General features: G+C 44.8%; 1 protein-coding gene and 1 long non-coding RNA gene across 3 annotated transcripts; one reads left to right on the top strand and one right to left on the bottom strand.

Moving 5' to 3' along the window:
- Positions 1–16053: 16053 nt before the first annotated feature.
- On the bottom strand, positions 16054–48170 carry LOC128347876 (uncharacterized). Its single transcript, XR_008317788.1, has 3 exons — positions 48105–48170; positions 19185–19257; positions 16054–16133 (listed from the first exon to the last, which is right to left on the bottom strand). It is a non-coding gene; the product is annotated as an uncharacterized LOC128347876 (long non-coding RNA).
- A 2826-nt stretch (positions 48171–50996) lies between these two features.
- LOC128342468 (uncharacterized) lies at positions 50997–59474 on the top strand. Of its 2 annotated transcripts, XM_053289768.1 has the most exons (3): positions 50997–51261; positions 54555–55030; positions 56125–59474. In XM_053289768.1, the coding sequence occupies exon 3, from the start codon at positions 57001–57003 to the stop codon at positions 57904–57906; it is 906 nt and encodes a 301-aa protein (XP_053145743.1). In that variant the 5' UTR covers positions 50997–51261; positions 54555–55030; positions 56125–57000; the 3' UTR covers positions 57907–59474. The 2 variants fall into 2 exon arrangements, with proteins under 2 accessions (XP_053145743.1, XP_053145742.1); XM_053289767.1 differs by lacking the exon at positions 54555–55030 and having other exon boundaries at positions 56078–59474.
- Positions 59475–72089: the final 12615 nt, after the last annotated feature.

Below are 72089 nucleotides of genomic sequence, written 5' to 3'. Positions count from 1 at the left end.
AGCTAGTAAATAGCTGGTGAATAGGTACCAGGTAAATAGCTGGCAAAATAAACAACAGTACTAGAGTTGCCTGGTCTAGATGGTGAAAAAGTCAATATGCATGACCAAACAAGTAGAAACGGAGAATGCTTTAAACCAAAAAAGTCTCCAAAAGGTCTCCACTTTGCATAAAAGTTGCATATGTTCATTGGTATTATACATGCATATTTTGATAAAAATTGGAAATTTGGAGAATAAATACAGCTCACCAAGTGAGCTGTATGTCTGCTCATTTTTCTGTTTAGGTGCAGAGTTCTCAAGGCCCCGGCTTCTTAACAGTAAATTTATCTCCTGGTTAGGTTTACCACACACACAGCCCTCAGTCCTCCTCCTCCATGGGCCAGCCAGCATGCTCTCACCAACCAGGACAGCGGCTTAACTTCTTGGTTCAAGGCAGGGCATCCAGCTAACTGCCAAACCAACCTCTTTGCATGCTGGTGCAGTGGTACATGAATGGTCTCCCACTCACTTGCTGTTCTCTCTAAAAGAAAATGCAAGGTAACACTAGCAACAGCCAATGAAGGAATGCAGTGTTGGGGTTGGATAGGGCCAGTTGCTCTCCCTGTGAGAAATAGGAGAGATTCACCACTTTAAAAGGTGCCTTTTTTACTCAGCAGGGGTAACTGACCTCTGCTAACCTGGCAAAGAGGCACCTTTTTAATGTGGTGATTCTCTTTATTTAGCAGGGGGAGAGTAACTGGCCCTAGCACAGTACCTCCAGTGACTGTTGCTGGTGTCTTTCCCATGTTTCTTTTTAGATTGTGAGCCCTTTGGGAACAGGGTTCCATCTTATTTATTTGTTTGTTATTTCTTTGTGTAAACCGCCCTGAGCCATTTTAGGAAGAGCAACGAGGACCATGCCAGGTGCTGGAGTCCCTGGACATCTGGTGACAAGTGGGCTACAGGACTTGGGATCTTCAGTTGAGCAACTAGGGCTGGAGACTGCAAGGTTACTGGAAGAAACATCACTTAACCGGAAAAAAATATACGAAAAATGCCAACAAGGAAATAATGGTCTGCTATTACAAGTCTAGTTCAACTAGAAGAGGTTATTTTAAAAGAATGTGCCAAATTTGGAAAGAGAAGCATCCAGATACAGAAATAATAGAACAAAGGCTAGCAGACCAGAGAAGATTCATAATAAGAAAGAAAGTATTCACAGGAGTTGAGCTGGAAGAACTGCAAAGAGCAACACAGGCTCAAGACATGGAAGAAGAATTACCACCAAATGAAGAAGTTGCTCAGGCGCAGGTGGAGGAGGTGTTGGAAATAGAAGATGCCACTGTTGCTGAACTGGTTCAAAATCAAAACCAGGCAACCTGCCCTTTGCCTGCACCTCAAACACCTGAATGCCGTTTAACAGAAAAGCAACAAGAACTAAAGCAAAAAATAACTGAGCAAATGAACCAAACAACCACCAGGGTTCGACTTCCAGCTCTAAAAACAGATGCCAAAAAACAACTTGCTCAGGCATTAAAAGATGTCAGTGCTGCACCTGCAGAAATAACAACCAATAATTTGCAAGAAACAAACCAACTAATGTACAGTGCAGCAACAATAACACAACACAAGAGCTCAGATATAAGATCAGTGGACCTGTAAAAAAAGAAAGCAGTACAGGTGAAACTCGGAAAATTAGCATATCGTGCAAAAGTCCATTAATTTCAGTAATGCAAATTAAAAGGTGAAACTGATATATGAGACAGACGCATTACATGCAAAGCGAGATAAGTCAAGCCTTAATTTGTTATAATTGTGATGATCATGGCGTACAGCTCATGAAAACCCCAAATCCACAATCTCAGAAAATTAGAATATTACATGGAAGCAAGAAGACAAGGATTGAAAAATAGAACAATATCGGACCTCTGAAAAGTATAAGCATGCATATGTATTCAGTACTTGGTTTGGGCCCCTTTTGCAGCAATTACTGCCTCAATGCGGCGTGGCATGGATGCTATCAGCCTGTGGCACTGATGAGGTGTTATGGAAGACCAGGATGCTTCATTAGTGGCCTTCAGCAATTCTGCATTGTTTGGTCTCATGTCTCTCATCCTTCTCTTGGCAATGCCCCATAGATTCTCTATGGGGTCAAGTCAGGCGAGTTTGCTGGCCAATCAAGCACAGTACACTGTATACTTTTCAGAGGTCCGATATTGTTCTATTCTTCAATCCTTGTCTTCTTGCTTCCATGTAATATTCTAATTTTCTGGGATTGTGGATTTGGGGTTTTCATGAGCTGTACGCCATGATCATCACAATTATAACAAATTAAGGCTTGACTTATCTCGCTTTGCATGTAATGCGTCTGTCTCATATATCAGTTTCACCTTTAATTTGCATTACTGAAATTAATGCACTTTTGCACAATATTCTAATTTTCCGAGTTTCACCTGTACATCACCTAAATGGAAGATTAGATTAGAAAATAAAATCGCCAGGCTTAGATCAGATGCTAGTAAACTGAAAGATATGAAAGACAAGAAGCTGAAGAATGAAAACACCAAACAGTATCTGATCCAAAAATATCAAGGAAAATTAGAGAAGTCCTGGAAATAATAAAGCAGCAAATAACAGCAGTGTCAAAGAATATTAGCATATACGAAGCCAGAATTACACAACACAGGCAGAATCTCCAATTCCAGTCAAATCAAAGACGTAAAAGGAGAAACTGCAAGAAACGTAGAAACACCAAATAAAGAGGAAACAGTGCAATTCTGGGGGAAATTATGGGACAATCCAATAGATTATAATAAAAAAGCAGGCTGGGTGAAAGAGGTTGAAAAATGTAACCAACGAATGCAAGATCTAATAATAACACCAGAATTAATAAGTGAAAGAGCAAAGAAAATTAAAAATTGGACTGACCAGGCGACGATGAACTGCATGGTTTTTGGCTTATACGACTATCAAAACAGTTCAATCACATTTTGCAAGGAGGTGATATTGAACAATGGCTAACAACTGGAAAAACTCATCTCATAATGAAAGACCCAGCAAAAGGTGCAGTTCTAAGTAATTATAGACCGATGCCTGCCAACCATGTTCAAATTATTAACTGGAATAATAGCAGATGAAGTAATGCAACACTTATTAACTAACAAACAGCTTCCAGTTGAACAGAAAGGAAATTGCCCGAACACCAGAGGCACAAAAGACCAGCTGCTGATTGACAAAATGATTTTAGGGAATTGCAAGAGAAGAAAAACAAATCTAAGTGTTGCATGGATTGACTACAAGAAAGCCTTTGACTCATTGCCTCACACATGGATACTAAAATGTTTAGAAACAACTGGTGTCAGCAAAAAGAACAAGTCAAGAACCGAGCAGAAAAATGGAAAAATAAGCCACTGCGTGGTCAATATTTGCACAATATAAGTGGAAAATCAGACATCACCAAGACCTGGCAATGGCTTAAGAATGGCAACTTGAAGAAAGAAACAGAGTGTTTAATACTGGCTGCACAAGAACAGTCACTAAGAACAAATGCAATAAGAGCAAAAGTAGAAAAATCAACAAAAAACAGCAAGTGCCGCCTTTGTAAAGAAGCAGATGAAACCGTGGACCACCTAATCAGCTGTTGTAAAAAGATCACACAGACTGACTACAAACAAAGGCATGGCAACGTAGCAGGGATGATACACTGGAATATCTGCAAAAAATACAAGCTACGTGTAGCCAAAAATTGGTGGGACCATAAAATTGAAAAAGTGGTAGAAAATGAAGATGCAAAAATATTATGGGACTTCCAACTACAAACAGACAAACATCTGCCACAGAATACACCACATATAATTGTAGTCGAGAAGAAAGAAAACCAAGTCAAAATAATAATCAACATAGCAATACCAGGTGACAGCAGAATAGAAGAAAAAGAAATAGAAAAAAATCACAAAATACAAAGATCTACAAACTGAAATTGAAAGGCTGTGGCAGAAGAAGACCAAAATAATCCCAGTGGTAATTGGCGCCCTAGGTGCAATTCCAAAACAACTTGAAGAGCACCTCAACACCATAGGCGCCACAGAAATCATCATCAGCCAATTACAAAAAACAACTTTACTGGGAACAGCCTATATTCTGCAACAATATCTATAATAACAGCAACAACACTGATAATAAAATCCAGCCATCCCAGGTCCTTGGGAAGGACTCGATGTCTGGATAAAACAAACCAGTCAATAACACCTATCTGACTGTATAGCAATAATAATAATAACTGAGTAATGTTAGCTAGCTAACTGCCATCATCACGGGCACTGCATTAAGGAAGAAAGCTGCACCTGCCAGGCCCACCTATACATGCTCCTGTATCATGTGGCTCTACAACCTGCCCCTGAAGCAGAACCTTCCCTCTGGCTTTCCCCATTGGATGGATGATCAGTAGGAAGGGGAAGGAGACAGAGGAAAAGAAGCTGCTCATGAGAGCAAAATGTTCTGAGTGAACAAATTATTTCAGTTGATCTTCAGAACTTTGGACACCACAACACATGCAAAAAAATAATAATTGTTTTCTCCCCCAAATAATGTCTTTTTCTCTTTATGCAAAAAAGAAAAAAGCCATTCGGTCCCCAAAAGAGTCAACTGTCCTCTATAAAAATTCCTTGTTGGCAACCCTAAATGGTACAGAAGAAGAGGGGATACTTTATTTTTAGTTTTGAGGGTAACTAAACTGTTTTTGAGATGCTCTGAAAGTCAGTTCTGGTCTTTGAAAGAACAGAATTAGAGTTTCCCCTCACAAAGCATGCTAGTACTAGAAACAAGTTGGACAATAAATGATCTGCCTGCATCTTGAGAACTTCTTACCTTCTCCCCCCAGCATCATTCAATCAGATATTTTTGGGAGGTTTTCATTCATGACACGAAGAGGGAATGTTCTGCCACTTTTGTTTGTCCCCCATCAGCTGGTACTCACAGGAATATTGACCTTGAACTTAGTGACCCCGTCTAGCTGTCAATGGCATCAATAAATCTGTCACCAGATTACTTTGTCTAAATCTTTTAAGATCCTAGCAGCCATTACCACATCTTGGCGTAGTGAATTTTCCACATGTTAATTATGCATTCTGTGAAGAAGTACTTCTTTGTGCCAGTCATCAATCTCTTGCCAATCAGCTTCACTAGGTGACCCCAGAGTTCTAGCTATGAGAAAGAGGGTGGCGATGAGGAATCCTGCCACTATATGCGCTTAAATCTTCATGTCAATACAAGTGCTAAAAAGGCATTCTGAAAACCAACCTCTGCTGAGTTCAGTTTGTACACTCAGGCTCAGTTTATAGCCACTACAAAGATAAGAGAGACATAAGAACAGCTCCCAAGTTGAATAAAATATTACTTGAATTGACAAATGAACTACAATAGAACAGGTGGGTGGGGGGAGCGAGTTGGCCAAAGTTCTTTGAAAATATGCCACTTATAAAATATGCAATTGGACCTCAGCGTTGTGAGCAACATAGGTTTCCCACCACAAACAATACTCAATTCAAGTTATGTGGGATGTAAAAGGAAATTATCCCACTGAATGAATAAGACTTAAATCAAGGTCATGAATAAAATGATCATTTTCACATGCTATGTTAACCTCATGCATATGCCCATCATTCCCTCCCCCCTACTGAAAGACAGGATATATATTTCTTTTGTTTCAGCTTATACTTCTGTAGTGTAGTGTTCTGTAGTGACATTTTGACTTTCTGAGGTCATTTCTCTTAAAGTGATGAATCCCTTGGTCATGAATCCCTTGGCCTATCTAAATACATGTAGGTTTGTTTCCCCCCCACCAGAATGTGCCATTCGGGTGTGATCTCTTGCTTTACAGCAGTGCTGTGAAGAGATAATGGAGAGGGAAATTAGAATATTTTAGGTAATGTAAGAGGATCAAGCCAGAACATTCCTGTGAAATAAGGAGGTTGGGGAACACATTCCGTGTAGTTAATACATAATAGCCTCTATATTCCAGAAAGCGATGGCCAAAGACAGTAATTAGCTGTGAAACTAAAGTATGAGCAGAATAATAATGACTATTAGACTAAAAGAGAATGTAATAACTAAAATCTCAATCCTCCAAGGATCACAGTATTAATATTGAAATGTGAACACTTGTGAACAGTGATGAGAAAAGAACAAATAGTTTGAGTATGTGCCTATGTCAATGAACAAATATGAACACTAAACTTTGTAGTGCGAAAGGGAATTCTTTTTATCTGCCACAGACAAGAACTGTCTGCATAGCAGCTATTATGGAATCATGTATTGATTTAATGGTATTGAATCAAGGAGAAACTGATCCCAATAAAGATATTCAGTACACATGCCAATCCATGCATACACAGGGGCATCTCAGTGGTGGAAAATACTTGTAGAGTGGAATAAGAAAGACCTGGATGAATGGCATGAAAAAGTTCTATTTCATTAAGAGGCATTAGGGTAGCCACACATACATACAGTGAGGTACTGGTTAACATAAATGACATTTCCAAGAAAACTCAGACAGGCTGCAAGGTCAGTTTGAAACTCCAACACTCCAAAGGCAATCATGTAGAGGCCATTACATATATGATTATTGCATTATCACTTTTAGACATCTGCAGATATTGCCCGTTTATCGCCTGCTTTCACCTCTTTGTTAGATAAAGATATTTCCGCTGCTGCAAGCAGCTTCTTGCCATGCAGAAAAGGAACAATAAAATAAAAATCAGCTTAAATTATTGATTGCATGGCTAGAATTCTAAATTCCAAATGTCAGTTCCAAAAAAATCCCAATGACTTCACACAGCAGTTCACAAAAGGCTGAGGCTACCTAAACAATCTCAACAACAGGGCCTTAGGTCTAGGCAAAGGGTTCATAATGTGAAGAACAAAACCATTGATACAGTTGACTATATTGGTTACCCTAACATCTGAAATGGAAATCACTTCCAGGAAATTCATTGTAGACTTGTTAGGTCTGTATTGGGTCCATATAAGTTGAACTTGAGATGATTACATTCATCAACTCTCCCCTTTCCTGAAAGCTCCCAAATCTCTTTTGTCTTGAATGTAACTATGCAAGTCCCTCTAATCATCTTGGATATTTCAGAATGAACCCTTTAATGATGTAGTGTACTGCTAATGAATGTTCTGATTAGTTTCTGATTAGCCTTGCCTCTTTTTTATGGAACCACTTATAAAATCAATGAGATGTGACACACAGGATAACATTAGAGATTTCTCTGTTCAGGCAATCCATGCTGCCATTTTGAGAGAGGATTTCCATATCTGAAGAAAAAAGTCAAAATGATGTCCCTCTCTCTACAGTGACATTCTTTGACACAGACACAGAAATATAGACATAGATATTGGGAAAAGGAAAAGCTCACTCATAAGAACAGCCCTGCTGGATAAGGCCCAAGGCCCATATAGTCCAGCATCCTATTTCATACAGTGGCCCACCAGATGCCACTGGAAGCCTACAGGCAGGAGTTGAGGGCATGCCTGCCCTCCTGCTGTTACTCCCCTAGGAACATAGGAACATAGGAAACTGCCATATACTGAGTCAGACCATTGGTCTATCTAGTTCAGTATTGTCTTCACAGACTGGCAGCGGCTTCTCCAAGGTTGCAGGCAGGAGTCTCTCTGAGCCCTATCTTGGAGAAGCCTGGGAGGGAACTTGAAACCTTCTGCTCTTCCCAGAGCAGCTTCATCCCCTGAGGGGAATATCTTGCAGAGCTCACACATCAAGTCTCCCATTCAGATGCAACCAGGGCAGACCCTGCTTAGCTATGGGGACAAGTCATGCTTGCTACCACAAGACCAGTTCTCCTCTCCTGCAATTGGTACTCAGAGTCATCCTGCCTCTGAAGCTGGAGGTGGCCTATAGCCCTCTGACTAGTAGCTGATGATAGACCTCTCCTCCATGACGTTATCCAAACCCCTCTTAAAGCCATCCAGGTTGTTGGCTGTCACCACATCTTGTGGCAGAGAATTCCACAAGTTGATTATGCATTGTGTGAAAAAGTACTTCCGTTTATTGGTCCTAGAATTCCTGGCAATCAATTTCATGGGATGACCCCTGGTTCTAGTGTTATGCGAGACGGAGAAAAAATTCTATCCACTTTCTCCACACCATGCATGATTTTATAGATGTCTTATCATGTCTCCCCATGGTTGTCTTTTTTCTAAACCAAAAAGCCCCAGGTGTTGTAGCCTAGCCTCATAAGAAAGGTGCTCTAGGCCCTTGATCATCGTGGTTGCCCTCTTCTGCACCTTTTCCAGTTCTACAATGTCCTTTTTTAGATGCGGTGACCAGAATTGTACGCAGTTCTCCAGGTGTCGCTGCACCATAGTTTTGTATAAGGGCATTAAAATATTAGCAGTTTTATTTTCAATCCCCTTCCTAATGATCCCTAGCATGGAATTGGCCTTTTTTACAGCTGCCTCACATTGAGTCGACACTTTCACCGAGCCCAACATCCCACCACGATCCCAAGATCCCTTTCCTGGTCAGTCACTGACAGCTCAGGTCCCATCAGTGTATACTTGAAGTTAGGGTTTTTCGTCCCGATGTGCATCACTTAACACTTGCCAACATTAAACCGCTTTCGCCATTTTGTTGCCCACTCACCCAATTTGGAGAGATCTTTTTGGAGCTCCTCACAATCCATTTTAGATTTCGCTACCTGAAAGAGTTTGGTATCATCTGCACATCTGGCCATCTTGCTGCTTAGCTCTAGTTCTAGATCATTTATGAATAAATGAAAAAACACCGGTCCTGGTACAGATCCCTGGGGACCCCACTTCTTACTTACTTCCATTGTGAAAACTCTTCATTTATACCTACCCACTGTTTCCTGTCTTTAAACCAGTTAGCAATCCACACGTGTACTTGTCTCCTTATCCGATGACTGCTAAATTTTCTCACGAGTCTTTGGTGAGGAACTTTGTTGAAAGCTTTTTGGAAGTCCAGGTATACTATGTCAACTGGATCACCTTGATCCACACACTTGTTGACACTCTCAAAGAACTCCAAAAGGTTTGTGAGGCAAGATTTACCTTTGCAGAAGCCATGCTGGTTCTCTCCCAGCAGGGCCTGTTCTTCTATGTGCTTTACAATTTTATGGTTGAGAATGCTTTCCATCAATTTGCCTGGAACAGATGTTAAGCTAACTGGCCTGTAATTTCCTGGATTGCCCCTAGATCCCTTTTTGAAAATTGGTGTTACATATTCTACTTTCCAGTCCTCTGGTACAGATTCCGATTGCAGGAATAAGTTATATGTTTTAGGAAGGATGTTGGCAATTTCACATTTGAGTTCTTTGAGGACTCTTGGATGGATGTCATCTGGCCCAGGCGGTTTGCTAGTTTTCAGTTTTTCCAGACAGTTTAGAACATCATCTCTTGCCACTTCTATCTGACTCAGTTCTTTAGCCTCCATCCCCAAAAAGCCTGTTTCAAGAAGAGGTATATGCTCAGTATCCTCTACTGTGAAGACGGAAGCAAAGAACTCATTTAGCTTCTCTGCAACCTCCATATCCTCCTCAATAATCCCTTTCACTCCCTCATTGTCTAATGGTCCAACCACCTTCCTGGCAGGTTTTCTGCTTCTGATGTATTTAAAGAAGCTTTTTAAATTCCCCTTGATGCTTCTTTCTAAATGTTCCTCAAACTCTTTTTGCCTCCCTTATTGTTACCTTGCATTTCTTTTGCCAGAGTTTGTGTTCCTTTCTGTTATCTTCATTTGGACAGGCCTTCTAATTGCGGAAGGAAGTCTTCTTCCCTTTTATGGCTTCCTTGACATTACCTGTTAGCCATGCTGGCATCCTCCTGGACTGAGTGGTACCTTTCCTCCTTTTGGCCATACAATCTAACTAGGCTTCTAGTATTGTGATCTTGAGTAAACTCCATGCATTCTGGAGTGAAGTGACTCTCCTGATTTTCCCTTTCAGCTTTCTTTTCACCATACTGCTACTTTGGGAGAAGTTTCCTCTTCTGAAATTCAAAATGTCTGTGCTAGACTTCCTTGGTATTCTCTCCCCACATGTATGCTGAATTTGATCACACAATGGTCACTGTTCCCTAAAGGGTCAATGACACTGACATCACGCACTGGGTCCTGGGTGCCACTCAGGAATAAGTCCAAGGTTGCCCTCTCTCCGGTTGGTTCCAAGACCAAATGTTCTAGGGCACAGTCATTTAGCGTATCTAGAAATCTGACCTCTTTGTCATGACCTGACTGTGAATTTACCCAGTCTATGTGTGGGTAATTGAAGTCACCCATTATTACTGATTTCCACCTCCTGATTTCCACCTCCTGATTTCCACCTCCTGATTTTCTCTCCCAACTCCCAGTCACTGTCAACTTTTTGATCCGGAGGGCGATAGCACATCCCCAGTAGCACATTCCCTTTCAGGCCTTCACAGGGTTTCTGTGGAGGACTCTGCTCCACCTAGGTTTTCTACCCTGTTACATTCTATCCCTTCTTTAACATACTGTGCTACTCCACCTCCAAGGCACCCCTCCCTGTCCTTCCTAAAGAGTTTATATCCAGGGATAACAGTGTCCCACTGGTTCTCACTCTTCCACCAAGTTTCTGTTATGCCCACTATATCTATTTCTGTGTTAATAACCAAGCACTCCAGCTCACCCATCTTGTCTCGGAGGCTTCTGGCATTGGCATATAAGCACCTATATACTGAATCTCTTCCCTAGTATCTGCTCTTTCTTTTGACTCTTTGACCAGCTGGCACAGCCTTCTGTCTGCTCTTTATGTGGTTCTGCTCTGACCCGTTCTCTTTTATCTGAATCCTTTGCACCCTCGCACTTTAAAGGATGGCATTTGCAGAATCGGATACTGTCCATCTCCCGTCAGCTATTCCTCAGGTATCATTTTAAAAGCTGCTCTGCAACCTTTTTGATTTTAAGTGCCAGCAGTCTGGTTCCATCTTGGTTCAAGTGCAGCCCGTCCCTTTTATACAGGCCTTGCTTGCCCCAAAATGTATCCCAGTGCCTAAGAATTCTAACCCCCTCCTCCTGGCACCAACATCTCATCCACACATTGAAACCTCTCAGCTCTGTATGGGGAACTCCTTTGAAAGCATCTGTTTCACAGTTCTTATGACAAGGCAGGTCCTGAGTCCATGAAGCCCAGAGTGCTTCCAGGATCAACTCCTGAGTTCATTCCCAACCATGGTGAGAAAAAACCCCAAAAACATTTCAAGGGTCAATGAGTGAAAGTCTCCCTTCATTTACCTTTGTCTTTACCACATGTTTGGGGTTCAAGTGATGGTAGTACCACCATGCTCCATATTCCTGCTGGGCACCCTTTTGTTCTTTTACCTATAACTAGCTGGGCAAGCTACAGAGTATCTATGCCTCTGGTCAGGTCACCCACCACTGCTGTTCCCCCCACCACCACGCCAGCATGCCCAGCTTTCTGTCTGTCTGTCTGCTCCCCCCACACACACACTTTCTGGCTGGCTGGGCTGCTTCCTCTCCCTGAAACCCCACGCTTTCTGGCTTGCGGGCCGGCTGGAAATTCAGCCCACTACCTCCTCCCACACCCTCCTCCCGGTGGCTGGGAGAGGCCGACCTGCCACCTCCTCCCACCTCCTCCTTTCGGTGGGTGGCCAGGCCAGGCCAGGCCAGGCCAGGCCAGTCCGCCACCACCACCTCCTCTGGCTGACTGGCAGCCAGGCCAGGGCCGGGCCAGGCCAGGCCACCACCACCTCCAGCCAACCAGCAGCCGGGCCAGGGCCAGGCCAGCCTGCCGCCACCTCCCCAGTCACACCAGATTTGGAGTTGCTACTGCCTGCCAGTAAAGAACCTAGACTAATAGGTTATATGGACACCAAGTGGGCTGAGGTCAACATGGGCAGAAAATCAACCAATAGGGGTGTATTCTTTTTTTGGAGGAGGAGTGATTTCATGGACAAGTAAGAAACATTCCTTTTTCTCCCCCTCTTCAACCAAGGCAGAATATGTATATGCAGCAAAGGTTTGTCAAGGCATTGTGTGGTTGCATAGACTCCTACTGGACTTTGAGATAACTGAACCAACACCAGTTACTATGTGTGAGGATAACCAGAGCTGCATTCTCCCCTCATCTAGTGACAACACTGCATAAAGAGGCAAACATACTGACACTAGGTACCATTTTGTGAGAGACTTGCTGGACAAGTCTTGATCCAGCTAAAGTATTGTGCTTGGAGGAGAGGGTGGTGGACATTCTCACAGAGCCTTTGACCAGAGGACAGTTTCAAAATTTGTGAGAGGCACTGGGACTCATGAATTAAAGAATGAGACCATAAGAAGGGGAATGTTGGGATTGTTCTTTGTGGGGGACATGCTTGTCTGTTTGAATGTTTCTATGTACTGGCTTGGGAGTGCAGTCACAATTTATTTATATGCTCCTCATTTCCTGCCTTTAATTCATACTGAGAGGTTTTTTCTCTCTCTGCATCGGACCTCTGAAAAGTATAAGCATGCATATGTATTCAGTACTTGGTTTGGGCCCCTTTTGCAGCAATTACTGCCTCAATGCGGCGTGGCATGGATGCTATCAGCCTGTGGCACTGATGAGGTATTATGGAAGACCAGGATGCTTCATTAGTGGCCTTCAGCAATTCTGCATTGTTTGGTCTCATGTCTCTCATCCTTCTCTTGGCAATGCCCCATAGATTCTCTATGGGGTCAGGTCAGGCGAGTTTGCTGGCCAATCAAGCACAGTACACTGTATACTTTTCAGAGGTCCGATATTGTTCTATTCTTCAATCCTTGTCTTCTTGGTTCCATGTAATATTCTAATTTTCTGAGATTGTGGATTTGGGGTTTTCATGAGCTGTACGCCATGATCATCACAATTATAACAAATTAAGGCTTGACTTATCTCGCTTTGCATGTAATGCGTCTGTCTCATATATCAGTTTCACCTTTTAATTTGCATTACTGAAATTAATGGACTTTTGCACGATATTCTAATTTTCCGAGTTTCACCTGTATTTTCTGTTCTTAGTTTCAACAATCTTGCATGTCATCAGCTGTGTTAATAGAAATAATCTCCTTTATGCCAATGTTATCTAATGATGGCCCCTGAAGGGCCTTCCATGTAAATGCTTGTATATGAGTTTCCTAACCTGGTATGTCAAAACTGTTGTGATCTAGTGACAGAGAACCTCCTGAGTTGGCAGAAACAGCAACCATGCAAAATTCTTCAAGTTGTACTGACACTGTGTTCTCAACCCTGTTGTTTTGAGAATTTCCTTGGCCCAGAAGCCCAATTAATCTGACAAAGCTGTCAACAAAGATGTCATTTGTCACAGTGTCTCAGAGATACAGGCACCTGTCTAAAACAAAAGGAATGAAATCATCTTGCTCATTTGCATAGGCCAACACATATGGTAAAGGGCTATATTTGATACCAGCTTAATTCGGGTTGCTTTGCTCTCCATATATAATTCTCTGTAGTGGGGTTGTTAACTTCTACAGGATTAAGATCTAATTAGGTCCACGCAAAAAGTCTATTTGATACATGCTCAAATCACATTTGTTAACACACCCTTTAACATTATTTGCCAGAACATGGTAAATCCCAGACCATGACCAGTGGATATATTATAATTATCTATTATATTTCTTGTATGTCACTTGTTTGTTTTCCTGTGTCAGACAAATAGTGACCATGTGTGATGGAAATGTAAAATATGTTTGTGTAACACAGCAATACTATTGCTAACAAAGACTGGCCTGTCAACATGCATCCGGTCCAAATGCTATGACTAGTAGACTGAAGTAGTTCTTGTTCTAAAATGTATATTGAAAAATTGTACATTACCCTTTAAATATCGCTTTTCATCTTCCTAATCTTCTAGAGTGACTTCCTAAACTGATTAGTCTTTTCCCACTAAATTCCCTTGAGCTGTTGTTCCTGTGACAACTCCCTACCTGTCTCAGGAATCACCACCCCCATAGTGCTACCACACTAACTGCTAGTTTAACATTAAGGGGACTTGCTAGTAGTGGGACTTGCTCCCAAAACACCATGGTTACCCCGTTCATTCATACCCCTGCTAATTTGACAAAGAGGCACCTTTTAATGTGGTGATTCCCTTTATTTAGCAGGGGGAGAGTAACTGGCCCTATCCACCCCCAGCACATACCTCCAGTGTCTCTTGCTCGTGTCTATCTTGTGATTCTTTTTAGATTGTGAGCCCTTTGGGGACAGGGTTCCATCTTATTTGTTTGTTATTTCTCTGTGTAAACTGCCTTGAGCCATTTTTGGTATAGAAATCGAATTAATAAAATAAAATAATAATAAATAAAACTTATTAGTCTTTTTCCACCAGCATCCAAAGTATGTGCCCATGTGTGCCCACAAGAAACAAGTGTGTCTGCTGTGGAGAGCCAGGAAGGGTGATCTTTGTTGATCTCGCATCCCCCTGTGCCCTAAAATATGTCCTTGAGGGTTGCTCAGGCGATATTTTGGGTGGTGCAGGGCACTTCCGGGGGGGGGGGAGGAGTGAAGATTGTTCTTACTTGCTCTCAGCTGCTGTGGAGCTCAAGAAGCTCTCTGCAGCAGAGATGCTTCCTCCTGGTGCATAGGTACATCCTTCACCAAGATGTCAACCACCTTGTTTCCATCCCCGGGGTGCATATACGTATTGATCACTATATTGCTAAATGAATATCTGTAGCATTGAATGGTGACTTGCACATGCGATTGAGTCATTAGATCAAAGGTCATCAATAGAATATTCATGTCACCAGATGTCTCTTCAAACACAACACTTCTGAGTGAGAAGAGTTCACACATTCAGCTGCAAGTCATCAAAGCCCTCTTCAGATGTTATAAAAATGCCCTGCTGTAGTCATGTACAGTGGGGTGAAGGAGGAAGGAAATCCCAGCTCCTCCACATCAGTCACCCACATGCCCCATCACTCATGCTTATAGTGGGGCTTGTCTAAAGAGGACAGAACCTTACCCGTGATGGCAGACATGCCTGTGATTGCAAGACTGGATGGATCCACCCTCATCCATCATCCACCTACCATCATGGGTGGTGCTCTGCCCTGTTGTAACTATGAACTGCAGAGCATGTGGGTAAGTGACACAACGGGGCGGAACTTTCTCTCCCTTCGCCCCGCTGTCTACAGTGGGGCATTTTTATAACATCTGAAGCTGCCTCAGGTGTTGAATAATCAAGTGATGAACATGCATATATGAACTCAGAGACTTTCTTCAACTGCAAAATATACCATCCCAAGATAAAATCCCTCTATATGTAGATCCTAGTATTGTTAATTCCGTGCAAAGAAACATGTTTTGCAGCCTAATGAAAAACATTTCTACTGTGTCTCATACAGGCTTCTTAGGTCTTTTATTCTATCGTCAGGTTGTATTCCGTCTTGTTTTAGGCATTCTTTAATTCCCTGGGCCATTAGTTACATAACTATAATTATTTTCTGCTGGGCAGATGTGATGGATAACACCACTCCCCCTCACCTATTTAGTAGTGTTAGAACAGGGATGGGAATATTCAGCTCCCTGAAGGCACCATCTGGTGCTACCACGTATGGAGATAACTGCATAAATTGCATACCACATTATCCTTCCTACTTGTTACTGATTCTTCTTTCCCTTTACATTCCAATCTAATCTGTTTTAATTCATACCATAACATATTCTTTCCATATTCCCATAATCTCAATATCTTCTCTCCTTTATGGAACATCCCACAATCTAAAGAACGGAACAACAACTGACAAAGGGAAAGAAAAGTGGCCTATTGGAAGGTTTATAATATGGAGGGAGATAATGTGAAGGCAGAAATGAGTACATGGGATTTGCATTTGAAATACATGTGGTGACTGACAGAAGCAATCCTGATAGCCACCTTGAACAGCATATTTGCATAACTTGGAAATATGCCAGACCGTGGGAAGCACTTGTTTGCCCAGAGTTAATGAGTTAATTTTCAATGTCAAAAATGCATTTTTTTATTTGTAAATAACATGCAAGCTTGGAAAACTTGATATGATGTGCTGCTCATGAGCAGATGGAAACCATTGGTGGGTTGCTCAAGGATTCAAACCTGCACACCTCAAGGCCAAGATTTCCTGTCTGCAAAACAGAAAAATATATGGAAGCCTCAAGTAAAGATGAAGAACTGAAGAACAGGCATCTGTTGTGAGCCTTAGGGTAATGTAGTGTGTGTGTGTGTGTGTGTGTGTGTGTGTTTAATTAATTTATATAGGATTAAGACACCATATACACTCCAAATATTTACTTCACTGTACATATAACAGAAGCCTATGATGTTTAGGCTTTCTCTAAAAGTGCTCACATTGCTGTCAGTCCGGATGAAAGGAGGAGAAAGATTAATTGGAGGACTGATAGGAGGCATTGTGACACCTGACACATTTCTACCTAGAAAGCACAATGCCTTGTAAAAATGCATCAGGCAGAAGTTTATCAGGTGCATCTCTTTCAAAAATATTGGCAAAGCTGCACCTTTTGAATTTCAGTCTGGGTACATCCCTCTCCAGCCTAATGTTGAGCTGAAAGTCCGAGGCAAGGTGTGAGTGTATGGAGCTTAATTTGTGAAGTCAGCAGAATACGCAAGACTGTACAAAGTCACTGCTTACATTATTTAAGACCAACTTAACTTGTAATTTTCATCCTTTTTATTGAGACATAAGCAACTTATCTCGCATTTTAAACTGAAGGGTTTTAAATATATATATTTTAATATACATATACATATGAGGGCTGTGCAGTCATGTCAATCCAACAGGCATATCTGACATGATGTGTGCTCTGTCAGGCATTATTGGCAGGAGTTCTGCCATGACAGGAGGGATCTCCGGATCTCCATCTAAAATCCCCCTTATTGCAGTACAACTATGTTGGAGTTCCAACATTACTGTCGGACCAAGTTAAATGGCCCATGGGGAAATCATATTACATTGACAATTAGGGTTTGCAATGCCCATTCCAAAATTTATCACCCCAGTCACATGCAGTGAATTTGGAGGAACAATTTCAGTGATTTTTCAGAGGGTCAGCAAAATTCATCTGCAGGTTCATGGTCTACTGTGTATTAGCAGGTTTAATGTTACTGGCTATGGCCACAGAATGATGCTCTTTCTGGGTCAATCTTGGCGGGAGGGGAATAGTGGCTGTTGGGCAGAGGCATATTTTGGGAAAATAGCTCCTAGGGCAAGCATTTAAATTGCGCCCCCTGTCCAAACATCTGACACCCATCTTTCAGATAACTTTACCATAATATCAGCTCAAAAATACAAGTCAAGTTCGTGGACATAGCCAGACCAAAAAATGCCGGAAAACTACACATTTCAGTATGCTGGGGCTCATGGAATACCTAAATACTATGTGGAGATGTACAGTACTTGGAAAACTAAACAGAAGTGCCTGTCTAATTCTCTACTATGCATTGTAGCATCACGGTTACATAAGTTTTAAAAATAAATGGAGAATTTGACTTTTCCCAGATACTCTGAAAATAATTAAAGGGTATGCAGAGTAAACTGTGTCACTGCTTGGAATATATTCTAGTCTTTCAGAAAGACAGTTAAAATGAGAGAAAGAGAGCAAGAAACTCCCAGTGGGCCTTAATACTAAGGATTTCACACTGATTCAAAGACAAACTCACCATTAATAGCCAGGCTATTAAGACATCACATATAACTCACTTATCACAAGAAGCAAAGTAAGAGCAAATGAATATAATCCTAGCTCATAAGCTTCAGCTCAGTATTAAGCCCTGATTCTCTGTACATAGTGCCAAACTAACTATGTGTACAGTGACTTATATATTTTTAATTTTTTTAACCTGTAGCCCCTTCGGAGGGCTTCCTAAAGGCCATGGGGGGCAGTCTGCAAAGTTTCCCCTCCCCCTGCTGGCCTCTAGGGCCTCACAGGGACCATTTGAGCATGTGCGGTGGCCATTTTTTAAAATAAATTTTGTTTTTTTTAAATGGCCCCTGAAAACAAAATGGCCACCATGCATGCTCAGATGGCCTCTGTGAGGCCAAAATAGGCCATTTGAGCATGTGCGGTGGCCATTTTGTTTTTGGCAGCCATGTTTAATGTTTTAAATTTTAAAAAATGGCGCCCCCCTTCAAGTGGTACCCGGGGCAGGTGTCCTGCCTGACCTACCCTAGATACACCCCTGCTGTTGGGGGAGCTCCATTGCTACTACCTCTAGTAGTAACAAAAATAAATAAAAGAAATCATTGCCACCAAGAAATAAGCCTTCCATGAAACCTGTTGGCAAACCTTGCTGCCTCAGCACAAGGGGAATTTCACCTGTCCCCAAAATTGGAGCCGAAAGTTCTCTAGTGACCCAGCCGCATTAAAAACCACATAGCTAGTAAAAGTGTGGACTCAAACCTTTCTCCCTGGTATGCTAAATCTTTATTTGCAGGGAGTTATTATTTTTTTTACATGAGGAAGCATCCAAAAATGTGTTCCCCCACCTTCAGTCAGTTGATTCCACTGTGTCACCACAGTTTTCTACCATATGCTTCCTTTTCTACCATCTAATTGCCACCTAATTCTGCTCTCATTCTGCTGCATATAGACCCAGCCTAAGGCTTCTCTTATGAGGGAAGGTTCATGTTCTGAGCTTTCATGTCAGGAATAAATCTTTGCAGTAGTATAGTGCTATTCAAAGTCAGCAACACATTGAAAGTAATGTTGCCATGGAAACTGGTGAAGCTGGGCTGACTCACAAAGGGCCTGGACACACACATAGTCTAATACAGAGACAGGGATAAATTCAGGGTCTCTGATCCAAAGAAAAAGTACTAGGCAGCCAGAGGAAAGGACAGGCAGATAAGCAGAGCTGGGTTGGAACTGGGAGATGGGACACCACTCCATGTTGTGCAATGGACACTTGATTCAATTATGAGACATTGGGCTGGTTAGGGCAAGACATCCACCAGCACATGTATCCAGGACAGGATGGCACTGAGAGTGTGCTCACCATGACATCAGCATATTATTATTATTATTATTATTATTATTATTATTATTATTATTATTATTATTATTATTAATTTATTTATTCAATTTCTATAATGCCCTTCCAAAAATCGCTCAGGGCAGTTTACACAGAGAAATAATAAATCAATAAGATGGATCCCTAACCTGGTAGGGCTGCTTGTGTTCTTCGTAGCCTTTATTGTGTTGGTTTCTTATATAGGTTTGGGCAGGCTTGGCACTGTAGATAGAGGAGCAGAAAATTTATCTTGAAGGGATTGTTTTTACTAAATTCACTGTATTATGTACAAATTGGATCATGCTGGTATTTCAGCATGTTCTCCTCCCTAATTTGCAAGCAGCATTACAATGCAAAGCAGAGGAGTTGAGAAGTCTCGCATCTAACAACTTGAGTTGCTATGTTTAGCAGGTAAGAAATCTGGAAGCATTCGATTAGCACAGAAAGATGGAACAAAGAAAGAGAGAAAGGGTAAAGATAAAGTGTGCCGTTGAGTCAGTTTCAACTCCTAGCGACCACAGAGCCCTGTGGTTGTCTTCGGTAGAATACAGGATCCCTTCACTAAGGCTGTGTTAAGAATGCAAACATTCAGGGAAACCAACAGAACAGGGTGCTGACAGATGGAAAACCTGAGGAGCAGCCCCTCATTTAAATTGTTGAGGAGGGAAAGCCACTTTTGAAAGAGAAGAAAAATATATTTTGGGGACTGAAGGTGTGGGTTATTTTGCAGGGGGAGATCAGTAAAATGAAGGGGGGAACTCTGCAACACTTAAGGATGAGCAGTGAACCCCTCCTAACTGAGCAAAGAGACAGAGACACTTTCTAAAGAGGTGATTCTCTTATATTTAGCAGGGGGAGAGCATCTGGCCCTATCCAACCCCAGCACAGCATCCCTCCAGTGCATTGGCAGCTGGTGGTTGCTGGCACTGGGGGAAGGAGATACTAGGCAGGGCAAGTGATGCTTGGAGCTACAGGTAGTTAGAGGTGGTTTAACAGGACTACAGTCGTGTGTAGATTTGTATCTAACATGGCAGGATCAAACACACCCACACACGAATGGAACTATATCAGCCACAAGTAAAGCACAGACCAGCTACAAAAGGCTGCTTCTGTGGAGTGTTAATGCATTCTGAAGTCACCAGGGCAGCTATGTCTTCCTGATTATTTAAAAAATGAATACTACTATATAACAACAACCAGAAAGAACTCTTAGCCAGAGTGGTATAATGGCTAGTGTGCTGGACTAGACTGGGGAAATCCAAGTTCAAATCCCCATTCAGCCATAAAACTCACTGGGTGACTCTGGGACAGTCACTTATCTCTCAGCATAACTTTCCTCATAAGGCTGTTGGGAGAGTAAATGCAACCATGCACACCACTCTGGGCTTCTTGGGGGAAGCATAGACTATACATGTAAAAGCAAATAAATCTATATAAGCCACAGGTAAAGGAGAGACCAACTACAAATGTCAACAACAAATGCATTCTGAAGTTACAAGAGCAGGTTTGCCTGCCTATTTTAAAAATGCACACATGAATAATAGAAAAATCACAGGTTTTTCTGTGATGCTTACTGCAGCTATGAACCAACTCTTGTAACTTAGAGGACACCATGGGAAGCAAAGATGCATGGGGACACCCTCTTTCTATTCAATGCTTACTAAACAGCTGGGTGCCACTCTCTGCCCACCTAACCTGAGTGTCCATCCTAGGAAGCAACAATTTATTTATTTTTTTAAAAATAGATATCACTTTCTTGATCCTTGCCCAATGAACCATAACTGCCAGTGGACATATTAATGTTACAGCAACTGGACAATCCAGAGAAAAATCTGGCTAGCTCTTTGTATAGCAAATGGATTCTTAAATTTATTTTCCTTCCAACATAATCAATTCCTTCTCTACATACACCACACTCACATGGGAAGCCACTTCAACAATTATCTGAAAAGCAGTTTATACTCAGAAATCCATGCATATGCCTTAAAAGAACTTTCTGGCTTCTTATGCCAGTTTCTAATCTAATTAATCTAGTCTTATGGTTTGCTGTTCCTTCGAACATCTTATGGCATGTCATTTTGGGAATGGGCCACAATACTTTGCATACAGATCAGAGAGCAAGGAAGAGAAAGCAGAGGTTACATTCCTCCCCTCCTAACAAACACAAACAAAGAAGCCAGCAAAAGATCAGACTTACCAACAGCCAGCCAGGCAGCCTGTTTTCTAACAAAAATGATGATTGGATTCTTCAGTAGTGTTTGTAGCTGCTTCCCTCATACACACAAGGAAATCTTATGTAGATTTAACTAAAGGTTTATTCAGGAAAAACTCTATTTTCTCCTTCCCTTTCCCTCTTGACTCCTTCCCCACACTCTCTACAGAATCCTCCTTGGGACAAATGTCCATATAGAGGTAAAATGTGTGACAAATATTTTTAGGTATTTTCAGGTGGGCACCACCCACTCTGCCCTCAGGTTAGGTAAAATTCCTGTGGCTTTTATCTGCCTTGTTGTTTTTTAGATTGTGAGCCATTTGGGGATAGGGAACCATCTTATTAATGTATTATTTATTTTTCTATATAAACTGCTTTGAGAACATTGGTTAAGGAGCTGTACATAGATATTCTTCAGAGTAGGAGTAAGAGTAAGAGTAAGGGCAATCTGCATCTGACAGACCAGGAGATCTCTTCAGACCAGGGGATGACAGTGGCAGAGCCATTGTGACTGGGGATGATGGATGTCCAACAACATCTGGGGACCCATGATTGAGACCTCCTTTAGACCATAAGGTTCCAAAGCTTGTGTTGTTTGGATAGGTCAGACCATCATCTTCACATTCAGAAAGCAATGTCACGTTCACAAATACCTTACTTATGCCATTTCGTTATTTGGAGGCACAGTATATTAGTATTAGACTGCAAGTTTTACATTCCAATCCTGACCATGTTTAGTCCAATTAAGAATCATTGCTTTGAATGGGATTATGTTCAAGTAAGCACACTTAAATTTGCAAGAAAGAGGTGACCCATTTTGGACTTGTTATGTGAGGTTTGTGATTGAACTGAAGTCTCAAGAGATGTGGGATTTGGGCCCAGAGATCTTGTGTGACTTTGCTGAGAGGAAGGATCTTTGCCTATATAAAGCCTATTGTCACATCTGCTGGACATCAGTTGAGGCAGGCAGGCAATGCAACCCATTCACCTGTTCAGAAAGAGGGACTTTCTGGGCTGCAGCTAGTTATTATTTATGGAGACTTTATGGAGGAAGCAGCAGTAAAAACGATTATGTAAAAGCCTGGGTAAAAAGCCAAGTCTTTACAAGCTTTCTAAAAGCCGTGATGGAGTCCGAGGAACGAATTGCCACTGGGAGAGCATTCCAGTGTCTAGGAGCAGCAACAGAGAAAGCCCTGTCCCGAGTGCACAACAGCCGGGCCTCTCTCATTGTCGGCACCCGGAGCAGGGCCCCCTCAGATGTCTTCGTTAAGCGGGCAGCAACCCTTGGGAGCAGGCGGTCCCTCAAATACCCCGGGCCCAAACCGTTAAGGTTGAACAGGGATTTGAACTCAGGTCTCTCCAGTTCTAGTCCAACATTCTAACCACTACACCATGATGGCTCTCTCAGTACAGATGAGGAATGGTTGAACACTTAATCTGGTTAGCAGAGATGAGGAATGGCTGAACACTCTCAAGGCTGGATGGTTCCAGATAGGAGCTGTTGTCCAGGGTTTGAAGGTAAAATGTGCTTCACCTTCACACAGAGCTTTAGATGCTTATTTGGGGAACTTACATTAAACCAGCTTCTCCCCACACAGTGGCCGCATTCGTCCATAATGTGAAACTGGAGGTTGCCAAACCTGCAGTTAATTTTTCTAAACATGAATTGCATAGCAGAAGTTCATCGAACCGCAGCCCACCAACCTCCATTTTCAGGGCAAGGGAGCCTCTCCCTCTTCCTGGTCTGCCAAGTCTGTATCCCAGTAAGCTCCATAGCTCTTGCATCACCAGACTATGGGCAAGGCATCAGGACGTCTACAGGGCAGCGGCCATTGGCCATGATCAGAGATGTGCAAGGACTCTGGAAGCGCTGTCCAATGCCGGGGGTGGGTGGGTGGGTCTTTAAGGGCGGGGGGTTGTACTTACCCCTCCTGCTGCTTCCCCCCTCCAGCGCTCCATTCTCAAGTAAAATCTTCAGGGCGGCAGCAGTCCTCCCTGCTGCCCCTGCCCCCTTGTTGATGGTAAATGCGGAAATAACTTCTGCGCATGCCGCCGCTGACATGCATGCAGCCAATGCGCAAGCACCATGTGACATGTGCAGCATGTACGCGTCAGCAGCAGCCGCATGCACAGAAGTTACTTCCACATTTACCATCAACAAGGGGGCAGAGGCAGCAGGAAGGACTGCTGCTGCCCCAAAGATTTTACTTGAAAATGGAGTGCCAGAGGGAGGAAAGTGGCGGGAGGGGTAAGTACAATGCCTTTGCCCTTAAAGAGCCACCCCCTGGCCTCAGACCACCGGACCAGGCCAGCTGAGAAATGGTTCGCAGGCCTCCAACATGGCCTGTGGACCGGTTCGTGCACATCCCTAGCCATGTTCTCCAAGGGGGCATGCCGAGCATGATCGTGCATTTTCAGAATGGTCCACCCACCCTTGGCATCCCTCCACTGCCAGAAATTGTGCAAGACTGTCTTATTTTATTTATTTGTTATTTATTTATCAAATTTGTACACCGCCCCAAACTTTCATCTCCGGGTGGTTAACAATATCATAAAACAAGTTAAAAACATATACAAAAAACTTAAAACAATTTAACAATTTAAAAATAAATCATAAATTAAAACCTTAAAATTTAGGAACCTGAGAAAGCTTGGGTGAAAAGATGGGTTTACAGGTGTTTTTTTGGAAATTACCAGAGCTGGAGAGGATCGTATCTCAGCAGGGAGCACATTCCACAATTTTGGGGCAGCGACTGAGAAGGCCTGTCTCTATGTAGCCACCAAACAAGTTGGCAGTAACTGGAGACGGACCTGCTCAGATGATCTCAATGGGTAGTGGGGTGGGGCTCATAGTGAAGAAGACACTCTCTTAAATACCCAGGGCCAAAGCTGTTTAGGGCTTTATAAAAGCCCTAATATAGCCGTTTAGGGCTATAACTAGCACTTTGTATTTTGTCTGGTAACCTATTGTCTTGTTGTGGGGCTTAGGGATGTGCACAGAACCACAGCAGGGTGGTGGCGGGTGCACTTACCCCTCCCACCACTTTCCCCCCGCCGGCATCCTTTGTTTGAAAAGCTAATCGGGTCAGCAGCACGGGCACACTGGGGACTTCCAGCCATATCCAACCAACGGGGGCAACGGGTGGCAGGGAGGTACGCTGCTGCCCCGATTAGCTTTCTAAACAAAGGATGCGGGGGGGGGAGCAGCGGAAGGGGTAAGTGCACCCTCCTCAGATTTATTTATTTATTTGAAATAAATAAATTTATTTTTAAAGCAGCGCCCCTGCCACCTTTGAACCAGTGGAACTGCCAATTCCATGCACATCCCTAAACCCCACATCAAGAAGTCTTGCACAGTTTCTGGCAGCAGGGGGATGCCGACAGGCATTATTTTCTGTTACTCCGGAAAGGGAACATGATGAGTTCCTAGGAGAGGATATGTATATGAGGGAGGGCAAAAGATCCTGGAGTCTGGCCTGCTGTGACCAAGAATGCTCCTGTGATTGGGCACCCCAGCAAAGCAGTCCATGGAGACCAAACCACACCCCTGCCCCTATGTCAGCATGGCAACTGGGGATTAGTCCTCTCGTGAGAGGGCCTGTCCATTAGGTAGGACTTTAGGCTTGCTAAACTTCAGGCTTCAGTCAGACTGTGCTCTCATGAGTTGAGCCACCCCCTAAAAAGGGAGGCACTTATGTGAGGCCCCATTCTTCCACATTGGACTACTTCTTCATGGTAGTTGCCAAGACTGGGAGAAGTGTTGTCGGGGTACCTGTCCCCATGGCTTGCTTGTGTGGAGCAATGAGGCTGGGCAGCATCTGCCATCCAGCCTGCACATGTGTCTCCATGGCCTAACACTCTCATGAGGGAGTGGTCTGTGTGAGAAGGGCCTTCATCACATATTATTAGTGATTCTGCCTGGTCCTTCTGTGCCCCCAGTCAGTTCTTATCATGAATCTTGATTGCGTATCCCCATGGCCTTCTATTCTCATGAGAGAGTGGTCCACTCCGGAGCAGCATCCGTCACCATCACACATGTATAATTGCTCCTTTCACCTGAGGCAATGCTGCTCCTGCTGGACGGTTCATCTCGTGAGTAAGTCTAGGGATTGCACAAGTAAACCAAAGGGAGAGGGGCTGAACCCCCCTTCCCAACATCACTGTACAAAAAATAGACCTGAACCATTCAAGAATTCCGGTCTGGGCCTGCCTTTTAAACCTGATCTCTGGTATTGCCGTTCTGCCATATGTTGCCTTCCCAGCAATCTAATGAGGTTACCCTGTTTATGTTTCCACCATGCTTGCATGTGCTTCTGTACATACATGTTTATCACTTCCTTTTCAGAGAGCAAAGCACATAGTGCCCATCTTGCCATCCTGTCCCCTTTCTCTTCTGATTGCCAGGAGGGGGGAACAATGGACAAAGTGGGAAGAGGGCATACCCCCATTTGACTTTCCCATTTGACAGGCTTACAAGCTTGGGATGGGATATGACAACAGCATTATTACAGTGAGGGAAATAAGTATTTGATCCCCTGCTGATTTTGTCCATTTGCCCTCTGACACAGAAATGACCAGGCTATAATTGGAATGGTAGGTTTATTGTAGCTGAGAGAGACAGAACAACAACAAACAAACCCTCAAAAGCCCAGTGCCCAAAAGTCAGCGATGGATTTGCATTGTAGTGAGGGAAATAAATATTCGATCCCCTATCAACCAGCAAGATTTCAGGCTCCCAGGTGTCTTTTCACTATATGCAGGTAACGAGCTGAGATGAGGAACACCCTCTGTAAGGGAGTGCTCCTAATCCCAGCTTGTTACAGTACCTTTATAAAAGACACCTGTCCATAGAAGCAAGCAATCACTCAGCTTCCAAACTCACCACCATGCCCAAGACCAAAGAGCTGTCGAAGGATGTCAGGGACAAGGTTGTAGACCTGCACAAGGCTGGACTGGGCTACAAGACTATCGCCAAGCAGCTTGGTGAGAAGGTGACTACAGTTGGCATGAAAACTCGCAAATGGAAGAAACACAAAACAACTGTCAATCTCCCTCAGTCTGGGGCTCCATGGAAGATCTCACCTCGTGGAGTTGCAATGATCATGAGAACGGTGACAAAGCAGCCCAGAACTACACGGGGGGAACTTGTCAATGATCTCAGGGCAGCTGGAACCATAGTCACCAAGAAAACAATTGGTAACACACTACGCTGTGAAGGACTGAAATCTTGCAGTGCCCGCAAGGTCCCCCTGCTCAAGGCAGCACATGTACAGGCCCGTCTGCAGTTTGCCAATGCACATCTGAATGATCCAGAGGAGAACTGGGCAAAAGTGTTGTGGTCAGATGAGACCAAAATCGAGTTCTTTGGCATCAACTCAACTTGCAGTGTGTGGAGGAGGAGGAATGCTGCCTATGAGCCCAAGAACACCATCCCCACCGTCAAACATGGAGGTGGACACATTATGCTTTGGGGGTGTTTTTCTGCTAAGGGGACAGGACACCTTCACCGCATCGAAGGGACGATGGACGGGACCATGTACCGTCAGATCTTGGGTGAGCACCTCCTTCCCTCAGCCAGGGCATTGAGAATGGGTCGTGGATGGGTATTCCAGCATGACAATGACCCAAAACACACAGCCAAGGCAACAAAGGAGTGGCTCAAGAAGAAGCACATGAAGGTCCTGGAGTGGCCCAGCCAGTCTCCAGACCTTATTCCCATAGAAAATCTGTGGAGGGAGCTGAAGGTTCGGGTTGCCAAACATCAGCCTCGAAACCTTTCTGACTTGGAGAGGATCTGCAAAGAGGAGTGGGACAACATCCCTCCTGGGTTGTGTGCAAACCTGGTGGCCAACTACAAGAAACGTCTGACCTCTGTGATTGCCAACAAGGGTTTTGCCACCAAGTACTAAGACATCTTTTGTGAAGGGATCAAATACTTATTTCCCTCACTACAATGCAAATCCATCGCTGACTTTTGGGCACTGGGCTTTTGAGGGTTTGTTTGTTGTTATTCTGTCTCTCACAGCTACAATAAACCTACCATTCCAATTATAGCCTGGTCATTTCTGTGTCAGAAGGCAAACGGACAAAATCAGCAGGGGATCAAATACTTATTTCCCTCACTGTAGATCGGAGACAGGAGGTGGGGTAAGTGCTTGGAGAGGTGGCCAGTGAGAAGTGCTGCAGGCATGGAGTGGGCATGATCCTGAATGGGTCTGATCTTAAAGCTTGGATGGTTTTAAAAGGGTCTTAGACCCATTCATGGGGAACAGGTCTATGGATGGCTACTGATCTGGTGGTTATAGGCCACCTCCAGCCATGGAGGCAAGATGCCTCTCAATCCAAGTCACAGGGGAGTGTCAGCAAAAGAGATTTCTATGACTGCAGTTCCAGAAACAGCACAAAACCACAGTTATGGTGGCATCTATGTTCGGATGTAATGCTGCCACTACCAAAACCTTGGGTTGGAGCAGGAAAACTCACTACAAACCAAAGGTTCAATTAGAGTTTGGTGAGGGAAACTACAGGTTGTGGTTTCACACATTCAGAAGTACACAAATTCCAACCTCTGCCCTGTTTAACTGCAATTTTGCATTATGTGCAAATGTGGCCAGGGACTTAGTTATTGGTTTTTGTGTATTGCTCGATTGAGCATCAGGGTGCTAGGAGAATGGTGGGGTTGACAAAGCTTGCCAGCACCTATGTGAAGGGATTTAAATTTACCCCCTCCACACTTATCTTCTGTTGTAATTTGCATACATCCCATGTTCCTTTAATAAAGTTTTGGCTTATTCCCATTCCAGTTATTGTTGTCCACCTCATTATCATATCCACAATGTATTTCCTGTGCATAAGAAATTGGCATTATAAAATTGACTATATAAATACTATGTTCTTGAGCTCTTTCCCCCCCAGTCATGCTTCCTAACATCAGTGTCAATGTTTTCCTCTTCACCTTCTTCTGTCTCCTAAGTTTTCAAAGCTGCTTAGTTTTCCCCAAACCCTATTCTGTGATCTGGGCTGTCCTTTCCTTTGTACCCATGCATGTCCCATATCTGCCAGTGCCTGAGACCTTTTTATTGCCTTGACTCTTGCTCATGCCATTTCTGCAGCTCCTTTTTGGCCTGGACTGCCACCTCCCACCCTCACCCTTTACACACACGTTTTTATTTTTTTATAAGTTAGACTTCTTTTCTGCCCACCTCTCAAAAGGGTGCATTTTGTGCCAGATAAACTGACAGAGTTGCCATGTTCTCATTTACAAATGTCACTGCTTCACTTGTGAAACATCTTCTTTCAGGGCTGTGAATGCTGCAGTGGCACAGAACAAAAAAGCCCATTCAAATAGTTTATATACTGCTGTGTTTTCTCCTCCCCCCTCCCTTTCCTGTCATTTTGAGGTTAATGATAGTAATTACACTGTTAAGATGGGACACATTATGCATTTAAGTTCCTGGTAAAAAGAATGGTGGAAATATTGGTAGGACCACCAGCAGATTTTCCATCGGAATCAAAGAACAAGAAATGTGATGTTCCGTATAATGCCAATCTATTAGCTACCCATTCTAAAATCCACAACTCTTTCAATGGAGCTGCTTACAAGTCACATTATTCATGAGTATGTATATTATCCAACTCAGAAGTGGATATTAATATCCACATTGTCACAATATTGCAACTTTTATGTGGCAAAGTACCTGCACACTTGTACTATTGTCACTGTTCAGCACTAAATCATTTTTTAGTCTGTTAAGTGAAACACACAGAGACAGTATAGACAATACTATGCCAGCATACACAATTAGAGAAGGAGTTGTATTGAGAGCACACTCATTATGATGTTTAAACAGCTATTTGGAGCATGTGTGTGGTGGTGGTGGTGGGGGACTTTTCTTATGAATTGCCTATCTACACACACTCCCAATACTTGTTTAAACATCATGATAGGTGTGACCTCTAGAGATGGGAACAAAACCGGCCAGGACAGTTTGGTTTTGGAACCAGTCAAACAAGACCCTGTTGAACCAGTTTGAACTGGTAAAGGGGAATCTGGTGAGGATTCGCCTTAACCAGTAAAGGGGCAGGTGGGGCAGGGGAGGTTTCATAAACCTTGAGGGGACAGGAGTGGAGTGATTTAGTATATAGTCCCACCAGTGGCAGTGGCCTCACTGGCTGCATGGGAGGGGCGCAGGGGCTGGGGTGGCTCCTCCCCATCCCCAGTGGTCTCTCCCAGAGTTGCCAAGGCCAGCAGCAGCCCAGTTCAGGCCTTCTTCGATCTAGTTTGGACCTCTTTGCACTGGGCCATTTTAGTGACCACCACACATGCACAGAAGCCATTTTTGTGAGTAACTGGTGTAAATGCTTCCGCCAGGACTAGTAAGTACTAAATCACTCCTCTCCCAACCTGTCCAGGTTTAGGAAAGCCCCCCTCCCCCACCTGCCTCTTTACTGGCAAAGGGGAATCCTCACCAGATTCCCCTTTAGCAGTACAGTTTGGAACCAGCTCGGTTCAAGCCAGGCCCAGTTTGTTTCCACCCCGAACCTCGACATCGAGCCCGGCTCAAACCAAGCTGACTCACACACCCCTAGTGCTTAAAACCCCTACCTGTTCGCTATTTGCTCCCGCCAGGACAGTATCATTCCTGCTGGCCCACACTTTGAGGCTATTCTCACAATGGGAGAAAACCAGGCTGAAGGAGCCCAGCCTGGGTTTCTCGCATTGTGAAAACCACCGGGCGAGCCCGGTGGTTCTCTGTCAGCTAGCCCACCAAAGAAGCCCTCCGCTAACCCGGATTTTCTGGTCATGTGCCAGTGCAGCATGGCTCCGCACTGTGGCAACACATGAGGAGACCCCTGTCGGGAGGCTGAAACAAGCCTCCCTGTCCCAGGGGTCTCCCCAGGATGCCCCAAGCACTCGTGTGGGGCATCCTGGGACTTCCGGGGGCCACATGGCCCCCAATCCCCACAGCCCCCACTGGCTCCGTGATGGAGCCAGCAGTCGTGTGGGCAGCCAATCTGTCTAACAAGGGCTTGGAGGCTGCTTTTCTGTGTGGAGAGCGGGCTAAGCCCACTCTCCCCGCAGACCCTCCAGAAGCTCTTCTCACTGATTGTGAGAAGTGCTTCATCATCTAGTTTTGAAACTGCAAAACCTCTGTTGAAATATTATCATGAAGACAGTTTGGAGCCTTTTCTTTGATAATATCAAATGAATTGGCAAAATAGATGTACCCTGACCCTAGTGTCAACCCCACCAGTCCTATGGCCAGGTAGAGCTGGAGAATACGCTGAAGCATCATGCGCTCAAGAATCAAGCATCAAGCATGGGAGTACTGAAGGGTAGGTGGAACTATTAGGTGGCTAGGTGGCTACCCTCGCCCAATTCAAAATATAGTGGCTTACATACTATATAGCATACCATGTATGGAAGGGGGATGCACGTGAACGGCTTCTGCAAAGTCAAGAGCTCTTCCCTGCGGCTAGCAGAGACAGGGGCTTCTTTGCATTAAGTGAGGCATAATGGCAGAAGTGACACAGGTGTGAAGACACACAGCTTAGTGAGCCAACAGTGTTGCAGAAGCCACAAATGTGCACTCTCCTTTCGTGGGCCACACATTGCATGGATGTAAGCCACTATATATTTTCAGGGGTGGTGGTGACTGATTGGCCATGCTTCTCTTGCCACTACCAACTTTGAATGACTTCCATCATGTAGGAGGGTGCCACTGGGAAATGTCAAAGAGTCACATACTTTCTCCTCCTTGGAAGGTGCTGGAGAGTTATAATAACCTGATCCCCCCTTTCCCACTGCAAGGCATGTATTTGTTGTCAGGATGTAAAGTGCAGGGAAGCTGCTGGTGAGAGAGACTCAAGGAAGGATTTTAGAGGGTGTATGTAATGGGAAAGTCAAAGCAGAGAGCAGCAGCATCTCTAGTATGCAGGATTAGACCTTTCTTACATCATTTCTGCTGACTCTAAGGATGATCCATTATCTTCTCAACTTTTTCTAGTGCTTAGACTTTATATTTGTATTAATGAGCCAAATACTAGAAAGACATTGTCAGTCTGCAGTGATTCCCTATCCAAAGGAAGCCAGAATCCAAGGCATGCCTCAACCCACTCAAACCTCTCACAGATTGGGGAAGGGGCAACATAACTATATATAAATATAAAAAGCCCAGCAGGAGCTCTATGCATTTGGCCATACAAGGCCCAAAGGGTCACCTTCCCCTCCCCACCTTGCTGACCTGGACTGGAGCCCACTGGCACTGGCCCCTTCTAAGGATGTGCATGAACTGAGGTTTGTGCATTGGTTTGGTGCTGAATCAGTTCCAATGAGGTCCGAACCAGTTCAGTGCCGAGGGAGAGCAGTGAGTGATATCTTTTTTAAAAAGAGGAGTGCAGATCCTTACCTGCTCTCTGCTACCCTATGAAGCTTCCTGCTGGGGTGGCTCATGTTCCAAGGTGTTGCTGACAACACAAGTGGTGCCCACGCATGCAGCATATGCATGCCTGTGCCACACACAGGTTCTTGGGGTCCGCGCCATTGCAGCACGAAGGAGAGAACAGGTGAGAACCTGCTCTCCTCTATTTTAAAGATCCCACTCACCGCTCCCCTCCTCTGCGATGCAGAACCAATGCATGAACCTCGGTTTGTGCACATCCCTACCATCTCCCCTCCTTTTTCCTTCCTCAGCTTCCCCCACCTGGGACATGCTCAACCTGCCTGTCCACTGTATGCATCTGGTCTCCTCTGACAGTCCATTCTCTTGCTGCTGTGGCTGCCTGTCTGTACTGCCACTATCTCCCCAGCATTGCACTAGTCTGGTCTGCAATACTAGGGAGACAGCAGCAGTGACACAGACAGGTGAGTGAGCAAGTTGGTTGCTGTGCTGAAGCAGCTATGGCAGTGATAACAGATGGATGGAGCCCAGCCCTGCAGAGTCAGATGCATGCTGCTACAGCAGCAGCAACAATGAGTGGGTAGGCAGACTGTGCCCCAGGAGGAGGAAGTTGGCAAGGGGAAAGAGGAGAGGGGCACTGTCAGCAGTCTCCAGCTGAAGGGATGAGGTGGACAGAGCACACCCCAGGAGTTGGAGACTGGAGTACAAGGAATGGACGCAGCTGTAGAATCAGCCAAAGCTGATGGAAAGCATTTCTGGCCATAGCCTCCACCTGAGATATCAGGGTGAGGTCTGGATCCAAGAGCACTCCCAAGCTGTTCCTTCTGGGCGAGTGTAACTCCATCCAGCACAGGAAGATTTAATTCACCCCTCAAATTCCGATCCCCTACAATGAGCACCTCCATCTTGCTTGGATTCAGCTTCAATTTGTTGTCCCTAATCCAGCCCATTACTGCCCATAGGCAGGCATTTAGGGAGTGAATGCCATTTCCTGAAGATGAAGATGGTGGTGATGATGATGATGGTGATGGCGATAGTGGTGGTGATGGTGGTGATTATTATGATAAGGCAAAATAGATTAGTGTGTCATCAGCATACTGATAACACCCTGCACCACATCTCTTGATGACCTCCCCCTGCAGTTTCATGTAGATGTTAAAAAGCATTGCTGACAGAATGGTGTCCTGAGGGACACCATAAAATAGCTCCTGTTTCAAAGAGCAACTGTCACCAAGCTCCACCATCTGGAATCTGCCTGAGAGAGAGGAGCAAAACCACTGCAGAGCAGTGCCTCCTCTCCACAATTCCCCCAGGCAATCCAGAAGGATACTATGGTCGATGGTATCGAATGCCACTGAGAGATCCAAAAGAACCAGCAGAGTCACACTCACTCTGTTGATTCTCTGGTTAAGGTTATCCATAGGGACAACCAAGGCCATGTCAACCCCATAGCCTGCTCTAAAGCCGGTTTGAAACGGTTCTAGATAATTGGTTTTCTCCCCAACTTCCTGGAGCTGGTTAGCCACCACTCTCTCATTCACCTTGCCCAACCATGGGAGATTGGAGACCGGCCTATAACTAACCATCACTAAGGGATCTAGGGAAGGCTTCTTAAGTAGGGAAGACTTCTTAAGAGGCTTCTTAAGCCTCTGAGTACCAGTTGCAGGGGAGTAACAGCAGGACAGAGGGCATGACTAGATGGACCTTGGGCCTGATCCAGCAGGGCTGTTCTTATGTTCTTAAGTAGAGGTCTAATCATTGCTTCCTTCAAGCGAGGTATCCTCCCCTCCCCTCAGTGATGAATTAATGATATTAACTAGGCCACCTCCAACAAATTGCCTGCTAGACAGAAGCAACAAAGTTGGGCAAGGATCTAGAGAATAAGTGATAGGCTGCACCACCGCAAGTAGCTTGGCCACATCCTCAGGGATCACAGATTGAAACTGATCCAATGTAATACTGCAAGAGGGATTTTTGGACACCCCCATAATGGACTCTGCAGAAAAAGTGGAGTCCAGGTTAGCCCGAATACAAGAGATTTTATCTGCAATTAAAAGCATTACAGTAGAACATGTCTCTGGGAACTGGTTCGAAATAGAAGGAGCCTGAATCAAACTCCCCAAAACCTGGAAGAATTCTGCTAAACGTGAACCTGCAGAAGCAATGCACACAGACCAGAATTGGTTTTTTGGCCGCACGTACCACTTCTGCATAAACCTTCAAATGGTCTCTATGCTGTGTCCTGTCAAATTCAAACAAAGTTAGCCTCTATTTGCATATCAGTTGCCTACCTTGCTGCTTCAGACCCTCAACTCCTTTGTATACCAAGGGGCCACTTTTAAAGCAGGTCGGAAGGGACACCTAGGAGCGGTCGTGTCTATGGTCCTGGTGAGTTCCCTATTCCAGGTTCTCATAAGAACATAAGAACAGCCCTGCTGGTTCAGGCCCAAGGCCCATCTAGTCCAGCATCCTGTTTCTCACAGTGGCCCACCAGATGCTGCTCGAAGCCACAGGCAGGAGTTGAGGGCGTGCCCTCTCTCCTGCCATTACTCCCTTGCAACTGGTTCTCAGAGCCATCCTGCCTTTTGAGACTGGAGGTGGCCCACAGCCCTCCGACTAGTAGCCATTGATGGACCTCTCCTCCATGAAGTCATCCAAACCCCTCTTGAAGCCATCCAGGTTGCTGGCTGTCACCACGTCCTGTGGCAGAGAGTTCGACAAGTGGATCACGCATTGTGTGAAAAAGTACTTCCGTTTGTTGGTCCTAGACCTCCTGGCAATTAATTTCATGGAGTGACCCCTGGTTCTAGTGTTGTGTGAGAGGGAAAAGAATTTCTCTCTCTCCAAATTCTCCAAACCATGCATGATTTTATAGACCTCTATCAGGTCTCCCCGCAGTAGTCTTTTTTCTAAGCTAAAAAGCCCCAGGTGTTGTAGCCTTGCCTCATAAGAAAGGTGCTCTAGGCCCCTGATCATCTTGGTTGCCCTCTTCTGCACCTTTTCCAGTTCAACAATGTCCTTTTTAAGATGTGGTGACCAGAATTGTATGCAGTACTCCAAGTGTGGTCGCACCATAGTTTTGTATAAGGGCATTATAATATTAGCCATTTTATTTTCAATCCCCTTTCTAATGATCTCTAGCATTGAATTTGCCTTTTTCACAGCTCCTGCACATTGAGTCGACACATTCAACAAGCTGTCCACCACGACCCCAAGATCCCTCTCCTGGTCAGTCACCGACAGCTCGGATCCCATCAGCATATACTTGAAGTTGGGCTTTTTCGTCCCAATGTGCATCACTTAACACTTGCTAACATTGAACTGCATTTGCCATTTTGTTGCCCACTCCCCCAGTTTGGAGAGATCGTTTTGGAGCTGCTCACAATCCATTTTGGATTTCACTACCCGAAAGAGTTCGGTATCATCTGCAAATTTGGCCACCTCGCTACATACCCCTGCTTCTAGATGATTTATGAATAAATTTAAAAGCACCAGTTCCAGAACAGATCCCTGGGGGACCCCACTTCTTACTTCCATTCATTGTGAAAACTCTCCATTTATACCTGCCCTCTGTTTCCTGTCTTTCAGCCAGTTAGCAATCCACTCATGTACCTGTCCCCTTATCCCATGACCGCTAAGTTTCCTCAGGAGTCTTTGATGAGGAACTTTGTCAAAAGCTTTTTGGAAGTCCAGGTAGACTATGTCAACTGGATCACCTTGATCGACACACTCGTTGACACCCTCAAAAACGTCCAAAAGGTTGGTGAGGCAAGATTTAACTTTGCGGAAGCCATGCTGGCTCACTCCCAGCAGGGCTTGTTCTTCTAGGTGCTTTACAATTTTATCCTTGAGGATGCTTTCCATCAATTTGCTTGGAACAGACAAATAGGCTAACTGGCCTGTAATTCCCCGGATCGTGCCTGGGTCCCTTTTTGAAAAACGGTGTTACATTTGCTACTCTCCAGTCCTCTGGTACAGAGCCTGATTTCAGGGATAAGTTGAAAATTTTAGCATGGTGGTCGGCAGTTTCACGTTTGAGTTCTTTGAGGACTCTTGGATGGATGCCATCCAGCCCTGTTGATTTGTTAGCTTTCAGTTTTTCCAGACAGTTTAGTACTTCATCTCTTGTCACTACTATCTGACTCAGCTCTCTAGCCTCCATCCCTAAAAGGCCTGGTTCAGGAACTGGTATATGCTGAGTAACCTCTGCCGTGAAGACAGATGGAAAGAACTCATTTAGTTTCTCTGCAACCTCCATATCCTCCTTAATAATCCCTTTCACTCCCTCATTGTCTAATGGCCCAACTGTCTCCCTGGCAGGTTTCCTGCTTCTGACGTACTTAAAGAAGTTTTTGTTATTCCCCTTGATACTTTTGGCTAAACGTTCCTCAAACTCTCTTTTTGCCTCCCTTATTGTCACCTTGCATTTCTTTTGCCAGAGTTTGTGTTCCTTTCTTTTCTCTTCATTTGGACAGTCCTTCCAATTTCTGAAGGAAGTCTTCTTCCCTTTTATGGCTTCTTTGATGGTACCCGTGAGCCATGCTGGTATCCTCCTGGACTTAGTGATATCTTTCCTCCTTTTGGGTATACAATCTAACTGGGCTTCTAGTATTGTGGTTTTGAGTAAACTCCATGCATTCTGGAGTGAAGTGACTCTCCTGGATATCCCTTTCAGCTTTCTTTTCACTGTACTCCTCATTTTGGAGAAGTTTCCTCTTCTGAAATTCAAAATGTCCATGTTAGACATCCTTGGTGATTCTCTCCCCACATGTATGCTGAATGTGATGGCACTGTGGTCACTGTTCCCTAAAGGGTCGATGACACTGACATCACACACCAGGTCCTGGGTGTCACTCAGAATTAGGTCCAAGGTCGCCTTCTCTCTGGTCGGTTCCACGACCAACTGTTCTAGGGCGCAGTCATTTAGTGTATCTAGAAATTTGACCTCTTTGTCCTGAACTGAATGTGAATTTACCCAGTCTATGTGTGGGTAATTGAAGTCACCCATAATTACAGCCCTGCCTCTCCCTGACGCCTCCTTGATTTCTTCCTGCAACTCCCAGTCACTGTCGGCGTTTTGATCCGGAGGGCGATAGCACGTCCCCAGTAGCACGTTCCCTTTCCAGCCTTGTATAGTCACCCACAGGGTTTCTGTGGAGGACTCCAGTCCACCTAGGTTTTCAGGCTTGTTAGATTCTATCCCTTCTTTAACATACAGTGCTACTCCACCTCCAATGCGCCCCTCCCTGTCCTCTCTGTAGAGTTTATACCCAGGGATGACTGTGTCCCACTGGTTCTCACTGTTCCACCATGTTTCTGTTATGCCCACTATATCTATTTCTGTGTTAGCAACCAAGCACTCCAGCTCACCCATCTTGGCTCGGAGGCTTCTAGCATTGGCATATAAGCACCTATACACTGAATCTCTCCCCTGAAGTATGCTATTCTTTTGACTCTTTGACCTGCTGGCACACGCTCCTGTCTGCTCTTTATGCGGTTCTGCACTGTCCCCTTCTGTTTTATCTGAATTCATTGCACCTTTGCACTTTAAGGGATGGCTTTTGCCAAACGGGATACTGCCCAGCTCCCGTCGGCTGTTCCCCAGGTGTCATTTTAAAGCTGCTCTGCAACCTTTTTGATTTTAAGTGCCAGCAGTCTGGTTCCATCTTGGTTCTTTGCAGCCCGTCCCTTTTGTACAGGCCTTGCTTGCCCCAAAATGTGTCCCCATGCCTAAAAATCTAAAGCCCTCCTCCCGGAACCAACGTCTCATCCACACATTGAAACCCCTCAGCTCTGCCTGTCTCACTGTACCTGCGCGTGGAACAGGTAGCATTTCTGAGAATGCCACCTTGGGGGTCCTGGACTTCAATAAACTACCTATCAGCTTAAATTTGGCTCCCAGGACCTCCCAACTACATTTCCCCACATCGTTGGTGCCGATGTGCACCACAACAGCTGTCTCCTCCCCAGCACTGCCTAGGAGCCTGTCTAGATGCTGTGTGATGTCCACAACCTTCGCACTAGGCAGGCAAGTCACTGTGCGGTCAACATGCGGGTCACAAACCCATCTCTCAATACCTCTAATGATCAAATCACCCACTACAAGGAGGCCCCCACCCCCAGAGGAGTATCCCCCGTGCGAGAGCATACGGGCTCATCATCCACGGAAGGGGTCCCTTCTAAAGAAGCATTTCCCTCTTCCTCAGACTGATGTCCTCCTTGCCCAAGACCTTCATTCTCCCTGACAGCAGAGGAGCTACCAGCCCTGGAGTGGGATGCCTCTATCACATCCCTGAAGGTCTCGTCCACATGCCTCTCTGTCTCTCTGAGCTTCTCCAGATCTGCCACCTTGGTCTCAAGTGAACGGATTTGTTCCCTGAGGGGCAGGAGCTCCTTGCACCGAGCACACACCCATGACTTCTTCTCACAAGGGCATCGGCAGAATCACTGGTAGCACCAACCTGAAAACCCTCCAAATCTTTTTATAATCCTACTGGATTCAGCAGCTTTCTCAAGCGGACCATCTTAATAGGTCCACCACCCTGCAGGGCTGGGTTGTGGCTGTGAAACCAACCTTAACCAGGTAGTGGTCCATCTGAGACCAACTCTGTCAGCTCAGTTAGGGAGCCAGTTGGGCAGTGGGATGGACGGACACCAACAGAATCCCTAATCTATCCCTAGTTTCCAGCCACAAATATACACACTATGTATGTATGTATGTATGTATGTATGTATGTATATATTTTATAAGTCAATTGTCTCACAGGGGCCCTGGTAAGGGAGATGGTATTCCTATGGACCACAACCATTCAACCCCCAACCCCACTTCCCAAGCCTGCACCACAACAGAGTAGCCTGGTGGGAGAAGCTGGGCCCAAACTGGGCCACTAGCCGCTCCCATCCAGGTCTCAGTTATACATGCCAGGTCAGCTCCCTCATCCATGATCATGGATTATTTTGGTCTTATTTTGAACCAACCTGGTATTGCAAAGGAGCATAGTTAGGCTCTATGGGTAGTTAGAACTTCTTCCTGACAGGGCAGCTGAAAGTGGGAAAAGTTACTAAATTACTAGTTTCCCTTCCCCTGTAACGGCCAGCTGTTCTTCCAGTGTCAATTCTTCTATTCCCCATCACAACAGTTATAGCTCCCCAGAGCTGCCAGACACCCTCCCCGCCATCATTCATGAGGGGAATGAAAAGAAAATGAAAAATAATGTAGCAAAGATGGGAGATGGGTGAGCAAAGGGAGAACAAAGCATATATGTGGAGTGGATAGGAACATAGGAACATAGGAAGCTGCCATATACTGAGTCAGACCATAGGTCCATCTCGCTCAGTATTGTCTACACAGACTGGCAGCGGATTCTCCAAGGTTGCAGGCAGGAATCTCTCTCAGCCCTATCTTGGAGAAGCCGGGGAAGGAACTTGGAGCCTAGATGCTCTTCCCAGAGCGGCTCCATCCCCTAAGGGGAATATCTTACAGTGCTCACACTTCTAGTCTCCCATTCATATGCAACCAGGGCAGATCCTGCTTAGCTTAAGGGGACAAGTCATGCTTGCTACCAGAAGATCAGCTCTCCTGTGTGGGGCAGAGACCGAGATGGGAAAGAGAAATTGAGGTAAACAGAGATGCAGATGAATGAGGAGCAGAGTATATCAGCAGTGGGCCATTTGCTAGTAAACTTTAACTCCCTTCCTCATATTCATAAATGTAAGGACAGTTGATCAGATAGTTAAGAGGGGAGGATGGTGAACTGGATGCTTGGAGGGAGAAAAGTGTACTGTTCAGGAATGGTTTATCCTAAAAAAAGAAAAGTGGGACTTACGTACAAGGCGGGAGTAAAGCTGCTCTATATAAGAAAGCCATTACCTGTGTAAAGACATAAGAGTCCTCAGAAAGGAGGCAGATCAGTAGCAAAATATCCATGCAAGGCACCCCAACCCCAAGGTGGAGAATGGTAATATGGAAAGAACCACAATTGATTATCAGATAAATAGCAACCCCTCTGTAAGCTGTAAATTAATTTTTTGACCACACCCTGGAACCAATACTCTTCTTTACCACTGAAACCTCATAACCATCGTGCTTTAAGAACTTGGCTAAAACAGTAACATTTGTTATTTTAGTATTATCACAGAATAAGAACATTTTAATTCCCTTCTTACATCATGAGAAGTATGCTACCATACAACATACCAGGAGAAGAACGTGATTTTACATCTCAGTTCCTACCCAAAGAGATCTGAGTGGTGGCAACAGAGATATTCAGTGGAAGGGTGACTCTCACATAAATTAGCACTGTTGTGATCCTATAGTATTCATCACAAGGGGTGCAAAGAGAACAGAGGGGATATCTGAAATCTTTCCTGATCTGCTGCAAACCGTAAGAGCCATGCTGGACCAAAGGTCTGATCCTGGCCATTAGAGGGCATGAAAGAAACAGCCCTTCCCTACTGTTGTCCTTACTCCCAACAACTAGTATTCAGAAACACAAAACATGGAGATTCCTCACCTTAAATAGCCAGCAATAGACCTCTCTGCCATGAATGTGTCTATTGACCTTTTAAAGCCATCTAAGCTAGTGGTCATCATCACATTATGTGGCAACTGATTTTGCCATCTGTGAAAGAGTACTTTTTCCTGTCCTAATTTCCTAAATCTTCATAAGATCCTCATAAGAACCTCAAGTTCTAGTACTATAATTTTTAAATTGTTAAATTGTTTTAAGTTTTTCGTATATGTTTTTAACTTGTTTTATGCTATTGTTAACCGCCCTGAGATGAAAGTTTGGGGCGGTGTACAAATTTGATAAATAAAATAATAAGAAAGGCAGGAAGTCTCTTTTCTCATGCAATCCCTATACTACACACCATTTTATAAGCCTTTCTCATGTCTCTCTCTCCCCCCACCCCATCTTAGACAGCAATCAGCCAGCAGATTCTGATCAATATTCTGCCAGCCCTTGTCATATAATGTAATATATGTACTGTGCACCATGTTTGGGTTGGGGTCTTTTTCACTGACTCCAAAGAGATGTACATGGATAGGAGATGAGATTAATTTTTGCAGTGCTTGCAAGACCACAATAATTGTGTCTTCACAATTAAATTGTGACCATTTATATGAAGATTACTTAGAAATATTACTTTACTATTATTTGCATACTGTTTAAATAACATATTGCTTCTATTAAGAAATTACAGCCATTAAAAAAAACCCACAATGCCCTTGAATTACTTTGAACGGAAAGCATAAAATGATTTCCAACTGTTGCCCTTTGGGGCAAACATTTTGCACTGAAAAAATACAGAATAAATTACTTTCTGTCACTCTTTGGCAAATGTTTTATGCTAGCTGCCTTGCTTCATGAAAAGCATATGCTATTAGGAAGCTGGAATAAATGGAGCGGAGCAAACTGTTATTTTTGCCTTTGGTCTTTGTAAAACAGCAATAAAACACACACAATAAAAGTGTGCAGAAATCCTGTTAATTCCAACATTAAAAGGGGGTGGTTGTCAACATACATGGGGAAGTGATGTATTTGTATTGCGTATCCCTGTCATATGCAGAACACAATGTAATATAAGCATACACTGTAGACCTAGGAATGAAAAGAACATTCAGGGAGGTTGAATGAGGTCCTGGGGAAAGTAGCAGATGACTTTATAAAGGAAAGAAAGAGCAGAAAAATCTTGTTGCTTTCCGTAGTTCATCTGAGTCCACTGCACAAAAACAATAGGCCACTGAAGCCTTAGAAGGCAACTGGTGCTTAGCTTAAAAGGAGTATTAGGTGCCATTGTGAAATCCTTGGCTTAACACACCAGAATTTCCTACAAACCCATGCCAATCAAAACCCACATAAAGTCAAACTGATCGTTTGCTTTAGCAGAATCCCTATAAACATGTAGAATTAGACAGTCAGTTTGAGAGAATGAAAGAGAGAGAGAGAGAGAGAGAGAGAGAGAGACATGCACATGCGCGCACACACACACACATACACACACACACTCCAAAAGATATAATGAAAGCACTACATAATTATTTTGGGTGAAAGGGAGACAACTGTATTTAATGTTTGATCATTGTAATGACGATCCTGTTGGGTGAGATTCTTTTATAATGTGTCTGGGTTCGGCTGGAGATGGGGAAACAGGGGTCATATCCACTGATTATGGGGTGGCAATTCAGATGGTGGTGGGGAACAGAACAAGTAATGTTGTCAGGTCAGTGGGTCATTACAGGGGAAGGGGGAACAGAAATCTGATAGCTGTTCCCCCTTCTGGCTGCCTTGTCAACTCTTTGACCAGTGCCAACCACCCTCAGAACCTCACCTTACTCCTTTGTAATGCCCGGTCGATCCAGAACAAATCAGAAATCATTCATGATTTGATTCTGGATTCAGGAGCCGACCTGTTTTGTATTAAAGAGACCTGGTTGGGGGAGGCCGGTGGCCCGGTTTGGTCCTGGCTTCTTCCTTCCAGGTACTCTGTTGAGGAGTGGGTAACAGACCCTGGGTGGGGAGGTGGGGTGGCAGTGGTCTATAAGAAAAACATGTCCCTTACCAGGATCCCTGTTGAGATGTCGGACCATATCAAATGTGTGTACCTAAGTTTGGGGACCAGGGATAGATTGGGACTTCTGTTGATGTACCGATTGCCCCGTTGCTCAACGGAGTCCCTAACTTTGCTGACAGACTTGGTCTTGGGCTTGGTGTTGGAGTCCCCCAGGCTTGTGGTGCTGGGGGACTTCAATGTTAATTTTTGGACCAATTTGTCTGGGGTGGCTCAGGAGTTCATAGTGACCATGACGACTATGGGTCTATCCCAAGTGGTCTTGGGATCGACTCATAATACCGGTCATACACTTGATTTGGTCTTTCACTCTGATCAGGGTGGTGTTCTGTGGGTGGAGACTCCTGAGATTTCCGCATTGTCATGGATGGACCACCATCTGGTTAAGGTTGGAGTCACAATCACTTCCCACCTTCACAGGGCTGAGGGCCTATTAGGATGGTCAACCCGAGAAGGTTATTGAATCCAATAGGATTCCAAGAAGCCTTGGAGGGATTCAGTGTTGGCTCTGCCGGCGATCCTGTTGATGCTCCGGTGGAGAATTGGAACAGCAAACTCATCAGGGCAGTAGACATGATTGCTCCTAAGTGCCCTCTCTGACCTGCTGCAAAATTGGCCCCTTGGTATACGGAAGAACTACGGGGACTGAAGTGGCAAGGTAGACAACTGGAGCACAAGTGGATAGAGATTCGACTCGAATCTGGCAGATTGCAACATAGAGTACATTGGAAGATCTATGCTCAGGCAATACATGTGGCAAAGAAGAGATTCTTTTCTGCCCGTATTGCATCCACAAGTTCACGTCTGGAGGAGTTGTTCATGGTTGTGAGAGGGCTAGTACATGCCCCTCCTCCTTTGAATCAGAATCTGGAACTATCGATGACCCGCTGTGATGTGTTTAATGAATTCTTTGTGGGGAAAATATCTCATATTCCAGCCGACTTAGACTCAGTCTCCACAATTACTTCAGTGTCTGATGTGGAGGTGTCCAGCGACTCCTCTTCTGTGGTTAGATTAGATTAGTTCCAGTTTGTGACTCCTGAGGATGTGGACAAGCTGCTTGGAGTGGTGCGGCCTACTTCCTGTTCTCTTGACCCTTGCCTGACATGGCTTATAATATCTAGCAGGGGGATTGTTGTAGGAAGCCTGGTAGAGATAATAAATGCTTCTTTGAGGGAGGGCACGGTGCTTCCTTGTCTTAAGGAGGCAATTATTAGACCACTTCTAAAGAAACCTGCCTTGGATCCCTCAGAGTTGGGTAACTACAGGCCTGTCTCCAACTTTCCGTGGTTGGGCAAGGCAATTGAGAGCATCGTGGCTTCCCAGCTCCAGACAGTCTTGGAGGAAACTGATTATCTAGACCCATTTCAGACCGGCTTTTGGGCAGGCTATGGGGTGGAGACTGCCTTGGTCAGCCTGATGGATGATCTCCAATTGGGAATTGACAGAGGGAGTGTGACTCTGTTGGTCCTTTTCGACCCCTCAGCGGCTTTCAATACTATCGACCATAGTATGGTCGATATCTGGAGTGTCTGAGGGGGTTGGGAGTGGGAGGCACCACTTTGTGGTGGTTCCACTCCTTCCTTTCAGACAGGTTCTAGATGGTGTCCCTTGGAGACCATTGTTCTTCAAAATCTTAACTTTTGTATGGTTTCCCTCAGAGCTCCGCATTGTCTCCGATACTGTTTAATGAAACCGCTGGGAGAGATCATCAGGAGATTTGGTGCAGGGTGCTGTCAGTATGCTGATGACACCCAAATCCATTTCTCCATGTCAACCTCATAGGGAGAAGGCATAACCTCCCTAAATGCCTTCCTGGAGGTGGTGATGGGCTGGATGAGGGATAACAAACTGAGACTGAAACCTGAGACAGAGGTACTTATTGTGCGGAGTCAAAACTTGGAAGATGAGTTTGATCTGCCTGTTCTGGATGGTGTCACACTTCCCCAGAAGGAACCGGTGTGCAGTCTGGGGGTGCTTCTATATCCGAGCCTCTCCCTGGTGTTCCAAGTTGAGGCAGTGGCCAGAGGTGCCTTTTATCAGCTTTGGCTGATATGCCAGCTACGTCTGTTTTTTGAGATAAATGACCTCAGGACATTGGTACATATGCTGGTAACCTCCAGACTGGATTACTGCAATGCACTCTATGTGGGCCTGCCTTTGTATGTAGTCTGGAAACTATAGCTGGTTCAGAATGCAGCAGCCAGGTTGGTCTTTGGGTCATCTTGGAGAGACCATAGAGCTACACTAACTGTCGGTACGTTACCGGACAAAATACAAACTGCTGCTTATAACCTATAAAGCCCAAAACAGCTTGGGCCCTGGGTATTTAAGAGAACGTTCTTCTTCATCATAAAGCCCACCGCCCATTGAGATCATCAGGAGAGGTCCATCTGCAGTTGCCACCGTCTTGTCTCGTGCCTTCTCAGGGACAGGCCTTTTCAGTTGGAACATGCTCCCTGCTGAGATAAGAGCTTCCCCATCTCTGACAATTTTTTAAAAAAATCTTTAAAGACACATTTGTTCACCCAGGCTTTTAATTAAATACCATTTAAATAGTTTTAACTTCATTTTAAAATATTGTTTTAAGTTTTTAAATTGTTGCAATGTTTTAACTTTTTGCTGTCATTTATTTCAACCAATGTTTTAATTTATTTATTGTCATTTATCTATTTAAACTAATATTTTAACTTTTGTGTTTTTGTTGCAAACTGCCAAGACATAAGTTTTGGGAGGTATAAAAATATTATAAATAAATAAATAAATAAATAAATAAATAAATAAATATTTTAAAAATGTGGAGAGAGGGAGAACATCTCAGTTTGAAATTCAAGACAGCAAAAAGAGCAGACCAAACGGTGACTCCACCCCCAAGCCAGTACATAGCCACATTCAAATATAGACAATTGTGCCCCATATAAAGAACTGAGACAATTTCTATGGGAAAATCCCAACACAAAGTCCATTCTGTGTCTGGGTGGGAGTGAGGGGAAGCCTACTTGGGAAAAACTGAATCGCTGGAGAGATGGGGCAGCCAAAGGCCATCCAAACTCCACCCCTATGACTCAGCCAATCAGAATAGTCATGTGACTTCCTTAAACTGAGGGTGAGGCAAAATGCCACCCCCAGCACAAGGCCTTGGGTGGCAACATTACAACTTATTTATTTACTTATTTCCAGTTATATTTGTGTTCTAATTAAAGAAACCAGAGACTTGCCTCTGTCTTGGTACCTTCAGTTGTGTTCAGGACTGCTTCAGCCTTAGATATCTAGTCACTAGTGGGCACTGGGAATACCTTTAGCTGATACTAAGCATTTTTATTATTATTTTGAAGGTGTACTTTGATGCTGCTCTGCTGAAGTGACTGACATTCAAAGGCAAGTCTCTTCTTAGTGTCAGAAAAGAAGCCATGCATTTTAATGGACCAGGGAGGACTTTGATTCTTCCCACATGCTGGCTTTGAGATATAAAGAAAAAGTGATGCACTGTTTCAGGTACTCTTACCTTCTTTGAAAAAAGTTTGTGCCTGCCAATAGTTCTCAATGCTTAAAGCATTTTACTGTAAAACAAAACATCCTTTTTATCTGGCACCATGGAGGAGGAGGAAAAAAATCTTGCAATGTGCTGGTTTAGACAATATTCCAACCAGCTCATCTTAAATGCATGGGGAAGGAATGTGGAGGCACACATCTACTGTTCACCCACCCAGTGTGTCAGTGTGCAGGTGTTGAACCAACCCTCAATGCATGGCTTTAATAGTATTTTAAACTGAGGCCGGTTAGATGATAGCAGATTGCATATTAGCATACATGTGCATGCCCACACTGCTCCCCAGTTAAATGGGTTGGTCCAAGTATTGTCTGAATAAGCCCATTTATTAGCTGAGTGTCAAATAGTAGAAGTAAGAGAGGGTATTGTTGCATTTAAAGGGCTGGAATTCTATTTTGCAGCCATATGTTGCAAAATATTTTAGTTTAAACTATTTTAAATTATTTAATTGTTGTTTTTATGCAGTAAAACTGTTTTAATTGTTTTTATTCTGTTTGGTGTTTGGTGTATTTTTAAACCATGTAGGGATGCATATGTTAGGTGTAGGGGTGTGCACAAAACAGGCTGGCCCAGTTCAGTTTGAGTCCAAATCAGACTCAAACCAGACTGGGCCAGTTCTCTTCCCCCCCAACTCAACCCCACCCAACGGGTTTGTTTCAGCTCCTGGTGGCGCAGTGGTAAAACTGCCGCCCTGTAACCAGAAGGTTACAAGTTTGAACCTGACCAGGGGCTCAAGGTTGACTCAGCCTTCCATCCTTCCGAGGTCGGTAAAATGAGTACCCAGAATGTTGGGGGCAATATGCTAAATCATTGTAAACCGCTTAGAGAGCTCCGGCTATAGAGCGGTATATACATGTAAGTGCTATTGCTATTGCTATGTGACTTCATAAGGTGTTTCGAATGTATTGGAATAGGTGTTGGGACAGTATTATCTCAACCAGGCCAATATGTTTGCAAACCAGATGAAGCTGAGTCCCTTTTCTGTGCATTAAAATTATCATGGATGGAGGCCCATCTTCTGAGATTAGGCAGGTTGCATCTGGGTTGGGGGCTGTTTCAGTTGTGGCACTCTGCCTGAGCAACGCTTTTCCCAGGAAGACTTTTGCCTGCTGCCTACTCAAGAACTAAAGAACAGCCCTGGTGGATCAGGCCCAAGGCCTGTCTAGTCCACAGGGGCCCACCAGATGCCTCTGAGAAGCCCACAGGCTCGAGGGGAGGGCATGCCCTCTCTCCTGCTGTTGCACGCCTGCAACTGGTATTGAGAGGCATCTTTCCTCCGAGGCTGGAGGTGGCCCATAACCACCAGACTAGTAGCAATGGATCCACATATTTCCCAGCCCTGTCTTCTGTGAATTTGTCTAAGCCCCTTTTAAAGCCATCCAAGCTAGTGGCCATCACCACATCTCGTGGCAGAGAATTCCATAGATTAATTATGTGCTGTGTGAAAAAGTACTTCCTTTTGTTGGAAGTTACTCCTATGCAGGGGCGTAGCAAGGTTGGAATGGGCCCAGAGACAAGATTTTAAAATGGGCCCCCCCCCACTCAAAGTCCAGGGCCTCCGCACACCCCAGGCCCCCAAGGATTTAAGTCTGATATTCCAAAATAAGTATGCTGCCTGCAAATACATTTCACTGAATACACACACGCACACGTCACAGTATATAGTGATATACATTGAGTACTATACATTTGTTTTACTTTTAATGCCTAGAACACACTAGAAAGATGAATGATTAAAATGGATCCCTCGCTGCAGATTAGCAAAGGAGACTTTCAACCATGCAGGGTGAACCTATGTTTGTTTTCCCAGAATTCTGAACAAATTCAGTCAAGTTCGATTCCAGGAGGTTTTTCACAGGAGGCTTTTAAAGCCCTTTAACACACATCTCCTCTGGAATAGAGGTGCTGCATTCACGTGTTGGCCAGATTTACCCTGAAGTCCCTGCAAGTTATTGGGGAGCAGTTCACACACAAGAAAAATAAAATAAAATAAAAGCACAAGCCATGCTTCACAGTTCTCACTCAGACCTTCTGGGTTGCAAAACAACTTGAACATAAGTGCATTTATAAATGAATGAATGAATGAATGAATGAATAAAATAAATATAACACTGTTTCTTCCAGAAGTTTTTGTAATTTTCTGCCATGAAACAAGCCACTTATAGGCCTTTTTAGATAGTTTTTTTTAAGCCAGCAAATTTTCCAAGCTGTTTCAAAATAAATATTCAGAGACTTCTCAGTCCCTCCCCCCCATATCAAAGCCCTATGGCAAGCAGATGCCTATATATGGGGGGTGGGGAAGGAAGGTAACCACAAAAAGGAGTTCACACTCTACCTGGCAGCAAGGGGTCTTCTGCTGCAGAGAACAGTGGAGGCCTCTCTAGCTGCCTCCTCCTTCCTGGCTGGCTTGGGCCCTACTCGAGTTCAGGCTTCACAGAGGCCTACACGAGGCCTCCATGGAAGCCCCGCCCACCCGCCGATCAGCTGAGAGGCGGGAGAAAAGGAGCTCTTTGCAGCTTGCCTGCTGCCTGGATTGCCGGCCAGGAGAACAAGCTGGAGAGACGGCGAACAGGGCAAGTGGCTGAGGGGCCTTGGGGCTGGGCAGGGGGCAATGGGGAGTCACGTGAGGTGCCTCTGGGGGGCCCCTCCAGGCAGTGGGGCCCCCAGACAACTGTCTCCCCTTGCCCGATCGTTGTTACGCGCCTGCTCCTATGCTATCATTGCATTAGGCCACACATTGTTTATTTTTCTGGACCTTTAAAATTACTATTGAATTGGTTGTTATCCCGTTGCTATGGATTTAGTGTGCTTATGCTTTTCTTCTCCTGCTGTTCTTATTGCTGTGTTGTTTTAGTGTTTATTGGCATGATGAATCTTTGCCCTATTTTAGGCTGGTGTTAGAACCTGCTAGCTGCTCTGGGAACAATAGTGCTGAAGGTGTGGGATATAAAATTTTAAATACATGAAAACAAATGCGCTTTGGCCTTTTCCGACTACCATAGCAGGTAATCTGGGCTCTCACAGATCTCAGCTGGCAGTAAATACCAAAGTACTCCACACATTTAGTCAAACTGCTGAGCCTGTGATATTTCACCCCAGAGTTCCTGATGCCACAGTACAGCAATATCAGTACTAGATTCCAATACATTCAGGAGAACCTCAGTATTCACAAAGGTTCCATTCTCTGCTACTACTGTGGATATGGAAACCATGAATACTTTAACACTGGGGCTATGGAAATCTGGAGGTTAGGATACCGGAGGTCAGGAAAAGTCCCCAAAATGGGGTAAAAGGCTGTAGAAATGTGGGGGGAGTGGCCTACTGCACTGGTCCCCAGCAGTCCAGCAGTGCCCCCCAATAGTGAAAAATAGGGCAAAAACTTTTGTTTTGTTTTGCAAAACAAAAATGGCTCCCAATTTCAAAATGATCGCCAGGAATGACCTCCAAGGTAACTTCTAGCCATCCCCGACCTGAAGATATGCTGATTTAGCGGTGCCAAGGTCAGGTGTCTATTAGCCAAACATGGATATGCAAATCCGCGGATGCTGGATCTGCAGATATCAAGGTTCTACTGTAATTCTATGGTAGAAGAAAGGGTTCATCAGTTGACTTGCTTCTTAGCAGTCCTCAGTACACTACCACCTGGTTCATCCCAAACTAATTGATACTTTGCTTTGGATCCTATGTAACAAATGAAGTACTCTAGCTCAAAAGTCAAACCAGATGCCATTTCAAACCTGTTGCCCACAGATACCAGTATGCTTTATTTAAAGCATATATATACTTTTAGGGTCATATTCATGAAGTTCTTCAGAATAATCAAAGCTCTTCACATACATGATCTCAGCAATAATGCATTACTTACAAAAGCCCAGCAACATACATTAGGACAAAATCACTTCTCCATTTCTGCAGATGGGTGGGATAAATGAATCTGAGATTAAGGTTACTCACTCAATTCATAGGAGAGAGGCAAGAGTTGAACCAGGGATTTCCTGATTCACTGCTCAGATTCTCATTCCACTGCAGTAGTAAAGGGGGGCAGGAAAGAGACATAATACAATTGTGATTGCTATGGGTAAAATCTGAGATTGAGGGTGAAGGGCAACCATGCCCTAATTGGTTGGGTGCCCAATACTATCACTGATTTTCTTGTTATGATGAGTGAGAGTTGACTTGCAACCTGGGCACTGATACATTGGGAGATAAGGGAAATATGGTTTCCCCCACTTATTGCCTCCCTGTTCCCATCAGGCCCTCTGGGACAAATCTGGAGTCCTGCTTCCTAGAGCAAGTTTGATGACAGGACTGGAGAAGGGATGGGTGGAAGGAGAATAAAGCAGCTGCTTTATTCCCTAGTATATCTGGAGACTTAATAGTAAAGATATACATCTGGTGTCAGTGAGACCAGATGCCCCCACCTTATTCAGCAGACCTAACTGCTAAACTTCTGGCAAAAGCATTGATTAATAAATATACACCCAGGCACTGATGCAGCCTGGAGCTTGCCAGGTTTTGCCCTTTCCGTTTACATAATGTTTTGACTGTTTAAGATTATGGATTAATACAATACTAAACACACACTTGGATGACTGTAATGAAATCCTGTATGCATGAAAAGGCAAAGGTAATTTATCACCCAGGAGCCAATAATACCTGTTCATTCCATCAGCTCATTAATCTGGGATACCAATCTGGTTCTGCTCCACATCTCATCAGAAACAGCACACATTATAAACGACTCAGCCTCTAATTATATTTACATGAGGGGGTCAATATATTGTATATTTTATACATTTTAGATGGTATTTAAAACTGATGTTTATTTTTCTTTGAAAACCATTTGTATGGAAGAAAATAAAACCCCATGTGGGTCGAGTAAAGACAAACATATTTTCTGTTAACTGTTCAGTTATTCCACATTTGCTTCTCTGTTAAGCTAAATGAGGAAATGTTTTCAAGCTGTTTCCAATTTGCATTTCGTTATCATTTGATTGATTATTCAGTGAATGGTGTGGTGATGTTTTGGGTATTGTGGCCCTCTTCTTGATGGACTGCAAATTGCTCCACAATGTTTAATAATTTTTAGCTAGACTGCAGACAGGTAAACAGTTAGATAGAGATATCATGTGACAGGTCCTCTGAGAGCTATAGAGAGGACCAGAAATGACAATGGCTTTTGTAATTTAAAAAGCCAGCCAATTTGTTTCTTTCTTTGTAGATTCATCACCTGTTGCACAGCACTACAACCATTGGCTTCTCTCAACTTCCTTTGACTGTTTCACAGAATAATTTTGCCTTGGGCAAAAATTCAGTGAAAACTCTAACTGAAGGCCCATTCTCTCTGACCTCCGGAGTCCCGCTCATCTCCGCCATGGCTTTCAACTTTCAAGTGTTTTCAAGAATATATTTCTACAACCCAGAAGGGGTTTCATTTAAACAGGAAATCTGTTTCTCTGAGGGCAGCTTCTTCTGAAGGATTTTGCATTCAGGTACTGCTAACTGACTTCAAGACACACGTATTGCATCACTTACTGATGAAATACCTTGTGTATTCATTTTAATATGCAAGGACATCCAAAAAAGAATCAGGACATATGCATCTGCCATTCATGACTGATTTAAACCCTATTCAGACATCATGTGGTATAAGTGTACAAATATCTCTATGCCTGGACATGTTTTTGTGTGGATGACTGACTGACATACTGCATGGGAGTACATATGCCTAATAAGGTAGCATTTGTGCAATCTGCATAAGGTGTGTGAACACAAAAAATGTGCATATTGCATTACCCAAGAAAAAGCCCATTATTTCCAAAGGTTTTACTCTTATGTAACACAATTTATCCAAATTGCACAGACACAATGTTACTAGGCTGATGCACGCTTGTGTAGCATGTCAGCTACTGTACCTGCATTCCTTTTTAAAGTGAACTTGGGTACAGACCCCTTGAATGCATGTGTTCAACATACCATGTGAATAACTGTACCTGTGTACAGATCTGTACCTGTGTACAGATCTGTGCCTGTGTACACTGTATACTCATTGTACGGGTTTTGAACATTACATGTGAATAGATCTTTGGTGATGGGAAAATTGATTTCCATCCAGTTTGCCAAAGCAGTTTGGGCTTTTTAAGCTTTTCATGGATAATGCATCAAATGATCTGAGCCCTTTCTGAGAAAAGATAAACTTTGGAGGAAGCTTGCCACCCCAAACAGTCCTCACTTCCCCAAAACCTACCCTGGTGAAAGAGGTGATCGATGGCTTTAAGGAAGGCTGATATGGTAGGCTTCAGCAGCTGCAGACATGTGATTGGGCTGCTTCAGATGATAATTTGTCAGCTGGCTCAACCAAGCGTGACAAGGACATATGTGCACCATAAGCATGTACATCCTTTCTCCCTCCCATGTGGGGTCATGGGTGGTGTCATGCAAACAACTCCTCTACATACACTACCAATACTAGTTTAAACTAGTATTAGTAAAGTATGTAGAAGGGTAGCTTGGATGAGCTGCTCCCCAGTAATTCATGAATGGTGCTGCAGAACGCCAGAAGGGAGGGAATGACATGTATACTCATGGCATGCACATGTCTTTATCATATGTAGCTGGGCCACAGGATGAAGTATTGTCCAAATTGGCCCCTGGCTCCTGGGTTTGTCTAAGCATATTCAGAACATCCAATACTGCCTGGAAATGGCATTCCAGTCACTTCCAAGTCAATCCATTAAGAATGAAGGCATTTTGGGACTCTGTGTCCTTGATGTAAAGGTGAGGTCTCTGCAGCTTCCACAGGCCTCCTTCACTCCAGCTCCTTCTGCCACCATGCCTTTGGAAGGTGCTTGGCTTGGCTTCTAATGACTCACTGAGGTCATTCTCACAACCTCACTGGGGAGGCAGGTTCTGTACTGCCTTTCATAAAACCCATCCCAAGGCGATTTACAGAAGTTAAAACACAATAAAACTCCATAAAAATCACACCAAAACATTAAAATGGGTTAAAAACAATAAGAACCATAAAAACACCACAAAGCAGCAGCTATAAAAAAAGACAAAGACAGGGCAGCAGGAGAGCAGAGAGACTGACAACCTAGAAGCCTGAACAAACAAAAAGGTCCTCAGTTGCTTCTTAAAAGCAGCCACAGAGGCCGTTGAATAGACCCTCACTGGGAAAGCATTCCAGAATAATGCCCTGTCTCATGTGCACGACAATTGAGCCTCCCTCAACAACAGCATTTATTTATTTATTTATTTATCAAACTTATATACCACCCAAACTTTTATCTCTGGGTGGCTAACAGATAAAACAATTAACACACATATAAAATTTTTAAACAATTCAACAGTTTAAAATCAACCACAAAATTAAAATCAACAATTTTTTTAAAAGCTGAAAAAGCTTGGGTGAAGAAATGGGTTTTCAGATTTTTAAAAAAATAGCCAGAGATGGGGAGGATCGTATCTTAGTAGGGAGCACATTCCAAAATCTTGGGGCAGCAACCGAGAAGGCCTGTCTCTCTGTAGCCACCAGACGAGCTGGCAGTAACTGGAGTTGGACCTCTTCAAGTGACCTCAATGGGCTGTGGGGCTCATAGTGAAGAAGACATTATCTTAAATATACCCAGGGCCTAAGCCTAGGGCTTTATAAGTTATATCTAGTACTTTGTATTTTGCCCAGAGCAAAGCCCCCTCTGTGGAGCAAAGCCCCCTCTGAGAACCTTGTTGAGAGGCAGAAACCATTGGGACCAGGCAAATCTTCAGCTATAGGAAGATAGGAAGCTGCCATATACTGAGTCAGACTATTGGTCCATCTAGCTCAGTATTGTCTACACAGACTGGCAGTGGCTTCTCCAAAGTTGCAGGCAGGCATCTCTCTTAGCCCTATCTTGGAGATACCAGGCAGGGAACTTGAAACCTTATGCTCTTTCCAGAGTGGCACCACCCACTAAGAGAAAAATCTTACAGTGCTCACACTTCAAATCTCCCATTCATATGCAAGCAGGGCAGACCCTGCTTAGCTAAGGGGACAAGTAATGCTTGCTACCACAAGACCAGCTCTCCTCTCAGTTTGGTCTATCAGGGCCCAAACTGGTAAAGACTTGAAAAGTGATAACCAGCACCTTGAAATGGATTCGGAAACAAATTGGCAGCCAGTGCAGCTCTTTCAAAATAGGAATGATATGTTCTGAGTGAGTAGTTCCAGAAAAAACCCTAGCTGCTACATTCTGCACCAAATGAAGTGTACAACCCCATCCGGGGCTGGTTGAATTTCCCTGTCCCGATTTGCCTTCCTACTGACCAACAGCACCTCCATCTTGTCTGGATTTAACCTCAGCTTGCTAGCCCGCATCCAGCCCATCACTGCCTCCATCCCCTGATTCTGTGCATCCACTACCTCCCTGGGATCTGATGACAAAGAGAGGTAGAGCTGAATAGTCATTCACATACTACTGGCATGATTCTGATATATTGCCGCATTGATAAAGAAACAGTCATCAAACCAAGCAAATAATTCCCTAATGTCTTCATGTACTGTAAACTATGGACTTTGACAGCAGTTATATCCCCAGGGAGAATAAGCTACTTAAGACATGTTATTACTCACAGACTTTACAAATAATTGTCATCATATATGTTTTTGAAACAGGTTTTGCCATGTAACCAAAGTCACTAACCCAAACAAGCATTTGTTAGTGGCTGCTAGGGGGTGACAAACAAAAGAGGAAGGTATATTTTTCTTGGTTAGGGAATGGCTGAAATGTCTTCTGTCCCAAAACAGGTGATTCAGTCTTCACAGCCTGCTGTCAGCGGTGGCGCATTATCAGGTGCTTTTAAACTATCCACACAGCCCAAGGGTGGCTATTATGATGATGCAATAAAACATGAAAAGAAGAGAGGTGGTTAAAAAGAACTTAAGACTGTGATACAGCTCTGAAATTTCTCATTAAAAGAACAGCACCCTGATACCCAATCAAACACACATACACATGAGTTGTCCTTTCTTAGCAGAAATGTGACATAAGAACATAAGAACAGCCCTGCTGGATCAGACCCAAGGCCCATCTGGTTCAGCATCCTGTTTCACAGAGTGGCCCACCAGATGCCACTGGAAGCCTACAAGCTTCTTGTCTTTTCTTGTCTCATCATTTCTGGAGAATATTCAGATCAGAAATGTGGAAGAAGGGAGCTCCAAAGCTAGTGAGCAACTATTAACAACACAACATCAAGAGGTTACTCAGACTTTGTGGACTGCAGGTATTAGTGGTGGACTACAGAAAAGCAAGCAATCTTGAAGCCCTAGCCTTTTCTGTGGCACATGGGCAGTAGCCATAGCGCACAATTACGCTGTTTGCCGCTTGACTAAGCGGCACAGCGCTCTTGCCTGGCCCCTCTAGAAGCACGAGGCTTCTTTTGACCTGATTGGTCAAAGGGCCCGTGCAGGGGGCGGGGCTACGGCTCCGCGTCCTGCTCCGAGCCCGAGAGAGCTCAGTTCGCTCTCAACAGGCATCAGAGCAGGACGCCTTTTAAGGCTCGTGCTATCTCGGCCCGGCGCGAGATTGGGAGCGGGTTTCCACCTCCGTGGTGGTGGCGGTCATCTGGGGGGTGGCTTTTTAAGCCCCCCCCCGAGGTTTGGAGCGGCCTTTCTGCCGTTTTTTTCAGGGTGGTTGCCCCCTGCATAGCCCGGGTCCCGGCTGGGATTCTCTGGGCGGTGGGCCCCCCTTTCCCTCCCGGGTGGCAGCAGCGGGTGGAAGCTCCCCCCCCCGCCGCCAGTAGTGAGCATTTGCTCTTTCCGCCCCTCAGTTCTCCCGAGTTGGAAATTGCTCTGGGTTGTGGAGGGCTACACGGTGGGGCATTGGTTGGCCTGCTCCTAGCTTCTGAGATAGGCCTGGTTCCCAGCGGGGTTTTTTGTGGGTGCTTGGGTACTGCTTCACAGAGGGATTCTCTCCTTTTGGGCGTAGGGGGTTGGTTTGGGTGTATTTGTGGGGATTGCACGTACATTGATAGATTCAAAAGCAGGTGCTTCTGTTGTTCCTGCAACAGGCCCAAAGAAGGCCAAGGCTAAGACTGGTGGGAAGCGGGGTCGTCCCCCCCCCCCCCCGCGCCGGTTTCAGATTCATCAGATGATGATGGGGACTTGGGTACTGTGCGGGCCCTTATAGCGCGCTTAGAAGTGCTTGAAAAAGAGAAGCAGGGCCTGGCAGCAGCGGCGGATAAGGGTGGCCCCTCTGGCCTTCCCTCTGGTTCTTGAAGGGTTACTAGGGCGGTTAAACGTGCCAAGCTAACCGAGTCTCTATCGTCCAGGATTGATGCCTTGGAGTCTCAACAGCCACGCCCTGTTCTGCCTGCAGTGGACCTAACTTCGGAGAGAGATAGTGTCCAGAGCGTTCCTGAGTCTGGAGGAAGAGATGCGCGTCCTTCAGATCAGCATGGCCCTGGTGAGTCCTTGCACCACACCTGGCCCTGGGGGTTGTCCCCCTGGGCGCAGCCGTTTAACATGTATGGATGGCATCCGGCCCCAGTTGCCCCCCCACCCCCTTATGGGGCCTGCACACAGGTGTGGCAGGGGACTGCACCTGCTCTTGGTATTACACTCCCCGCGGCCACGGGTACCACATTGGATTCTTCAGGGTCACAGGTTCTTTACCCGCCATGCGACACCTCCCTGCCTCTGGGTGACCACCTGTTGCCTGCAGTTAAGGAACGCATTTGACGTGGGGAATTTGTGGATATCTTCCACCTGCTCTTTCGGGAGCCTGAACCTGCCCTGAAAGAAGGGGAACAAAAGAAAGAGGAGACGAAACCTAAATGCAAGCCAGTGGAGCATAACTGGGCCAACTGGTTGTCGGGCTACACAGTCTATATGGGAGTCATGCTACAGGTACACACCTCTAAAGGACCTGCCCTTGTAAAGTACAATATCATTCATAGGGGTTACATGGACTTCATGGGCAATGCCTGGGAGCGTTATGATCGCTCTTTTCAACTACGGGCCTCTCTCAACCCGGCTCTTCCCTGGGATAGGCAGCACCAGGAACTCTGGCTCCTCATTATGACTCCTTCGAGGCCCATTACGGAAGAACGAGCTGACAGCGGTCATTTGATATCTAGAACTCCAGCAGCGCAGTCCTCAGGGCCTGCCGCTGCGCAGGGTGTTCAAGGTACCCTGCCATGCTGGGCATTCAATACTAGCGGTAGCTGCAACAGGACCCCTTGCCGATTCAAGCATGAGTGCGGATTCTGCGGGGGGAAACATGCCAGCATTCACTGTCAGCGAGTTAAGGGCTCCCGGGGGGGTACAAGGGACCCGCCGACTGGGAGCAGGAAGGGTGGAGGCACCCTGCAGGGTGCCGCTGCTGGAAAAGGGCCCTAGCCAAGTTAGGCTTCCAGTTTTAGAACGCCTGCTGCGTGACTACCCACTTAGAACACAAGCGCAGTATCTGAGACAGGGTTTTACTTTTGGCTTTCGCATTCCTTACGTTGGTTTAAGAGTTCATGTTATGTCCCCTAACCTTAAGTCCGTGGAGGGGATGGAAGCAGTGGTGCTTCGCAAAATTAACAAGGAAATAGCCTTGGGGCGGGTTCTTGGTCCATTCCGGGAGCTGCCCATGCCAGACTTGCGTATCTCGCCACTTGGGGTAGTGCCCAAGAAGGCGCCAGGCGAATACCGCCTTATTCACCACCTCTCCTTCCCCCACGGTTCCTCAGTTAATGACGGAATCCCCGACAGCCTGTGCTCTGTTAGGTACACCTCCTTCGACCAGGCAGTCAAAGTTGTCTGTTCATGTGGGCAGGGTGCTCTGCTGGCAAAATGCGACATCGAATCCGCGTTCCACCTCCTCCCTGTTCACCCGGCGGACTTTAATCTCTTAGGCTTCGCCTTTCAGGGGCATTTCTACATTGACAGGGCACTTCCCATGGGCTGCTCAGTTTCTTGTGCAGCCTTTGAAGCGTTTAGCTCCATGCTTGAGTGGGCCCTCTGGCGGGAGGCGGGGCTTGTGTCCACGGCTCATTACTTAGATGATTTTCTCCTGGTGGGCCGGCCCAGAACCAACCAATGTAGGCACCTTTTAGAGGTTTTTCAAAATCTGTGCGCGGACTTGGGTGTCCCGTTGGCACAGGAGAAGACCTAGGGACCCTCCTCAGTGTTGACCTTCTTGGGCATCGAACTGGACACTGTGGCGTGTTGTTCCAGGCTCCCTCAGATGAAGCTGGCCACCTTGTGGTCCTTGTTGGCCTCCTGTATGCGGGCGCGCAAGGTCACCCTTAAACAGCTTCAACAGCTCATCAGGCATCTAAATTTTGCTTGCCAGGTTGTTGTGCCTGTTCACTCTGACGACGACGCTGGCTTAGGCTTTGGCGTCTATTTCCGCGGCCGCTGGTGCGCTGAACGGTGGCCGGATGCCTGGGTCGCTAATGGGATCACCAGGGACTTGACGTTCCTGGAATTTTCCCCCATAGTGGTGTCTGTGCATCTTTGGGCGGACCTTTTCAGAGACAAGATGGTCCATTTTTGGTGTGACAACTAGGCCACCATGCAAGTGATCAATAGACAGACTTCCAAATCCTCCAGGGTGATGTCCCTGGTCAGAGCGTTCATCTTAGCCTGCTTGTCTAACAATATTCTTTTTCTGGCTTGCCATGTGCCTGGGGTGCAGAACGGCCTGGCGGACGCGCTGTCTCGTTTTCAGGTTCAGCGCTTTCGCCAGTTGGCGCCAGAAGCGGAGCGCCTGCCCGACCAGATGCCGACGTGGCTGTGGAGCCTTGGCACCTAGAAGCGCAGAGGGCGGTTTGGGCCTTTTTGGCCCCCAGCACACGGGCAGCTTACACTAGGCAGTGCAGGGCCTTCCAGGATTTTAGGACCCAGGTAGGATTGTGCCAGGTCTGGCCTCCCCCCGCGGAACAGTTAATGCAATTTTTAGTTCATCTCAAGGGTAAGAGCTTGTCCACTGGGGCTATGGCGGGTTATTTGGCAGCCCTAGCTTTTCAGTCAAAATCCCAAGGGATGGCTGATACCACCAGGGATTTCAGGATGAGGAGGATGCTGGAGGGTTGGACTAGGGAACACCCGGTCGCGGTTGATAGCCGCAGGCCCCTTCTTCCCACCGACATACGGGGCATGGTTGAGCATTTCTCGTGAATTTGCCAGTCATCTTATGAGGCCTCCCTCTTTCAGGCGGCCACGTTAGTTTTGTTCTTTGGGGCCTTTCGGGCAGGTGAATTGCTCCCCAGGGGTCAGCACAGCCCTGCTTTCAAAGTGTTTCAGTTTGGGGACGTTAGTATGGGGCGGGATGTGGCGCAGCTGCGCCTTCGGTTTTCTAAGACCGACCAACGCGGCAGGGGACAGTTAGTGTCATTACATATGGCTGACGACTCTCTCCTTTGCCCGGTACGGGCTCTGGGCAGCTACATGGCCCTACGGGGGTCTGCTCCCAGATGCCTCTTTGTACATGAGGATGGGCTCCCCCTTTCCCAGTATCAGTTCTGGACGGTGGCGCGGCGAGCGCTTGGAGCAGCTGGGGTTGACACTGCGCAGCTGTCTCTCCACTCTTTTCGCATTAGTGCTGCTTCCACAGCCTCCCGGCTGGGTCTTTCAGGCGAGACCATCCAGCGCATCGGGCGTTGGTGGTCTGCCACCTACAAGAGGTATGTGCGCTAGTGTTGTTACGGCGCTGACGGTTCTTTCTCTTTGCAGGCCCTGCACGACGGGTGGCGAGTGCTCGGGTGCTCATTTTGGGCCATTCCATTGTTTTCTGGGCGCACAAGACAGCTCGAGTGGCACAGCCAGGAACACAGCTTGGCCTGGGTTGATGGGCAGACATCACCTGGATTGGTCGCAGGGGGATGGTCATCGCCCAATTGTTACCCATGCTGCGGGAATTTCTGGCGGCGAATCCGCCGCCTGACATCTTGATTCTTCACCTTGGGGAAAATGATTTAGGGTCTAGGTCAGGGTTGTCCATTTTCCATAGTTTGTGTAAAGACTTTTTGCAAGTCCGCGAATGGTGCCCTGGCATTGTCATTCTGTGGTCCGCCATGCTCCAATGCAGAGTTTGGAGAGGCGCGAGCAACCCTTATGGGGTGGAAAGGGCCAGACGGAAGGTCAATGCACAGATTTCGAGCTTCTTAGTGTCCATTGGGGGGGGACTATTGACCATCCCACTATCCTCTTTTCTGTGCCCAGCTTATTTAGGGGGGATGGGGTCCACCTTTTGCCTAGCGGGACCGGTTTGTTTTTAAGTGATCTGGAGCTGATTACTTGCGCACTTGGTGGGGTAGCTCGGGTTAAGCTAGGCTAACCCGCGCAGTGGCAGGTGCAGTGCGGTGGGGAAGATATTTCAGGCTGGTGAACACCTTCAGGTAAGCGTTTGGCTATGGGTTGAGAAGGGCAACTCCCTAGAGACTGCACGGCTCAGGGATATCTGCCCTTGTTGACCTACCCTGGCAGGCTAAGCCCTAAGGAATCGCTGAACGGCTACCTTGGGGTGATGTTTGTCAGGGGCCCGGCACTAGGTTGGCTAGGATAGGCAGCCCCGGATTTTGAGTGTTTGGGGTTGCCTGGAGCCAAGGTGTATCGCCCATGTCATAGGTTAGGCATGCCCTGGTGGTGCATGCCTGTAGTACCGCACTGCCAAGTGGGAAGCCATCCCTGCTCTTTAAGTTCTTGCTAAAGTTAAATAAATTGTGGCCAAATTTACACCAAACCGTGTGTCTCGTGTCTTCTTGGGTGTCGGGCAATATTCTAGTATCTTGGACTATGATTTTTTTTTTTTAAGAAGATATAATGGAAATCCATTTAGCTAATCACTTTGTTCCTTCTCACACTGGAACGTACATCCAGAAAAGCCCAACCTAGCTGAAACACCATTTCATGACTGTTGCCACAGGAACCATGAAGCCTGAGAACGCTGGTTTTTTGACTCCTTGGGAAGTAAATAAACTAATTAACTGATCAGCATTCTGAGTCTGCTTTAGTGAAATAAGCAGCCAACTTTCCACAAGGCCAAAATTCAAACAGAAACTCAATTCATATGAAAAGAGGAGCCAGCTTTAGTACTGGTAGAACTTGGAAAGACAAAGTATTGCTGTTGTAAACTTCAGGAGCCAAGAGGCTGGGACTCTGCAATAAGAAGAAAACATCCGGTTGGCAGAGAAGAGTATAGCTGTTAAATAACTTGAAGAAAATTATGTTTTGAGCCTGTTTTACAACACCTGCAAAGAGCAAATGTGTTCTGACTTTCATCCCCAATACTTCTCCCAGGCCCAGATTTCATGTTGTACTTATTATGGGGCAGTGAGAAAGCAGGGGAATTGTTCTATCTGGATTGTTTGCCATGCTGTCCTTAGGGAAAATAAGAGTTAGGGCTCATGCAGATATGATGGATACATCTCAGAAGACACTTCAAATTGGTCCATGTGGATGTGGTGGTTATCATCCCATGGTAAGCCATTTGATTCCACACTGTATGGATCATCTGTGTTCTCTCCATGGCACCATAAATGGGTGCAAAAACAAAATTCTGCAGTATTATAGATACATTTGTTTTGTGAATTGACATGCATTCTTACTTTTCAGCAGTTAGACTTAAATGCCTTCAGCTGAAAACAGATATTAGCTTAAGAGCTGAAAGTGATATGATAAAGCCATCATTGGTAGTGGTGAAAACTAGGTCTCTGCATGGCTCCAAATGTCCTATTTTGACCTGAACTGACTCACCAATGAGACCATATTGGCCCCTCCAAACTGCTGTGTCACAAGTGTTGGTTTGGGGCTGGTCAGAAACCTAATGTCTGTTGGATACCCTCCACCCTTCTCTTTTTATTTGCCCCTCAGCTTTACTTTGGACTGGGTGAGGGGCAGGAGACAGGCTTCATCAAGGCCTCTTCACTCAGGAAGGAGTGCTCAATCAACCACTTGCTGTCTGCAGCTTTAAAAGGCTCTCTCCTCCTCTTAGTTCCCTTCTTAGCCATGTTTGCTACTCTGGGACTTAAGAAGGGAACTGCGAGGTCAAAAGAAACACCTTTTAAATGGAAGCTGAGGGATGCAAGGCAGCTGCTTGAGGGTTCCTCCCAGAGGGAAGCTGAATGGATGTAGCCTGTCTCCTGCTCCCTACCCAGTCGTAGGCAAAGGAGAGTGAGGAGGAGCAGGGTGGCAGCAGCAATGGTGTCTGACAGAAGTTCTGCCACAATGGTGGGGGGGTGGGGCTTCTGACAATTCTGGTGTGTCAGAGGTTCCCTGTTGTCATGGCACAGCTCCCTTTGACAGCACCTGACTCAGAGCATGTTTGTACAGCATGTCTGGCAGACTGACATGACTACACAGTCCTAGTATATGCACCCTTAAAAAAAATCTCACTGACATCTCTGGTCTACAAGGTTTTGTTGGTTTTTAAGCACTACAAAAACTAGACAATTTGTCTGATCAGGGATTACAATGGGACGGGCAGGGTGGGGGGAATCCACCATGGACAACAATGGCTCTGTTAAAATCATAGCCAACTTTTTGAAAAACGATGTTCTGTTGATAAAAGATATCATCTTTTATCAGTTTTAACGATGATAAAACTCTTATGTCAGAATTCAAGCTGCTATAATGATCAGATCTAATTATTGTTAGCATGTGGTTTCTACTCTGACGGATAAATGCTTATAATAATTATTAGCATGTATATAACACCAGGGCTGTTGAGAGCATTGGGCCACCTGAGCAAGTGCCCCAGATCAATTATTTAGTGTACTGGTCCTCCATGCTGCTTGGCATTGGCGGGTGCACTGGTAAGTAAAGGCTTCAAAATCTGAAAGTGAGATTCCTTGAGAGAGCTTGAAAAGGCCTAATTATATCAAAATGGAGGAGGCAGTTGGCTTGGGCCCCAGATCTTTTAAGTACCTAGCAATGCCCCAGTAGAGCACTTTAGAGTATCATCCATTATCTGTGTTAATAATATTTGCAACAATGTTATATGATATATCCGTTTTTATTTATTTATTTACTATTTGTATTTTTATGCCACTCTTCATCCTGGCACCCCAGTATGATGTATTAAAACAAAAACAAAATTGTGCAACAGCTGCCATACAGAGCAGTCTAAAAGGCAATTGCACTCAATGTATTGGCAAAAAGCATGAACAAACAGGAAGTTCTGGTAAGAACTAATTTGCCTACTTTCCTTTCACTATAATCTTAATTTATAATTATATTACTTTATCAATTAATTGATAAAATTGATAATCCTCACAGGTTAGTCCACTTGTACCTCAGATGTTCATGCAGCTGCCATCATGAACTGGGGTGGATGACATCATCACAAACTACACCATTGAGGTGTCCCTATGTGTCACAAGTGTACCAACTTGGTTCAAATCAGTTAGGTGGTTCACCAGTAAGACCACTCGCACCTTAAATGTTCATGCTTCCACTATCTTTTATCGTGGTGGAAGACATCATCATAAACTATGCCAATGAGTTGTCTCTATGTGTCTCTACAACATTTGGTTCAAATTGGTTAGACAGTTCACAAGTTAGCTCACTTGCTCCTCCAATATTTACACATCCACCATATTGAATTGGGTTGTGTGACATAATCACAAATTATGCTGCTGAAGTGTCTCTTTGAGTCACTACAACTGAACCAAATTTGGCCCAAATTGGTCCAGACATTGTGAGATTGATGCTGGGGGTGGGGTGGGGGGGACACAGACACACACCCATGGGTGATCTCATAAGTATACTTTCCTTAAGAAAAGTAGGTTAAAAAGGTAGTCATCATATGTCTATGAGACATTGGAAGAAAGAGTGAAATACAGATCTCGAGAGAGTTCCACAGTCTAGGGGCAATCACAGAGAAGGCCCTGTCTCATGTGCATTATTCAGGATGAACAGCTGTCCAGTTTTCAGTTTTCTCATTGTTATGTGAGTTGGCTCTACTCCTTGTTCCATTCTGTCTACTTCACAGTTGAAATTTCAGGCCTTCCAAAGTTAGTTCTATAGCTGGCATCTGCCCATTTTGCTGCAGTTTTCAGCTTGTGTCAATTTCTTCCTTACAGGTTACTGATGTGCACAAGCACTATGCATGCATCCATCCAAACACAACATAAAAAGCGTACATTGATGTGAGTCCTTTGTGTTTGGTGTTTTAATCAATGAACATATGTGCTTGTGCACATTAGTAATTAGCAAGAGAAGGAAAAAAAGACCCTGAAAATTGCAGCAAACTAATCAGGTAGAAAAGTTAAATTGATTCTTTTATTACAGCCATAGGAAAATATCACAGTAGAAATGTCTGTCTGAATGCAGACAGGAACTTAAACATGAAAGAACTGTAGAGGTCATTCACACAATGGGGCCATCCACATGATTGGGCAGGCAGGGGGTGAGTGGTCCAACTCACCTTCCCCCCAGACGATCACTGAAATGTTGCTGGAAGCATGAACCATGCTCTCAGACAGTCTGCGCTTTGTGGTGCAGCATGAAGCTCTGGAGGCTGGGATGATGCATCTCAGCCTCTGGATATCCTGCAATGCACCATGTGACATGCACAGTGAATATGGAGGTTCCCAATCTCTAGGCACCCAGCTCTGTGTCCACTAAGGCTAAACACACAATCCCAGAGCCTGGGTTAAGGGCTTGTTTGAGTCTTTAACCCCAGCTAAAAGCAGGGCTAAAAAGCTGGGCTAGGTGATGCTGCCCCACCAGGATTGGGCCGGATCCCAGTAGTTTTCTTGCACAGCCTAACCCAAGCTGGGCTTACCTAGCCTAGGTGCGTGAGAACAGCCTCAATCACAAATTGTGTTCTACCCAGGTTTGGGAGCTGTGTGTGCTCCCAATGTTTTGTTGTATAGAAGCAAGGTAAGAGGAAAACCTGGACAGAAGTGATTGTGTGGAAATAGGAGGAAAAGCTACCCAGGTTTTATTTTATTGCATTTATTTATTGTTAAATTTGTATACCACCTATCATTAAAATAATCTCTAGGTGGTTTACAAAACATGTAAAAACAATATAAAACCATAAAAAACTACACAATAAGAATTCAAATGGAATATAAAAATACAAATCTAATTAAAAGTTTTTTAAAAACCTGTACAATATAACCATAAGATACAAAGCAGCAGCAAACAAAATGTTCATTTAAAAGCCTGGGTAAAGAGCCAATTTTTTACTTGCTTTCTAAAAACTGTGACGGAGACTGGGGATTGGAGGTCCATGGGGAACACATTCCAAAGTCTGGGGGCAATGACTGAGAAGGCCCTGTCCCACATACACAACAAGAGAGCCTCCCTCATGGTCGGCACATGGAGCAGGGCCCCCTCTGATGACCTCATTCAGTGGGCATCAACCCATGGGAGCAGGCAGTCCCTCAGGTATCCAGGGCCCAAATCACTTAGGGCTTTAAAAGTCAAAAACAGCACCTTGAATTGGACCTGGAAACAGATTGGCAGCCAATGTAGCTCTTTCAAAATGGGGGTAATATGGTCCCAGCAGGCAGCTCTGGATAACATCCTAGCTGCTGCATTTTGCACTAGCTGCAGTTTCCAAATATTCTTCAAGGGCAGCTCCACATAGCGCATGTTACAGTAATCGAGCCATGATGTGACTAAGGCGTGGGTAACAGTGGCCAGACCTGCCTTCTTGAGAAAGGGATGCAGCTGGCACAACCCTGGCCACCCTTCTCCACCTGAGCTTCCAAAAACAGAGCCGGGTCCAGCAGTACCCCCAAGCTGTGCACTTGCTCTTCCAAGGGGACTTGAAAGCACTTGTGCACTCTCTCTCTTTCTCTCTCTTGCACTGAGTCACTGTCCATGCAAGTTTTTGATTCTAAAACTGTAGTGGAAATCCTCCATGTGGAAAGGCCCTCTTACATCTGCCTGGTATTGAAAAGTGTGAGATAGTTCTGAACAGGTGTTCCCTTTATCGTTGTTATTTTGATCTGCCCAGTGTTTTGTTTCCTGCAATTGATATTCTAAAGAATGCCTAAAATAAGGTGGGAAGAGTCCGTTCTTTTTAAAAATCTTTGATCTTTACTACAAAGAGAGAGAGAGAAACATTGATTGTTACAAAGTTTCACAGGCCTTTTTAAACAGGAGTCCAGTTCCTAATATGCTATTATTTGAAGTGCTTTTGTCTTCCACCTTTGTTTAGAGAGATCAGACTGTACCCTTTCGTCATTTGTAAGCATGTTTAATCAAAACTAAGTCTCACTGATTTAAACAGGATGTATTTCTAAGTAAGTATGTTTGCAGCCTGTGTTGGCAAAGTGAAGATGGACCAGCACAAATTACACAGCACAATAAAGGCTGCTCATATTTCTCTTATGGCAGAGGCGATTTATGCCAGGACCTGCCTTTATGTTAGGGACAAAACGGCGACTAAAAGAGAGCACTTAGAAGAACACAATAAAGGCCAGGCAGTATTTTTAGGTGGCATATTGCTATCCTTTATCCTACTAAAGGATTTAGAAAATGGTTTCAATATCCAACATGACCATGAGGTCTCTGGGATTCCTTTTCAAGAATTTAGCGGCTATACTGATTCCACTCCATATTAAAAACTAAGTACGTTTTCTGTGCTACAAACAAATTAAAATTAGGTGCTGTCAGTATCTTTCACATTTTCCTGCTGTCAAACAAATGACATAAAATCATTCCGCAAAGACTGAGCACCCTCTAGTGGTACCTTGGGCAAATAGCATTAGCCGTATATAGTCAGTAAGCTTGGCTAAAGAGAGGCATATTGGTGGCCAAGAGGCTTCTACTTCAACACTGAAAATCTCTTGCTGTCCCTGATGTGGAAGATCAGATGTCAGATATGTTACTGCTAGCACCTAGTCAGTGAGCAACATTTCCAAAACTGTGAGCTAACAAGAAATTATCAAATATCTGGCAAACTGAATTTTCTAGCTTAAAATTTCACCTTGTATAAAATGCAATAGTCTACTCTTAACGTTGGACAGGGGAAAACATTGTTTTAATCTTTTTTACTCTTTTTGTCTTAGTTTTGTTTCTAAGAGGGTGGTGTGGGAAAAGTTACAGGAAAAGATTAAGGGTAGAAGAACTGCCCTTCTATGAATGAAGGAAGGAAGAAAAAGAAGAATGAAGAACAAAGAAGATGAGCGTGGTTTTAAAGTTGGAGCAAGAAACATCAATAACCTGCACTATGCTGATGACACCACTCTGATAGCTGAGAATGTGGATGATCTGCAAGCTCTAGTAATGAAAGTCAAGGAACACAGTGAAAAAATGGGACTACGACTAAATGTAAAGAAGATTAAATTAATGACAATGGATACAGCAACCAGCCTCAGAATTGATAATGAAGACATAGAAATGGTAGATAGCTTCTGCCTTTTAGGACTGACCATCAACAGTAAAGGATCCAGCAGTCAAGAAATACGCTGGAGACTAGCACTTGGTAGGTTTGCAATGAAGGCCTTGGGAAGGATATTTAGATGCTGTGACGTGTCTGCACCTACAAAGATGAGAATCGTTCGGACAATGGTTTTTTCCATTACACTCTATGGATGCAAATGCTGGACTTATTTATTTATTCAACTTATTTATTTAACATATTTGTATACCACCCAAAATGTTAAATTTAAAGATTAACACTATTAAAAATTAAAAAAACAACAGTATCTTATTAAAAGCCTGGGTGAACAAATGTGTCTTGACTGCCTTTTAAAAAGTTATAGGAGATGGAGAGGCTCATTTCAGCAGGGAGCACAGTCCAAAGCGTCAGTGTATCGATGGAGAAGGCCCATCCCTCAGTAGCCAGACTAGCCAGTGGCAACTGCAGACAAACCTCTCCTGATTATCTCAATGGGGTGTGTGGTTCATAGCAAAGAAGACATTCTCTTAAATAAAAGAAGCAAGATATAAAAAGTATTGATGCTTTTGAACTTTGGTGCTGGAAAAGACTTTTGAGGATACCATGGACAGCCAGGAAAACAAACAAACGCATCACAAATTTGAATCAATCCCAAATTTTCACTCGAGGCACAAATGAGCAGGCTCAAACTATCATACTTCGGACACATTATGTGAAAACCCAGCTCCCTTGAGAAGTCTATAATGCTAGGAAAAGTTGAAGGAGAGAGAATAAGAGGACGACCTGCAGCAAGATGAATGGACTCAATTATGACAGCAATGGATGCAGCACTGAGAGACCTTAAAGGCCAAGTTGAAGACAGATCATCCTGGAGAGAATCTATCTATGTGGTCACTAAGAGTCGACACCGACTTGACAGCACTTAATCAATCAATCAATCAGAAGAACTGCACTCTTGGGATGTGCATGGAACTGCCTGGCTTGGTTCAGTTCAAGTCTGGACCAAACCCCAGTTCGGCGGTGTTTGCAATTAAAAATAAAATAAAATAAAAACTTTTTTAAAAAAAACTTTTAGCCCCTTCGGGAGGCTTCCTCTAGGCTGCAGGGTGGTGGTGTCCACAAAGGTTCCCCCTCCCCCCACTAGCCTTGGTCATCACCTCCATGGCCTGTTCAGCTGCTTTTTTTGGCCCGTTTGGGCCTCCGTATGGTGGTGTGGCAGCCATTTTTCCTGCCACCACGCAAGTGCAAATGGCTTCTGTGAGGCCCTAGGCCATGCCAGGCCTCGCAGAGGCCATTTGTGCATGCGTGGCGGTGGGAAAAATGGCCACCGCAGCACCATACAGAGGCCCAAATGGGCCAAAAAGAGCAGCTGAACAGGTCGTGGAGGTGATGACCAAGGCTAGTGGGGGGAGGGGGAACCTTCATGGACACCCCCCCACTACTGCCTAAAGGAAGCCTTCTGGAGGGACTAAAGGTAAACAAAAATTATTTTTTAAAAAAACCACGAACCTCCCGAACCATTGGATGGGGGTTGGTTCAAACTCAGAACCATCGAACCGAAGCGGTTCAGCATAGAACCAAACTCCCGTCGAACTGTTTACACATCCCTACTGCACTCTATATGTTCTTTTTGTATATTTTTACCTAGGGGGAAACACTCAATAAACTACGAATAAAAAAGAACTAGAAAGTTGATCCAGGTAGACTTGATGCACAGTTTTTGACTTTGTTATATTATTGAGTTGTTAAAACAAGTTAAGCTTGCTTCTCTTCTATACAATAATGGCATCCATGTAGACTCCACCATTACCAAACACACTTTTTGGAATAAAGTATTTTAGTTTGCTTTAAGCAAATCATTGTATGATTTCTGCACTGTACCATTATCTGAGTTATTTTTATGAAGGTGTTGCGCCAAATTTCATTGTAGTTGCACACTAGTTCAGTTTCTCCACTCATTTAATATCATAGGAGCTGATATTCTCTCTTTCCCACTCTTTTACTATGACAGATTGATGTTGAACAAGAGATTGCCAAAGATGAGAACCCGGCTTGCTCACTGAGTTACTTGCCTGTAAGTGTTTTTATTTGATCAGAACTTGATTCAGACTAGATGTTAACCTGTGGTTACCACTGAGCTTCGAAACTGCAGGTGATTACAGGAAATTCTTTTATATGAAGACATTCTCAGGTGGGTAACAGGTTCTCTTTCCCTGATAGTTACAGTATTTTTCTGGAACGGGCAGGCAGCCAAAGTTAATGGATAACAGCTGAAATCTGGCCTTGGGTGAAACAATTACTACATATGGCCTCAAAGATTGGAAATATTCAATAGACAGGTGTAAACTGGTAAAACTTCCCTCTGCCCACGTATTAACCAATAATCCAGGAACTTAAAACACTGCCTGGACCATATTTTGTGTTTCTCAAACCTGCTGATGCCTTCCAAGAGAAATGCACAATGTTGCAATGTCACCAGATGTTATTCCAGTGTCTTGTGTTAACAGCCTATTCCTCAAAACTCAGCTTTTGTGGAGCACTAAAGACCAGAGGCATATCTAGGGAAAATATCACCTAGGGCAAGCACTGAAATTGTGCCCCCTGTCCAAACATCTGACACTCATATTTCAGATAACTTTACCATAATATCAACTGACAAATACAAATCTGAAGGTCACATACAAGTCACATATCTGAATATGTGTACAGTGACTTATATTATATTATTTTTTTAAAAAAATTACCTGTAGCCCCTTTGGGGGGCTTCCTAAAGGCCATGGGGGGGGTCTGCAAAGGTTTCCTCCTCCCACCCTCTGGCCTCTAGGGCCTCACAGGGACCATTTGAGCATGTGTGGTGGCTATATATATATATATATATATATATATATATATATATATATATATAATGGCCTCTGTGAGGCCTGGCATGGCCTAGGACCTCACAGAGGCCATTTGAACATGCACGGTGGCCATTTTGTTTTCGGCAGCCAATTTTTTTTAATTTTAAAAAGTGGCACCCTCCTTCAAGTGGCGCCTGGGGCATGTGCCCTGCCTGCCCCACCCTAGATACACACCTGCTAAAGACAGGTACTGCTCAAATGTAAAATCCTATTCTAGAAGTCTGCACAAAACTGGTTTTGCCAGTTCAGCTCAAATCTGGACTGGATTTGAGCTGGCCCAGCCTAGCTCAGTTTCGGCCCGCTTGAGTCAGACCTAGTTAGAGTTCAAACTGAGCCAGCTAAACTGCCTTGAAGCTATACTGGTAAAAGGGAAGCTGGTGAGGATACTCCTTTACCAATATAGGGGCAGGGAGGCTTTTCTAAGCACAGCGGGGGCAGGAGGGGAGTAAAAAAGGACGTAGAAGTAGGAGCTGCAGCTGTGGTGGCAGCGGTGGCAGGGAGGTGGTGGCAGCTCCCCCCGCATACCCACTGGCCTGGTTCAGGCCTATGCGCAGGCATGGAGGTCACTAAAATGGCCTCCATGCATGCTCAGAGGTCAATTGCATGACTAGTATCATTCAATTGGCCTCTGTGCATGTGTGTAGGCCAATTTAGTGACCACGCCTATGCAGAAGCCTGAACCGGGCCTAAAGTAGATCCAAACCAGCCCAGGCTGCTCGTGGGGAGGCTGGGGGGATAGTGGCTCCCGCTGCAGCTGCGGCTCCTAATTGCAAGTACTTTTAAACCTACTTTTATTTACTTATAAAAGCCCCCCCTGCCCCTGCCAGTACTGGTAGAGGGGAATGTTCACCAGATTCCAATTTACCGGTATAAATCCAAGCCAGCTCGGTTTGAACCAGGCCTGATTTGGCTTGAACCCAGACTGTCCATGCAATTGTACTGAGTCAGGCAGTGTACTGTCTGCAATCAGCTAGGGAGAAAAAAGTGGTACCAAAACTAACCATGTGGTGTGCAAAAGGCACTGCTTGCCCAGGGTGCTATATATTCTAGGGCCATACCTGCCTGGCCCAAAATGTATTTGAATGTCTGTAGTTGTCAACTGAGCTCTTCTTTTCTAGCACTCTTATACTAATCTTCCTTCACTATCTTTTCTCTCCACTCCCCTTCCTTCCTCGGTATAGCTCCAGCCAGAGAAGGAGCAGGGAGTTCACTGGGGTGAATACTTGATTGTAAGAGATTCACAGTAGGCTGCCACCATCCACTTTATTTTGATGTGGGAAAACCCACTCTCTGTATAGTATAGGATTTCTGGGGGTGAGTAAATTGGCCAAAAAAAAACCCAACAACAACCCCAGAAGGGGCTGAGCATTCCTAGGCATTCTAAAGGCATGTGGCAGACCCAAAATGAAGAGTAGCACACTTCAGCAACAAGGATTTATTATTAGATTAAAAGAAAAACAAGAGTATGCAATAAGAACAAGTGTCTCTTCATAAAGCAGATTGTAAGAGAGAGTTTTCTTTAACCAGGCAACCCTGTTTCAAGCAATACAATAAAGGAAAATCACTTCCCACATGCATCTAACTGAACTGGTATCTATCTTATTAGCAATAGCAATAGCAATAGCAATAGCACTTACATTTATATACCGCTTTATAGCCGGAGCTCTCTAAGCGGTTTACAATGATTTTAGCACATTGCCCCCAACATTCTGGGTACTCATTTTACCGACCTCAGAAGGATGGAAGGCTGAGTCAACCTTGAGCCCCTGGTCAGGATCGAACTTGTAACCTTCTGGTTACAGGGCGGCAGTTTTACCACTGCGCCACCAGGGGCGTTACTCACAGGAAGGGATCTTCCTGTTGTCTCCAGCTTCCTGGCCATGGCCTTCCCATTTCCCATTTCCCTTCCCATTTCCCCAGCAGCTTCTCAGCCAGCTGGTTCCTCAGGGCACTCTTGGGACAGAACTAACAAACAGAACAAAGCTTTCTCTTCTTCTGCTGGTGGTGGCTATGAGTGTAGTCCCCACCCAGTCCTCTGGATTGGTCCTTCTGTTTTGATTTTCCTGGGCATTTCCCCCTTCTTAGGAAAGGCCC

Source organism: Hemicordylus capensis, chromosome 2 (assembly GCF_027244095.1).
Source record: "Hemicordylus capensis ecotype Gifberg chromosome 2, rHemCap1.1.pri, whole genome shotgun sequence".
Classification (NCBI taxonomy): Eukaryota; Metazoa; Chordata; class Lepidosauria; order Squamata; family Cordylidae; genus Hemicordylus; species Hemicordylus capensis.
Note: the sequence above shows the minus strand (reverse complement) of the source record. Positions and strands in the feature narration are given on the sequence as shown.

Bases quoted from the DNA above. Each gene is read 5' to 3' on its own strand.
- LOC128342468 (XM_053289767.1), top strand. From the start codon at position 57,001: ATGAGTGCGGATTCTGCGGGGGGAAACATGCCAGCATTCACTGTCAGC.